The sequence below is a fragment of the Hordeum vulgare genome, chromosome 1H (genome assembly GCF_904849725.1).
Source record: "Hordeum vulgare subsp. vulgare chromosome 1H, MorexV3_pseudomolecules_assembly, whole genome shotgun sequence".
Lineage (NCBI taxonomy): Eukaryota > Viridiplantae > Streptophyta > Magnoliopsida > Poales > Poaceae > Hordeum > Hordeum vulgare.
In genome coordinates this window covers 59,071,646-59,143,734 of record NC_058518.1, presented here as the reverse complement: position 1 = coordinate 59,143,734, position 72,089 = coordinate 59,071,646, and the positions used below count along the sequence as shown (strand labels likewise).

Sequence of the window (72,089 nt, the reverse complement as noted above, 5' to 3'; positions counted from 1 at the left end):
ATCTGTTAACAGCAGACCAGTCTGTAGCAATCTGTATGTTTCGTATATCTCTCGTACTTCAAATATTCTGAAAACTTGCGACAGTCTGAAGAATTTACGTAGCAATCAGCAGAAAAAAGAATCAACTCAAAAGCTCTTACATCAAAAAAATGAAAATTCTTTTCGTGAGCAGAAAGTTTCTGTCTTTCCCAGCATGACCAAACGGTCATCCTCAAGATTAATCATAACGGTTTTGCTTGGCACAAACGCAAAAAGAAACACAAAGAACACAATCATAACAGAATTATGAAAGTGTGGAAAACACAAAACAGAAAGAAAAATGATAGATTCATTGGGTTTCCTCCCAACAAGCGCTTTTGTTTAACGCCCTTAGCTAGGCGAAAGTGATGGAATCACGTATAGTCATCTTTGGCGTTCTCACAAAAGTCAAGAATTGAAGCACAACGAGAGCATCATAAAGCATGTGAAATCATATCTAAGTCTAACATACTTTCTATGCATATGCATTTTATAGGAAAACAAATTGTCAAGACAACCAATAGTTGCCATATGCGAGGAAGAAGAAAGAGACAATGGCAATCTCAACATAACGAGAGGTAATGTGGTAACATGAAAATTTCTACCAAAATATTTTCCTCTCTCAAAGCAATTACATGTGGGATCATATTCAAATTCAATAATATAGCTATCCCATAGGATATTCTTTTCATGATCCACATGCATGCAAAGTTGAGCTCTTCAAAAATAGTGAGATTATCATCAAATAAAGTCATGACTTCTCCAATCCCACTTTCAGTATTGTTGCAAATATCATATTCATCATGAGGTTTGAACAAATTTTCAAGATCATAAGAAAGATCATCACCACAATCATGATTATTGCAACAAGTAGTGGACAAAGCAAAACTAGCATCCCCAAGCTTACGGTTTTGCATAATTTTTGCATGATTACCACTAATAGCATTTATAGTGAAATCATTGCAATCATGCTTTTCATCCAAGGAACCCTCGTGAATGAATTCATGAATTTCTTCCTCACAATTTTCAGATTCACGCATCTTACACAAAACTCCAAAGCAATAGGCAATTTCCCTCAACTCAAGAGCAATTTGTTCCTCACGAGTGGGTCTCTTAAAGAGACTAGCAAGTGAATGAGGAGCCATATCACTAGATTTTCAGCAAGCGAAGATGCAAGCATATTGATGGCACATGGCACACAAGCAAACAGAAAGCAAGCGAGAGAAAAGGGCGAACGAAAAAGGCAAATGTGAAGTGGGGGAGAGGAAAAAGAGAGGCAACTGGCAACAAAAGTAAATGCAAGAGAAGAGTTTGTGAGACCTACTTGGATAGATCTTGATTTCTCCTCCCCGGCAATGACGCCAGAAATAGGCGTGTTGTCGGGAGAATATTCTTCACGATCCTCCTCGGCAAGCGATCCTCTTCCCCGGCAACGGCGCCAGAAATACTTCTGATGTTTGCTGTGTACCCCTGGCAATTGTGCCAGAAATACTCCTACTACGGCACGTTGGTATTCCCTCAAAGCGGAAAGGGTGATGTAGCACAGCGACGGTAAGTATTTCCCTCAGTTTGAGAACCAAGGTATCAATCCGGCGGAAGAGTATCTTACTAACCTGCACAAACACAAAAGTTGCACCCAACGCTATGAAGGGGTTGTCAATCCCTTATAGATTGTTTGCCAAGTGAGAACTGTAAGCAACAAAGTAACAAAGCAAAGTAAAATCGGAGTTGTAAACGATGGATGTGAATAGACCCCGGGGCCGTAGTGTTTACTAGTGGCTTCTCTCATGAAAGCAAGTAGACGGTGGGTGAACAAATTACTGCCGAGCAATTGATAGAACTGTGCAGAGTCGTAACGATATCTATGCAATGATTATTTCTATAGGCATCACGTCCGAAACAAGTAGACCGATACTTTCTGCATCTACTACTATTACTCCACATGTCGACTGCTATCCAACATGCATCTAGTGTATTAAGTCCATATGAACAGAGTAACGCCTTAACCAAGATGACATGATGTAGAGGGATAATCTCAAACCAATGATAAAACCCCCATCTTTTTACCCTCGATGGCAACTGCTTGATGTGTGCCTTGCTGCCCCTACTGTCACTGGGAATGGTCACCACATGGCAGAACCCAAAACCAAGCACCTCTCCCATTGCAAGAATCATAGATCTAGTTGTCCAAACAAAACCCAAGACTCGGAGAGACTTACAAGGATATCAAATCATGCATATAAGAAATCAGCAAAGACTCAAATATATATCATAGATAATCTGATCACAAGTCCACAATTCATCGGATCTCGACAAACACACTGCCAAAGAAGATTACATCGGATAGATCTCCATGAAGATCATGGAGAACTTTGTATTGAAGATCCAAGAGAGAGAATAAGCCATCTAGCTACTAACTACGGACCCGTAGGTCTGAAGTGAACTACTCACGAGTCAATAGAGGAGTGATGATGATGATGAAGAAGCCCTCCACCTCCAAAGTCCCCTCCGGCAGGGCGCCGGGAAGGGTATCCAGATGAGATATCGCGGAAACGGAAGCTTGCGGCGGCGGAAAAGTATTTTCGAGGCTCCCTTCATTTTTTGCGGAATATTTGGGAATATATAGGCGCAAAACCTAGGTCAGGAGGCGGCCAAGGAAGCCACAAGCTTGCCCACCGCCGCGTCCCCTGGTGGCGGAGCGGGCCCTTGTGGGCTCCCTGGGCCCCACCTGGCCTGGCCCAAAGGTTCCTTGGTCTTCTTTCGTTCGGGAAAAAATCATTTCGGGGATTTTATTCTGTTTGGACTCCGTTCGAAAATCAGATCTGAAAAGAGTCAAAAACACGGAAAAACAGGAACTGGCACTTGTCACTGAATCAATAAGTTAGTCCCCAAAAAGATATAAAAAAGGTACATAAAACATACAAAGAAGACAAGATAACAGTGTGAAACCATCAAAAATTATGGATACGTTTGAGACGTATCAACCTACATTATAGTTTGCTCTTTATTTTTCCCAAAAATCATTTATAGGTACATAAGTATATATTTAATCATAAAGACAAGGTGTGGTGGCTTGATGTCGAGGTTTCGATGGTGGTCGAGAGCCCCAACTCCAGAGCGTGTAAACTTGCATGCTAGGCGCATAGTCACCGCCTGACCGCTGCGTTGCCACGCGTTCTGAGTGGAATAGGCATGTCTGGTGGGTTGGACACTCCCTCGGTAGGTGTTAGGAAGAAGAATACAATAGAAGAATCTCACGAGGATACTGAACCAAGATCTAACATGAATTAGCAGCCAAGTGTTTGGTTAGCTGTGCGGGAAATGCACACAGACAATGGTCCTAAATTTCGGCTCAGGATGATCATCTACTAAGGAGACTCACTTGGAATTTTTTTAGCTCAAATGGATGAACCTAGGTGGCACTTGTTTGCAAAGCACCACACTGTGCAGAAATATGGATGTTGAAGATGGGATCAAATGAATGAATGGATTGAGCTGCAATCTGGTGTATGATGTTAGTTTGGGCATATGAAGGCACTGTAAAAACTTTATACCATTTGGAAATGCCAAAGTGACACTTCCTTCATAATGTGCTAATCTAGACAGAAAATGGTAGTTGAAACTGGGCTCATATAGATGATTGGATTGAGATGAATTTTGGTGGAGGGTTACCATTTTGGCACATTAAGGCACTGTAAAAATTTCATAAAATTTGGATGAACAAAAATTGTACTTCCTTCACAATGCTCTCTACTGAACAGAATATTGTGAAAAATATTAAGGGAAACTGGCGGAATTAAATGAGCTAAAATTTTGTGGAGTGAGGTTATATGGTAAGTTTCATTCCGTGGTCAATTTTCATCAACTATAAAGCAATATAAAGTGTAGTTGCTTCACAAATTGAAAATATTACCAGAAACAAAGATTGGATGATGAGATCACATGGATTGCTAGATGGGGCTAAAATTTTGTGGAGAGCTATGTTTTGGGCACATAGAAGATGTGGAAAAAATTCAACTCATCAGGATATTCCTATCTAGTACTTCCTTCACAAAGCTCTTAGCTGAACGCAAACTTGGGAAATTTGCTGAGAAATATTTACAAGGAAAATGGTTATGAAAGTTTTCATGAGGCAATGATTTGGATAGGAAAGTGTGTCCAAAAATTTTGAGGAAAACAAAGAAACGTAAATAGCACTTCCTTCACAAAGTGCTATTTTGAACAAAATAGGAAAATGAATATTGCTGACTTATTTTCAAACTATGGAAGGAAGGGTTTTCACATATTTGAGGAATATATGATCCAAAGTATGTATGAGAATTTTTTCAAGAATTTTTGGAATGACAGAATAGTAGGTTGCTTCACAAACTAGGCATAAATTCACAAATGGACATGACACGTAGGCAAAACTGATGATGTGGCAACTAGTCGTAGCTATGACATTCTATATTGGTCATAATTAGCTACAAATTAGGCAGCGAAACAGGGCTATCCGCTTTACGACCATTTCCAGTAAGGAAGTTACGACCTTTCTGATGAAAATGTTTGTTAGTTTTTGGGGTTAGGACCCCTCCGAACATCTTACGACCAATTGGTCTCAAATGGACATAGATTTACGACCAATTCTGCGAGTGTCACTGACACAAGGTCGTTAGTTGACATATTTCTTGTAGTGTAGCAAGACTTATCCCATGTCCTCACGAACAAAAGTGACTACTCACAAAGCATAATTATGTTCATGATCATAGAAGTATTGAATAGCATTAAGGATATGAACATATGATCTTCCACCAGGTAATCCAACTAGCATCAACTACAAGGAGTAATTAACACTACTAGCAACCATACAAGTACCAATCGGAGTCGCGAGACGGAGATTGGTTACAAGAGATGAACTAGGGTTTGGAGATGAGATGGTGCTGATGAAGATGTTGATGGAGATGAGTCCCCTCCGATGAGAGGAGTGTTGGTGATGACGATGGCGGCGATTTCCCCCTCCAGGAGGGAAGTTTCCCCGGCAGGACGGCCCTGCCGGAGCTCTAGATTGGTTCTGCTCAAGTTCTGCCTCGTGGCGGCGGCGATTCCTCCCGAAAGCCTTCTCTTGATTTTTTTGGAACGAAACCCTCCTTATAGCAAAAGATGGGAGCCAGAGGGGTAACATGGGGCCCACTAGCCACCTAGGCGCGGCCTACCCCCTAGAAGGCTTGTGGCCTCTTGGTGGCTCCCCTCTAGTACTTCTTCCGCCAAGTATTTTTTATAAAATCCAAAATAATTCCTTGTTGATTTTCATGGCTTTTGGAGTTGTGCAGAATAGGTATCTCAAACTTGCCCCTTTTCCAGCCCAGAATTCTAGCTGCCGGCATTCTCCCTCTTCATGTAAACCTTAGAAAATAAGAGAGAAAAGGCATAAGTATTGTACCGTAAAGTGAAATAACAGCCCATAAAGCGATAAATATCAACATAACAGCATGATGCGAAATGGACGTATCAACTCCCCCAAGCTTAGACCTCGCTTGTCGTGAAGCGGAAGCCGAGATCAATAAATATGCCCACAAGTATAGAGATAGAGGCGTCGATAAAACAAAATACGGACATGCACGCATCATGATCAAATTTAGAACACCAATATCATAATATAATCTCTTATGCTAAAGTGACAATTCCTTCACAATGTAAAGTATGGATCAAGAACCTTAGAGAATTAACAACCAATAGTCTTTAGGCATTGAAGCAATTGCAATTTATCATAACATCGGAAAGAGTAAAATAAGAGCTTGTAAAGCAAATCCACATACTTAATCATCCTTTCGTCTTCTTCAATTGCTAAAACTCACGTGGTACTCATGAGATCAAAGTTTCAATTGGACACAAAGAAAGATAGGGGCTTATAGTTTTGCCTCCCAACTATTTACCTCAAGGGTAATGTCAACAATAATAATTCAAGAATACTTACTTCCAAGTTGACATATGAATATAGATCTTTCCCTAGCACATGATTCTAGCCAAGATAATGGCGAAATAAGGAATTGGTGTCAATCACCATGACTCTTTTAAAGGTAAAAAGTAAAGGTACAAGATAGGCTCTTCGCAGAGGGAAGCAGAGGTTGTCATGCGCTTTTGAGGTTTGGATGTGTGATCTCTTAGTGTGGAGGAACGTCACTTTATATTGCCTCCTGTGATAAAGAACTTTATTATGCAGTCTGTCGCTTTTATGTCTTCCTCATCACAGGTTCGTACAAAGCTTATTTTCCACATACTAATAGATCATACATATTTAGGGAGCAATTTTTTTATTGCTTGCACCGATGACAACTTACTTGAGGGATCTTATTCAATCCATAGGTAGGTATGGTGGACTCTCACGGCAAAACTGGGTTGAGGGTTTATGGATGCACAAGTAGTATATCTACTTAGTGCGTAAGGTTTGGATGATATGAGGTGGAAGCAAGCGTCACATGCTAAGAGATCTCTAGTCATATAACATTGTTCGGAACCAAGCAAACATAATTCATTATGTTGTCTTCCTTGTCCAACATCTACTTCTAAGCAAGTAATAGTTTAATGAGTGTTCACAATCATAGACAGTGTCAAAGATGATATATTTATATGTGAACCTCTCTTTCTTTGTTCCTTCCTATTAATTGCAACAATGACCAAGGTCTATGTTTCTCCACCCACAACAAGCTTCAATCAACACTCTTTTTATATGTGAATCCATCACTTCCCATAAGATCGTTACATGATCTTTCATGCTTTTGTTCTTTTATTATTCTTTTCTTTAGATCATGGCATGAGGCAAGGCCCTTAACTAAAACACTCTTTATTATATGACACACGAACTCGAATACATTGGGGGAACGCAAAGAAAAACTTAAGCCTATATCATACTAAGAACTTTATTCTACTAGAAAAAGATAAAAACAAAAAAAATCAAACTAAGAAAAAGGTAAAGGCAAAAGATGTGATGGTGATACGATACCGAGGCCACTCCCCCAAGCTTGGCACAAGCCAAGGGGAGTGCCCATACCCGTGCTTAATTTTCATCCTTCGAAGGTGATGGTGGTGGAGTTGTTGTAGTCTGGGGTTGATTCTCCATCTTCCAAGGCATAGGTGCTCCATCATGGAAAGATGATCGAGTCTCCAGAATCCTCAAATCTGCAGCCATCCGTATTGATTTAAATATATACTCATACTCACAGTTTTGGTTCTGCAGGTCGTAGATCTGGGCTTGGAGGTGACCAATTGTGTCATAGAGCCTGGAGAGGTGCTTCCCGATGTCATTGGCATCGATCTTTTGCTTGTTGGTGAACTCCGCGATCATCATGTGGTTGGCGTTGAGTCCGCGTTCCACCATCCCTTGGCATTTGAAGAGTTGCTTCTCCATTGCTCCGAGCTTCGCCTCTACGCTTCCGGTATTCTTGGGCCCCTCCACATCACAGATGTGCATCACCCCCTCATGCATCTCGATAGATTGAGGGTGTTGCAACACTCCCACGAGGTAGGGATTGATGACCTTCTCGAAGAACTTGTCCTTCGAAACTTTTGGGGATGCCATAGCGATCTAGATCTGTCTGCACAGCAGCTCGAGACAAAAACAAAGGATATTTGCATGATACGAGGGCCAGACATAAACGAGAATTGTATAGCAAGACATAATCACCTACATTGAACTCACGTTTTTGTATCCTTTTATCATGCCACCTCTTAACTTTTTCTTTAAACAACTTGGCATTTTCATATGCCTGAGTTCTCCATTCATCAAGTGAGCTAATATCAAATAACCTCTTCTCACCAGCAAGTTTGAAATCAAAGTTGAGCTCTTTGATTGCCCAATAAGCCTTATGCTCTAGCTCAAGAGGTAAATGACATGGTTTACCGTAAACCATTTTGTACGGAGACATGCCCATGGGATTCTTGTAAGTAATTCTATAAGCCCACAGTGCGTCATCAAGCTTCTTAGACAATATCTTTCTAGTCCTATTAACAGTCTTTTACAAAATTAGTTTAATCTCTCTATTAATTAACTCCACTTGAGCACTGGATTGAGGGTGATAAGGAGATGCAATTCTATGGTTGACATCGTACTTAGCAAGCGTTTTATGGAAAGCACCATGAATAAAATGTGAACCACCATCAGTAATTAAATATCTAGGGACTCCAAATCTAGGGAAAATAACTTCTTTAAGCATCCTAATAGAGGTGTTATGATCAGCACTACTAGTTGGGATAGCTTCCACCCACTTAGTAACGTAATCAGCAGCAACTAGAATATGAGTATACGCGTTGGATTTTGGAAAAGGTCCCATATAATCAAAATCCCAAACATCAAATGGTTCAATGACAAGTGAATAATTCATAGGCATTTCCTGACGTTTACTGATATTACCTATTCTTTGACATTCATCACAAGACAATACAAACTTACGGGCATCCTTGAAGAGAGTAGACCAATAGAAACCGGATTGCAATACCTAGTGTGCAGTTCTATCTTCCGCATGGTGACCTCCGTAAGCCTCGGAGTGACACTTCTGTAGGATCTGTCCCTGTTCATGCTCAGGTACACAACCTCTAATAACACCATCTACTCCTTCTTTATAAAGGTGAGGATCATCCCAAAAGTAATGTCTCAAATCAAAGAAGAATTTCTTATTTTGTTGGTATGTGAAACTAGGTGGTATATATTTAGCAACAATATAGTTTGCATAATCATCATACCAAGGTGTACTACGTGAAGCATTGATGACATTCAATTGCTCATCAGGAAATCTATCATCAATAGGTTGTGGGTCATCAGTAACATTCTCCAACCTAGACAAGTTATCTCCTACGGGGTTCTCACCACCCTTCCTATCAACAACATGCAAATCAAATTCTTGTAGCAAGAGAACCCATCTAATAAGTCTAGGTTTAGCATCTTTCTTTTCCATGAGATACTTAATAGCAGCATGATCAGTGTGAATAGTAACCTTGGAATCAACAATATAAGATCTGAACTTTTCACATGCAAACACGACATCTAAAAATTCCTTTTCCGTTGTAGCATAGTTTCTTTGGGCACTATCTAGAGTTTTAGTAGCATAATGAATAACATTCAATTTCTTATCAACTCTTTGTCCTAGAACAACACCAACAACATAATCACTAGCATCACACATAATTTCAAAAGGTAGGTTCCAATCAGGTGGTTGAACAATAGGTGCAGTTATCGGGGCCTTCTTAAGTATTTCAAATGCTTCTTCACAATCATCATAACAAAACAAATGGAACATCCTTTTGCAAGAGATTGGTAAGAGGCGTAGAAATCTTAGAGAAGTCTTTAATGAACCTTCTATAGAAACCAGCATGACCAAGGAAACTTCTTATACCTTTAATGTCTATAGGGCATGGCATTTTCTCGATCGCATCAACCTTAGTCTTATCGACTTCAATACCTCTTTCAGAAATTTTATGTCCTAATACGATGCCTTCATTAACCATAAAGTGGCACTTTTCCCAATTCAAGACAAGGTTGGTATCTCTACATCTCTGCAAAACTCGATCAAGGTTGCTCAGGCAATCATCAAAAGAAGACCCGTAAACGGAGAAATAATCCATGAAAACCTCAACAATCTTTTCACAAAGTTCATAGAATATAGACATCATACATCTTTGAAAGGTAGCAGGTGCATTACATACACCAAAAGGCATACGTCTATAAGCAAAGGTACCGAAAGTGCAGGTAAAAGTGGTTTTCTCCTGATCAGATTGTGCAACAGGTATTTGGGAGAAACCAGAATAACCATCTAGAAAGCAAAAGTGTGTGTGTTTAGAAAATATTTCTAGCATTTGGTCAATGAAAGGCAAAGGGTAATGATCTTTCCTAGCGGCTTTATTCAATTTCCTAAAATCAATTACCATCCTATAGCTAGTAACAGTTCTCTGTGGGATCAGTTCATCTTTATCATTAGGGACAACGGTAATGCCTCCCTTTTTAGGGACGCAATGCACCAGACTTACCCAATCACTATGAGCAACATGATAGACAATACCTGCTTCTAAGAGCTTTAGTATTTCTTTTCTTACTACCTCTTTCATTTTAGGATTTAATCTTCGTTGATGATCGACAAATGGTTTGGAATCAGGATCAGTTTTAATTTTATGCTGGCATAGAGTGGGACTAATGCCCTTAAGGTCATCAAGAGTATATCCAATAGCAGCACGGTGCTTCCTCGGAGTTTTTAATAATTTATTTTCTTCATGCTTTGAAAGCCTAGCACTAATAATAACGGGATATATCTCTTTTTCATCGAGATAGGCATACTTAAGAGTATCAGGTAACTGTTTAAGCTCAAACACATGATCACCCTTTGGTGGAGGTGGATCTCCAAGTAATTCAACAGGCGAATTATTCTTAAGGATATGATGTTGTTCAAAGATAACTCTATCTATCTCATTCCTTTCATCCATATGCATATCATTTTCATGCTCAAGCAAGTATTGCTCTAAAGGATCAGTAGGAGGCACAACAATAGAAGCTAGAGCAATAATTTCATCCTTACTAGACAACTCTTTTTCATGAGGTTGTCTACCAAACATGGAGAAATTGAATTCATGTGACACACCTTCAAAGCCAAAAGTGACAGTTTGTTTCTCACAATCAATCTGAGAATTAACAGTATTGAGGAAAGGTCTGACAAATATGATGGGACAAAAGCTATCTTGTGTGGTAGGAAGAACGAGAAAATTAGTAGGATACTTAGTTTTACCACACAGGAATTCAACATCTTTAACGATTCCCAAAGGGCAGATAGTGTCTTTATTGGCAAGCTGAATCGTAACATCAACAGATTCCATCTCGACAGGTGCAATCTCGTCTTTAATTTCATCATATAAACAACGAGGTATTGCACTAACACTAGCACCCACGTCACATAAACCATGATAACAATGATCTCCTATCTTAATAGAAACAACAGGCATGCCAACAACAGGCTTATGTTTGTCTCTAGCATGCGGTTTAGCAATTCTAGCAGCATCTTCACATAAGTGAAAAACATGCCCATCAACATTGTCAGACAAGAGATCTTTGATAATAGAAATGCTAGGTTCAACTTTAATTTGCTCAGGGGGTGTAGGTGTTCTAATGTAGCCCTTATGTATCACAGTTGAAGCTTTAGCATGATCCTTTATTCTAACAGGTAAAGGTGGTTTCTCAATGTAAGCACTAGGACCAATAGGATCATTATAAGCTATGACTTTCTCTTCAACTGGATTGGGTTTAACTACATTGACTTCTATTGGAGGATGATATTTAAACCACTTCTCTTTAGGGAGATTAATATGAGAAGCAAAAGATTCACATAATGAAGCCACTATTTCAGAGTCAAGTCCATGTTTAGCGCTAAAATCACGAAAAGTATTTGTTTCAGCGAAGGATTTAACGCAATCGAACTTAAGATTCATACCTGACTCCTTACCTTCATAAAACTCCGAGTCTTCAGAGTTGCATTTAATTCTTTCCAATAAATTCCATTTGAAGTCAATATCCCTCTTCATAAAAGAACCGGTATAAGAAGTGTCAAGCATGGTGCGATTCTCATGAGAAAGCCGAGCATAAAAGTTCTGAATAATAATTTCTCTCGAGAGCTCATGGTTGGGGCATGAATATAACATTGACTTAAGCCTCCCCCAAGCTTGAGCGATACTTTCTCTATCACGAGGCCAAAAATTATAGATATAATTCCGATCATGATGTACCAAATGCATAGGATAAAACTTTTGATGAAATTCCAATTTCAATCGGTTGTAGTTCCATGATCCAGTATCATCACATAGCCTATACCATGTCAATGCTTTATCCCTCAAATATAAGGGAAAGACCTTCTTCTTGACCTCATCCTCGGGCAAACCTACAAGCTTAAATAAACCACAAACTTCATCTACATAGATTAGATGCAAGTCGGGATGTGATGTTCCATCTCATGTAAAAGGATTAGCCAACAGTTTCTCTAGCATACCCGAAGGAATTTCAAAATAGATATTTTCAATAAGTGCAGTACATTGAGTAGAAACTCCTTGTGCTTCCGGTCGAGGTGAAGATACCCCGAAGAAACTCCTCAAAGAATTAGTTTCCATAGTGACAAGTGACAATAAATTTCAGCACACTATATAAATGTTTCCTTACCAAAGTCCACTTACCAAAGGCGCTTCACTCCCCGGCAACGGTGCCAGAAAAGAATATTGATGACCCACAAGTGTAGGGGATCTATCGTAGTCCTTTCGATAGGTAAGAGTATCAAACCTAACGAGGAGCAGAAGGAACTGACAAGTGGTTTTCAGCAAGGTATTCTCTGCACGCACTGAAATTATCGGTAATAGATAGTTGTGTGACAAGATAATTCATCACGAGTAGCAAGTAAAAATAGTAACAAAGGTGAAGCAAGATGGCCCAATCCCTTTTGTAGGAAGGGACAAGCCTGGACAAACTCTTATATGAGGTAAAGCGCTGCCGACGACACAAAGGAATTTCTGTCAAGCTAGTTTTCATCATGTTCATATGATTCGCGTTCGCTACTTTGATAGTTTGATATGTGGGTGGACCGGTGCTTGGGTGTTGCCTTACTTGTAAAAACATCCCACTTATGATTAACCCCTCTCGCAAGCATCTGCAACTATTAAAGAAGAATTAATACTAAGTCTAACCATAACATTAAGCTAGTGGATCCAAATCAGCCCCTTACTAAGCAACGCATAAACTAGGGTTTAAGCTTCTATCACTCTAGCAACCCATCATCTACTTATTACTTCCCAATGCCTTCCTCTAGGCCCAAATAATGGTGAAGTGTTATGTAGTCGACGTTCACATAACACCACTAGAGGAAAGACAACATACAACGCATCAAAATATCAAACGAATAAAAAATTCACACGACTACTTATAGCAAGACTTATCCCATGTCCTCAGGAACAAAAGTGACTACTCACAAAGCATAATTATGTTCATGATAAGAAAGGTATTGAATAGCATTAAGGATCTGAACATATGATCTTCCACAGAGTAATCCAACTAGGATCAACTACAAGGAGTAATTAACACTACTAGCATCCATACAAGTACCAATTGGAGTCGCGAGACGGAGATTGGTTACAAGAGATGAACTAGGGTTTGGAGATGAGATGGTGCTGATGAAGATGTTGATGGAGATGAGTCCCCTCCAATGAGGGAGTGTTGTTGATGACGATGGTGACGATTTCCCCCTCCGGGAGGGAAGTTTCCCCGGCAGGACGACCCTTCTCGAGCTCTTGATTGGTTATGCTCAAGTTCTGCCTCGTGGCGGCGGCGATTCCTCCCGAAAGCCTTCTCTTGATTTTTTATGGAACGAAACCCTCCTTATAGCAAAAGATGGGAGCCGGAGGGGTAACAGGGGGCCCACAAGCCACCTAGGTGCGTTCAGGGGGGGGGGGGGTAGGCCGTGCCTGGCAGGGTGTGGCCTCCTTGTGTCTCCCCTCTAGTACTTCTTCCGCCCAGTATTTTTTATAAAATCCAAAATAATTCCTCGTTGATTTTCATGGCTTTTGGAGTTGTGCAGAATAGGTATCTCAAACTTGCCCCTTTTCCAGCCGAGAATTCTAGCTGCCGGCATTCTCCCTCTTCATGTAAACCTTATAAAATAAGAGATAAAAGGCATAAGTATTGTACCGTAAAGTGTAACAACATCATGCAAAATGGACGTATCAGTACTCCTAGTAGCATGAGGGTATTAGATACCGGTTCGGTTACTAAGCGATTAGTAACTCGAAATGAAAGCTATGCTATAAACGTAGACTAGCTAAAAAGCAAGGTGACGATAAGTGTAGGAAGTGTTTCCAAGGTTGATGTGATCAAACATCGCACGCTCCCTCTATCATCGGGATTGGTGGTAAACCTAAATAATTGTTATTTGGTGTTTGCGTTGAGCATGAACAAGATTGGATCGTGTTTATTGCAATACGATTATTCATTTAAAGAGAATAATAGTTATTCTATTTGCCTCAATAATTACCCTCAATGGTTTACTGAATCTGGATCGTAGTGTTAGACATGTTCATAATATTGGTGCCAAAAAGAAATAAAGTAATAATGATAGTACCAGTTAGGTGTGGCACTGCCACTTGAGTCATGTTGGTGTAAAATGCATGAAGAAGCTCGATAGAGATGGATCATTTGGACTCACTTGATTTTGAATCACTTGAGACATGCAAATCATGCCACATGAAACAAGAGACCAACTTGTTGGGAGTAATACATTTTTGATGTGTGTAGTCCAATGAGTGCTGAGGCACGCAGTGGATATCGTTATGTTCTTACTTCACTGATGATCTGAGTAGATATAGGAGTATTTACTTGATGAATCACAAGTTTGAAATATTGAAAAGTTCAAACCTATTTCAGAGTGAAGATCGTCGTGACAAGAGGATAAACTGTCTACGTTATGATCATAGAGATGAATATCTGAGTTGTGAGTTTTGGTACACAGTTAAGACAATGTGGAAATTGTTTCGCAATTCATGCCACCTAGAACACCATAGTCTGAAGGTGTGTCCGAACGTCATAGCCACACCCTATTTTGATATGGTGCATACTATGATGTCTCTTATCGAATTACCACTATCATTTATGGGTTATGCATTAGAGACAACCGCATTCACTTTAAATAGGGCACCGCGTATTTCCGTTGAGATGACACAGTATAGACTATGGATTGGAGAAATTTAAGATGTCGTTTCTTAAAATTTTGGGGCTGCGACGCTTATGTGAAAAAGTTTTAGTCTGATAAGCTCGAACCCAAAGCGGATAAATGCATCTTCATATGATATCCAAAACAGTTGGATACATCGCCTATCTCAGATTCGGAAGCAAAGTGTTTGTTTCTGAAAACGGATCCTTTCTCGAGGAAAGGTTTCTCTTGAAAGAATTGAGTGGGATGGAAGTGGAACTTGATGAGGTTAGTGAACCGTCACTTCAACCAGTGTGTAGCAGGGCGCAGGAAGATGTTCCTATGGCGTCTACACCAATTGAAGTGGAAGCTGATGATGGTGATCATTGAGCTTTGGATCAAGTTACTCCAAACCTCGTAGGTCGACAAGGTCACATACTACTACAGAGTGGTACGTACCCTGTCTTGGAGGTCATGTTGTTGAACAACAATGAACCTACGAGCTATGGAGAAGCGATGGTGGGCCCGGATTCCGACAAATGCGTGGAGGCCATGAAATCCGAGAGAGGATCCATGTATGAAAACAAAGTGTAGACTTTGGGAGAACTACTTGATGGTCGTAGGATTATTAAGTAAAGATGTTTATTTAAAAGGAAGACAGACGATGATGGTGACTATTCACAATTAAGAAAAGCTTTACTTATCGCAAAGATGTTTCCGGCAAGTTCAAAGAGTTGACTATGATGAGACTTTCTCACTCGTAGTGATACTAAAAGTCTGTTGGAATTATGTTAGTAGTTGTTGCATTATTTATGAAATATTGCACATAGGATGTCAAAACATTGTTTCCTCGACAGTTTCCTTGTGTAAAGGTTGTATGTGATACAACCAGAAGGTTTTGTCGATCCTAAGGATACTAACAAGTATGCAAGTTCCAGTGATCCTTTTATGGACTGGTGCAAGCATCTCGGAGTTGGAATATACGCTTTGGTGAGATGATCAAAGCTTTTGGGTTTGTACAAGGTTTATGAGAAACTTGTATTTCCAAAGAAGTGAGTGGGAGCATTATAGTATTTCTGATAAAGTATATGTGGTTGACATATTGTTGAGAGGAAGTAATGTAGAATTTATGTAAAGCATAAAGGTGGTTTGAAAGGGGTTTTTCAAAGGAAGACTTGGATAGAGCTACTTGAACATTGACCATCAAGATCTATGGAGATAGATCGAAATATTAAACAGAACTTTCAAATGAAATGCATGCCTTGACAAGTTTTTGAAGGAATTCAAAATAGATCAGCAAAGAAGGAGTTCTTGGTTGTGTTGTAAGGTGTGAATTTGAGTAAGACTCAAAATCTCGACCATGGTAGAAGAAAGAGAAAGGACGAAGGTCGTCCCTTATGCCTTCGCCGTAGACTCTACAGTATGCCACGATGTGTACCGTACCTGATGTGTGCCTTGCCGCAAGTCTGTTAAGAGGTACAGAGAGTGATCCAGGATTGAATCACTGAACAGCGGTCGAAATTATCCTTAGTAACTAATAGACTAAGGAATTTTTCTCGATTATGGAGGGTTACGTTGATGCAAGCTTTGAAACTAATCCGAATAACTATGAGTAGTGAAATGAATTCGTATAGTAGAGCATATATTTGGTGTATTTCCGAATAGCACGTAGTAGCAGCATCTATAAGATGACATAAAGATTTGTAAAGCACACATGGATCTTGTAGCGACCCGACTCAAGACGAGTCAAGCCTCTGGTGTTTCTGTACCATCCCAAGATCATGCTGGTACACACACAGTACATAATGTAGATATTCAAGAGTTCAATCACACAACTTTATTAATCGAAATCTCATAAAGAGTACTTTATTACAATAAAGGATTACAATAAAGTGGCCGAAGGCCAACTCATGAGAGATCTAACGAAGACTAAGCGGAAGCATCAGGTAGACGAGTCCATCCGACTCCAAGGGCATGTCGCTGAGCCTAGAACGTAGCCTCACTCCTGGTCGGAAAGGTACTCTGCAACATGATACGTTGCAGCCGTGTAGGTCAGCATATTGAATATGCCGGCAAGTCATCAAAGAGAGGGGGTAAATAATAATCAACTATCTCTACATGCATATTTGGTCGGTGGAGCTAAGTTTTTCATAAAGCCAGTTTTATCCTACAACAAGAGGGGTTGAAAGCAAAATATTACCACAATGTTTGTTGTTAACGAGATGGTTCCGCCAACCAGTTCTCGTACCCGAATAGTTGTTAACACCCACATCATTATTAAGTTGTGTCGAGAGTTCAGGGGAAATTCAATGCCTTCGGCTCAAGTTGTCCATGACCGTGGACACGGCTAATCGATTAGGTTGGGCACTCTGCAGAATTTTGCACACGTTCCCCACAAGATTTGATCGCCTCCGGGTTTGTCCTGCATTTCAGGGTGTTTGAAGACCGGATGATCAAAACATGGTCTTTCAACGGGTCCCTCTGAATCCCTGTCGGTGCCACTCCATTCCTACCGTTCGTCTACATCTGCTAGCACCGCCTGTCCAGAGTCGCCACGTTGTCCAACCAAGCCAGAGCCCATAATGACTTGTGGCTGTGCAGGTAAGCCTTGAGTCTTGAAGTCTCCGTCCGTCTCTTCGAGCCTGGGTGAAGCTTTCCGCAGGATGACATGGCCTCTCCAGCATCCCGGGCATCCACTGGGTTCTCCAGGGAGCCGATCAACCGTCCTTCACCCAGAGTTGCATTGCGTCCGAGGTCTTGAAAATCTTGTCTTAGTCCTGTCTTGATTATTATATCAACCTCGCATCACTCGTGATATACACTCAACCGATAACCCGTCTACTCAAGCATAGCATTAAGAAATTGTCGTCCCGGGGCCAAGTATCGGGGTTGTTGTGTTCCTACCACATGATACTACAACTATGCTAAAGTTTCCAAGTACCTAGGCAGCATGCAATTTGGGCAAAGAAGGTGATCTACCATGCGTCGAAAACATAGGTAAAATAACATGATCAAAATGACTTGCCTTGACGATAGTTGTCTTGCTCGAGCGCTTCTAGGTAACACGCTTCGCACTCCGGATGATCTACCGATACAAACACAAAGCACACCATAAGCACTTCAATCATGCCACAAGTAAAAATAACATCACAAGTAATGATTTGCTAAAGCCTAAGGAAAAGAATTCATCACGCGCCGGTATGGCACAAACTTGTTTCTGTTGAAAACACTAGTAAAAATACTTTAAAATTCTGAAACTTCTACCACAATACGATTTTATTACTAGAAAGCAGTAGCAAAAAGAATCAACTCAAAATCATTTTTCAAACTCCTGGAATAGGCAGAACAAGGTCTAAACTAAATCTGCTCTAACTTATATTTGCAAATTTCAAACATAGACAAATTATATGTTTTTTACAAACTACAGGAAATTTGTGAGCTACTGGAAAATGAATCAATGTCATTGGACTTTGGAATCAAAAGTTGTGGCCAAAGCAAGATTGAAACTTTCTGTTTTTGTAATATAGATAGAAAAATAATAAGCTAACTAGTACTAAAAGGAGGGTACACTTGGCCTGCTACTATTGGCTGCGGAGGGCGTTTGTTGCAGCGTTTTGAGCAAACGGCCTAGCTCTAACCGAAGCTACTGGCTAATAGTATAAGTGAAAATAAACCGCTGGTTTACTGAACTAAACTGAAGGGGTAACTAGTGATCTAATCTAGGCCATACCTCTTAGATCCAACGGTTACAAAAAGAAAAAGAAGAACAAACAGAGGGGAGGGGCGTACCGTGGCTGGGAGGAGTAGCTCCGGCGAGGGGCGTCGCCGGCGAGGGGGAAGGGGGGCTCCGGGGAGTTGGAGTGGTCGGGGCGGTGGCGGTGGTGCTCCTCCTCCGAGGGGCGGCGTCGGGTGGAGCGGCGAAGGCTCGGGTGGCGCTCCTAGGGAGGCGACCGAAGCGGGCAGCAGCTCGGGCTCCGGCAGGCTCGCGGCAGAGGCTTGGGTGGCGGCGGCTCATCGGGGTAGGGTTGGGAACGGGGGCGGCTCGGGGTGGGGTTTATATAGGCTAGGAGGGGGAGGGATAAGGAAGGAGAGAAGGGAGGATCGGGGAAGGAAATCACGGGTACTGGGGAGGGGCTCGGTCTCGGGCACGGGTATGGTAGGAGGAGAAAGAAGGGTGACCGCTGGGGAGTGGGTTCGGGTGGTGGGGCCCTTCGCCAGTGAGAGGAGGCGGGGTAAGGGTGGGGCGGTTGGCCGGTTTTAAGGGATTTAGATCCCGGGGCTGTGGGGATTCGGCCCAGCCTTTTATGGCGCTCGGGGGCGGCGGCAAAAAGAATTTTTTTTCCTAATATCTAACTTTTTTCGAAACAGAAAACAAAAACGAATAAAAGAGAAATAAATCAAAATATTAATATAGGGTATTATATACGAAAAAATTCAGAAAAATATCCTCTACCCGAATAACATTTTTCCAAAGCAAAAATAAAAACTTAAAAAAAATGTTTTTTTTCAGAAATTCCCTAATTTGCTTTATTTCTTTTTGCAATTGTTTTTGCAAATGTTCTTTGGGTTTTCTTGGCTCAAATATTTCAGAAATTTGCCCGCACTTTGGAGGGTCATTTTCCTCCGCTCTCTCTCTTGCGTGCAAGAGAGTATTTTCTCCGGGCTTTTCTCGCGCGAGGAAAAATGGAAATGCAAAACAAAAGACGAAAGGAAATTCACGTGCCAAATTTATTTCAAGCAATATGAATAGATGCTTAGCTACAATGTAAAACATTCCCAATTAGGAAAATTGGGATGTTACAGATCTGAAAGATTCAGAATCGTTGACTAAAACCTCTCTCACGAGCAAGACGTGATCAGACCCCAGAACTATATGGGTGTTGGATACGTTAAAATCACATGGTGATGTGAATTAGAGTATTGACTCTAGTGCAAGTGGGCGACCCTTGGAAATATGCCCTGGAGGAAATAATAAATTAGTTATTATTATAATTCTTGTTCATAATAATCGTTTATTATCCATGCTAGAATTGTATTGATTGGAAACTCAAATACATGTGTGGATACATAGACAACACACTGTCCCTAGTGAGCCTCTAGTTGACTAGTTCGTTGATAAAAGATGGTCAAGGTTTCCCGGCCATAGGCAAGTGTTGTCACTTGATAATGGGACCACAACATTAGGAGAGTCATGTGATGGACAAGACCCAAATTATATACGTAGCATATTGATCGTGTCATTTTATTTCTATTGTTTTCTGCGTGTCAAGTATTTATTCCTATGACCATGAGATCATATTACTCACCGGCACCGGAGGAATACCTTATGTGTATCAAACGTCACAACGTAACTGGGTTACTATAAAGGTGCTCTACATGTATCTCCAAAGGTGTCGTTGAGTCAGTATGGATCAAGACTGGGATATTTGTCACTCCGTGTGAGGGAGAGGTATCTCGGGGCCCACTCGGTAATACAACATCACACACAAGCCACAAGCCTTGCAAGCATTGTGACTAAGTGTAAGTCACGGGATCTTGTATTACGGAACGAGTAAAGAGACTTGCCGGTAACGAGATTGAAATAGGTATGATGATACCGACGATGAAATCCCGGGCAAGTAACATACCGAAGGACAAAGGGAATGACATACAGGATTATATGAATCCTTGACACTGAGGTTCAACCGATAAGATCTTCGGAGAATATGTCGGATCCAATATGGGAATCCAATATGTGTCTCAGGTCATGCCTGCATAGTTCTCGAACCCGCAGGGCCTGCACACTTAAGGTTCGTTGACGTTTTGATATAGTTGAGTTATAGGTGTTGGTAACCGAAAGTTGTTCAGAGTCCCGAATGATATCCAGGACGTCACGAGGAGCTCCGGAATGGTCCGGAGGTAAATATTGATATATAGGAAGTCCTGTTTTGCTCACCGGAAAAGTTTCAGGATCATCGGTACACATAGTGTACCGGGAGTGTCGGGAGGGGTGCCGGGGACCATCGGGAGGGGTGTCACGCCCCAAGGGGTCTCATGGGCTATGGGAAGAGATAAACCAGCCCCTAGTGGGCTGTAATAAGTTCCCACTAACACCCATAAGGTTTGCGAAGGAAAAAACAGAAGGTGGAAAGAGTTTCCAAGTGGGAAGGTGGAATCCTACTCCAAGTATGATTGGAGGAGGACTCCTCCACCTCCAATTTCGTCCAAACCTTGAGGTTTTGAGGCTGCCTCCTCCCCTCCCTCCGTCCGATATATACTAGGGGTATTGAGGGTTTTTGAGACACAACTTTGCCACGTGCTGCTCGACCATGTACCACGCAGTTTTTCCTCTAGATCGTATTTCTGCGGAGCTTAGGCGAAGCCCTGCCGGAGTAGATCATCACCACCACCGGCGCGCCGTCATGCTGCCGGAGAACTCTTCTACCTTTCCGCCCCTCTTGCTGGATGAAGAAGGTGGAGATCGTCATCAAGCTGTACGTGTGCTGAACGCGGAGTTGCCGTCCGTTCGGCACTAGATCGGGAAGGATCGTGATGAAGTTCGCGGGACGGATCGTGATGAAGTTCGCGGGACGGATTGTGAGGAAGTTCGTGGGACAGATTGTGATGATATAGTACGACTATGGCGATCTGAATCGCGGAAAAGTTCCACTACATCAACCGCGTTATATACGCTTGCGCTTAGCGATCTACAAGGGTATGTGGATCTAATGTCCTCTCATAGATGAACATCACCATGATAGGTCTTCGTGTGCGTAGGAAATTTTTTGTTTCCCATGCAACGTTTCCCAACAGTGGCCTTATGAGTTAGGTTCATGCGTAGATGTTATCTCGAGTAGAACACAAAGGGTTTTGTGGACGGTGATGTTCGATTTGCTGCCCTCCTTAGTCTTTTCTCGATTCGGCGGTATTGTTGGATTGAAGCGGCCCGGACCAACATTATTCGTACGCTTACGAAAGACTGGTTTCATCGATTGACATGCAACCTCGTTGCATAAAGATGACTGGCGGTTGTCGTTTTCTTCAACTTTAGTTGAACTGGTTTTGACCGAGGCGGTCCTTGGAGAGGTTAAATAGCAATTTGCACATCTCCGTTGTGGTCTTTGCGTAAGTAAGATGCGATCATACTAAATACCCATAGCAGCCACGTAAAACATGCAACAACAAATTAGAGGACGTCTAACTTGTTTTTGCAGGGTATGCTTGTAATATGATATGGACAATGATGTGATGTGATATATTGGATGTATGAGACGATCATGTTGTAATAGTTAATATCGACTTGCACGTCGATGGTATGGCAACCGGCAGTGGCCATAGGGTTGTCTTTAAACTAACGTTTGTGTTTGCAGATGCGTTTACTATATTGCTAGGATGTAGCTTTAGTAGTAATAGCATAAGTAGCACGACAACCCTGATGGCGACACATTGATGGAGATCATGATGATGGAGATCATGGTGTGGTGCCGTGACAAGAAGATCGTGGCGGTGCTGTGGTGATGGAGATCAAGAAGCACATGTTGATGGCCATATAATGTCACTTATGAATTGCATGTGATGTTAATCCTTTTCTGCACCTTATTTTTCTTAGAACGACAGTAGCATTATGAGCTGATCTCTCACTAAAATTTCAAGACGAAATTGTGTTCTCCCTGACTATGCACCGTTGCGACAGTTCGTCGTTTCGAGACACCACGTGATGATCGGGTGTGATAGACTCAACGTTCACATACAATGGGTGCAAAACAGTTGCACGCACGGAACACTCGGGTTAAGCTTGACGAGCCTAGCATGTGCAGACATGGCCTTGGAACACATGAGACTGAAAGGTCGAGCATGAATCATATAGTTGATATGATTAGCATAGAGATGCTTACCACTGAAACTATTCTCAACTCACGTGATGATCGGACTTCAGTTAGTGGATTTGGATCATGTACCACTCAAATGACTAGAGAGATGTACTTTCTGAGTGGGAGTTCTTAAGTAATATGATTAATTGAACTAATTATCATGAACATAGTCTAATGGTCTTTGCGAATTATGATGTAGCTTGCGCTATAGCTCTACTATTTTTATATGTTTGTAGAGAAAATTTAGTTGAAAGTTGATAGTAGCAACTTTGCGGACTGAGTCCGTAAAACCGAGAATTGTCCTCATTGCTGCGCAGAAGGCTTATGTCCTTAATGCACCAATCGATGTGCTAAACCTCTAGCGTCGTCTGTGGATGTTGCGAACATCTAACATACACGTTTTTTATGACTACATGATAGTTCAGTGCGTAATACTTGATGGCTTAGAAGCAAGGCGCCGTAGACGTTTTGAAACATCGGGGAACATAAGAGATGTTCTAGGAGATGAAATTGAGATTTCATGCTCGTGCCTGATGAACCACAAGTATAGGGGATCAATCGTAGTCCTTTCGATAAGTAAGAGTGTCGAACCCAACGAGGAGCAGAAGGCTCTAATAAACGGATTTCAGCAAGGTAATAACTGCAAGCATTGAAAGTAGCGGTAACAAGTGATTGTGTAGCGAGGTGAAACGTAGCAATCAAAGAGTAACAAGTAACAAGTAGTAGCAACGGTGCAGCAAGTGCCCCAATCCCTTTTGTAGCAAGGGACAAGATTGAACAAAGTCTTATAGGAGGAAAAACGCTCCCGAGGACACACGGGAATTTCTGTCATGCTAGTTTCATCATGTTCATATGATTCACGTTCGTTACTTTGATAGTTTGATATGTGGGTGGACCGGCGCTTGGGTACTGCCCTTATTTGGACAAGCATCCCACTTATGATTAACCTCTCTCGCAAGCATCCGCAACTACAAAAGAAGAATGAAGACAAAGTCTAACCATAGCATTAAACTAGTGGATCCAAATCAGCCCCTCACGAAGCAACGCATAGACTGGGGTTTAAGCTTCTATCACTCCAGCAACCCATCATCTACTTACTACTTCCCAATGCCTTCCTCTAGGACCAAATATGGTGAAGTGTTATGTAGTCGACGTTCACATAACACCTCTAGAGGAAAAGACAACATACAACATATCAAAATACCGAACGAATATGAAATTCACATGACTATTATCTGCATGACTTATCCCATGTCCTCAGGAACAAAAGTAACTACTCACAAGAAATAATCATAATAATGACTAGAGGTGTAATGAATAGCATCAAGGATATGAACATAAACTCTTCCACCAAGTAATCCAACTAGCATCAACGACAAAGAGTAATCAACACTACTAGCAACCTTACAAGTACCAATCGGAGTTGCGAGACGAAGATTGGTTACAAGAGATGAACTAGGGATTGGAGAGGAGATGGTGCTGATGAAGATGTTGATGGAGATGCCTCCCCTCCGACGAGAGGAGTGTTGGTGATGACGATGGCGACGATTTCCCCCTCCCGGAGGGAAGTTTCCCCGGCAGGATCGTCCTGCCGGAGCTCTAGATTGGATCTGCTCAAGTTCCGCCTCGTGGCGGCGGCGAAACCATGAAAAAGCTCCCTCTTGATTTTTTCCAGACTAGGACGCTTCATATAGCAAAAGAAGGGGGCTAGTGGGCCGCCCGGTAGCCCACAAGCCTGCCCTGCGCCACCAGGGGGGTGGTGGCGGTGGGCAAGCTTGTGGAGCCCTGGTGGCCCCCTCCGGTAGTTCTTTCGCCCAGTATTTTTAATATATTCCACAACAAATCCACGTAAATTTTCAGGGCATTTGGAGAAGTGCAGAATAGTGGACTAACATTTGCTCCTTTTCTAGTCCGGAATTCCAGGTGGCTGAATTCTCCCTCTTCAAATAAACCTTGCAAAATAAGAGAGAAAAGGCATAAATATGGCACCACAAGTAATATAACAGCCCAAAAAGCAATAAATATCAACATGAAAGCATGATGCAAAATGGACGTATCAACTCCCCCAAGCTTAGACCTCGCTTGTCCTCAAGCGAAAACCAAGTTCCATAAACATGTCCACATGTTGAGGGACGAAGGTCTTGAAAAAACATAATACGGACATGAGGGCATCATGATCACACATAGGACAGCAATACATCATAAAGATTCTTATGGGAAAGTAACAATTCCTTCACAAAGCAAAGCATGAAGCAAAAACCTTACCGACAAGTAACCAACAATAGTCCATAGTCATTGAAGCAATTGCAATTTATGACAACATCAGAAAGAGTCAAATAAGAGCTTGTAAGGCAAACCCACATACTCAATCATCTCTTTTGTTTTTCACAATTGTTACAACTCACGTGGTAGTCATGGTGTCAAAGTTTCAGCTGGACACAGAGGAAGATAGGGGCTTATAGTTTTGCCTCCCAACGGTTTACCTCAAGGGTAAAGTCAACAACAGTAAAGCATGAGTACTCAACTCCAAGTTGATATATGAATATAGATCTTTCCCAAGCATGTGACGGTAGCCAAGACAAAGGCAAAAAGGGAATTGGTGAAGATCACCATGACTCTTACAAGGGTAAAAAGTAAAGGTACAAGATAGGCCCTTCGCAGAGGGAAGCAGAGGTTGTCATGCGCTTTTGATGTTTGAATGCGTGTCCTCTTAGTGCGGAGGAACGTCACTTTATATTGCCTCCTGTGATAAAGAACTTTATTATGCAGTGTGTTGCTTTTATGTCTTCCTCATCACAGGTTCGTACAAAGCTCATTTTCCACACACTAATAGATCATACATATTAGAGAGAAATTTTTATTGCTTGCACCGATGACAACTTACTTGAAGGATCTTATTCAATCCATAGGTAGGTATGGTGGACTCTCATGGCAAAACTGGGTTGAAGGTTTATGGATGCACAAGTAGTATCTCTACTTGGTGCGGGAGTTTTGGCTAATATGAGGTGGAAGCAATCATCACATGCTAAGGGATCTCTAATCATATAACATTGTTTGGAACCAAGCAAACACAATTCATTATGTTCTCTTCCTTGTCCAACATCTACTCCTAGGCATTTAATAGTTTGGTGAGTGGTTACGGTTGTAAAAAGTGTCTAGGATGATATATTTATATGTGAACCTCTCTTTCCTTATTACTTCTTATTAATTGCAACAATGACTGAGGTCTATGTTGATTTATTCTCAACAAGTTTCAATCATCATACGTGTCATAAGTGAAGTTATCATTTTCCATAAGATCGTCTCATGATCTTTCATGCTATCGTTCTTTTCATACTTTTGATCATGGCACAAAGCAAAGCCCTTGACTAAGAAACTCTTTATTATATAGCTCGTAAGCTCGAATACATCGGGGGAGAGACAAAAGGAAAAGACTCAAACTAAAAACTAAAGACTTATTCCTCTAAAAGAAGAAATAAAAACTGAAAAGGAAAGAACTAAAACAAAGGTAAAACCAAAAGATATAAAGGTGATACGATACCCGGGCAACTCCCCCAAGCTTGGTAGAAGCCAGGGGGATGGCCCATACCAATGCTTAGTTGTCTTCCTTTGGTGGTGATGGTGGTGTTGTTGGAACAGTCGTGAGCTTGTCTAATTTCCACTTGAGCAAAAAGTTTTGCTCCCTTAGATCGTCATTTTCCTCCTCAAGTTTCGAAACTCTATGGCAAAGCTCATGCTTACTCTCCTGCAAGAAACGAGAAGGGATAAACAAGGTCTTAGGCTTCTTCCTATGGTCAGGGAGGCTTGACTTCTTGAACTCCACATGGGTGTTTGCAGGTTGAGGTAGAGGAGCCTCCTCTTCATCGGAACTTGTTTGCTCCTTCCCTTTGGGCTCATAGTCCTCTTCCTCATCAGTGGTCCAGCCATATGGTTCCAAGTCACCATTAATCCTAGAGTTTGCACGATCATCAGCCACATAGATCTCCTCTTCTGAATCTTGAGAAGACATCTTGACCTAAATCTGCGGCACACAACAAGCTCGAAACAGAGGAAAACTGCGCGATACGGAGATCAAAACCTTCGGGCGACTATATCTTGATTTTTTCTAGGCCAGAAGGAGTCCTCCGCAAGAAAACGGAGTCCGGGAGGCACATGAGGTGCCCACAAGCTTGCCCACCGCCACCAGGGGGGTGGTGGCGGAGTGGGGGCTTGTGGCTGCCTCGTTCGCTCTCCGGACTGCATTTTATTTTTCTAATTTTCCAAAAATTCCAAAACGGAAGAAATTTCCTAGTGGAAAAGTATCGGAGTCCAATTTCTTACCGAAACATATACATTTTCGTTTTCAAGGTCTGAAACAGGCTGATAAACATCCCTTATGTACTCCTTTGGAGTTATGACATTGATGATATTGGTCTCAACATTTATGGGAGTACGAGAGATGTAATACTTGATTCTTTGCCCATTTACCACTCTAGTAAAATTTCCTTCCGTGCTATTGATTTTGATGGCACCGGAACGATATACTTCCTTGACAACATAGGGACCTTCCCATTTATAGAGAAGCTTGCCTGCAAAGAATCTCAAACGAGAATTGTATAGCAAGACATAATTACCTACATTGAACTCTCGTTTCTGTATTCGTTTGTCATGCCATCTCTTAACGCTTTCCTTGAACAACCTGGCATTTTCATATGCCGGGGCTCTCCATTCATCTAACGAGCTGATATCAAACAACCGCTTCTCACCGACAAGTTTGAAATCAAAGTTGAGGTCTTTGATTGCCCAATAAGCTTTGTGTTCCAGCTCAAGAGGTAAATGACAGACCTTATCGTAAACCATTTTATACGGTGACATGCCCATGGGATTCTTATAAGCAGTCCTATAAGCCCATAGTGCATAGTCAAGTTTGCTAGACCAGTTCTTTCGAGATCTATTGACGGTCTTTTGTAAGATCAACTTGATCTCCCTATTACTCAACTCCACTTGACCACTAGACTAAGAATGATAAGGAGATGGAACTCTATGGTTGACATCATACTTAGCTAGCATCTTGCGGAAAACACCATGAAGGAAGTGTGAACCGCCATCCGTCATCAAGTATCTAGGGACTCGAAATCTTGGGAATAAGACTTATTTAAGCATCTTAATAGAGGTGTGGTGATCAACATTTTTAGTGGGGATAGCTTCTACCCACTTAGTAACGTAATCCACAACAACTAAGATGTGAGTGTACCCATTGGAACTTGGGAAGGGTCCCATATAATCAAAGCCCGAGACATCAAATGGTTCAATGACAAGTGAATAGTTCATAGGCATCTCTTGACGCTTACTGATGTTCCCTATCCTTTGGCATTCGTCACTAGACAAGACAAACTTACGGGCATCCTTGTAGAGAGTGGGCCAATAGAAACCTGATTCAATACCTTATGGGCAGTTCTATCTCCACCATGGTGTCCTCCGTAGGCTTCGGAATGACACTTCTGCAGGATCTATCCCTGTTCATGTTCAGGCACACAACGTCTAATAACACCATCTACTCCTTCCTTATAAAGGTGAGGATCATCCCAAAAGTAGTGTCTCAAATCAAAGAAGAATTTCTTCTTTTGTTGATAGGTGAAACTGGGTGGTATGTATTTGGCTACGATATAGTTTGCATAATCGGCATACCACGGTGCACTAAGTGAAGTGCGGATGACACTTAATTGCTCATCAGGAAAGCTGTCATCAATTGGTAGTGGGTCATCAAGGACATTCTCTAGCCTAGACAAGTTATCTGCTACAGGGTTATCAGCACCCTTTCGGTCAACGATGTGCAAATCAAATTCCTGTAGGAGGAGAACCCATCTGATCAGCCTAGGCTTAGCATCCTTCTTCTCCATGAGGTACTTAATAGTAGCATGATCAGAGTCAATAGTGACTTTGGAGTCAACTATGTAAGATCTGAACTTTTCACATGCAAACACGATTGCTAAAAATTCCTTCTCTGTAGTGGCATAGTTTCTTTGGGCACTGTCTAGAGTTTTACTAGCGTAGTGAATAACATTCAACTTCTTGTCAACTCTTTGTCCTAGAATAGCACCCACAACATAATCACTAGTGTCGCACATTATTTCAAAGGGCAAGTTCCAGTCAGGTGGTTGAACAATAGGTGCGGTTATCAAAGCCTTCTTACGTATTTCAAAGGCTTCCTCACAATCCTCCTCAAAAACAAAAGGAACATCCTTCTGCAAGAGGTTCGTAAGAGGACTAGAAATCTTAGAGAAGTCTTTAATGAACCTTCTATAGAAACCAACATGACCTACGAAACTTCGTATACCTTTGATATCTATGGGGCAAGGCATTTTCTCAATTGCATCAACCTTAGCCTTATCAACTTCAATGCCTCTTTCACAGATTTTGTGTCCGAAGACGATACCTTCATTAACCATAAAGTGGCACTTCTCCCAATTCAAGACGAGGTTGGTTTCTCCGCATCTCTTTAAGACTCGATCAAGGTTGCTGAGGCAATCATCAAAGGAAGACCCGTAAACGGAGAAGTCATCCATGAAAACCTTGACAATCTTTTCACAAAAGTCATAGAATATAGCCATCATACATCTTTGGAAGGTGGCAGGTGCATTACATAAGCCAAAAGGCATACGTCTATAGGCAAAGGTACCGAAAGGGCGGGTGAAAGTGGTTTTCTCTTGATTAGATTGTGCAACAGGTATTTGCAAGAAACCTGAATAACCGTCTAGCAAGCAGAAGTGTGTGTGCTTTGATAGCCTTTCTAGCATTTGGTCGATGAACGGCAAAGGATAATGATCTTTCCTGGTTGCCATGTTCAGTTTCCGGAAGTCTATCACCATCCTATAGCCGGTAACAATCGTTTGTGGGATTATTTCATCCTTATCATTAGGAACGACGGTGATACCTCCCTTCTTAGGTACGAAATGTACTGGACTTACCCAATCACTATGAGCAACAAGATAAATGATTCCTGCTTCCAGAAGCTTTAATATTTCTTTTCTAGCGACCTCTTTCATCTTAGGATTTAATCTCGTTTGATGATCAGCAACTGGTTTAAAGTCAGGATCAGTTTTAATCTTGTGCTAACATAGAGTAGGACTAATACCCTTAAGGTCATCAAGAGTATATCCAATAGCAGCGCGGTGCTTCTTCAGAGTTTTTAGTAACTTCTTCTCTTTGCGCTCTGAGAGGAGAGCACTAATAATGACAGGATATATCTCCTTCTCATCAAGATAGGCATACTTAAGAGTATCAGGCAACTGTTTAAGCTCGAACATAGGATCACCCTTTGGTGGGGGAGGATCCCCAAGCAGTTCAACAGGCAGATTATTCTTGAGAATAGGATATTGTTCTAAGACAATTTTATCTATCTCATCTCTCTCCTCCATATACATATCATTTTCGTGCTTAAGCAGATATTGCTCTAAAGGATCCATAGGAGGTACGGCAATAGAGGCAAGACCAATGATTTCATCTCTACCAGACGACTCTCTTTCATGGGGTTGTCTTCCAAACTTGGAGAAGTTAAATTCATGAGACACACCCTCGAAACTTACTGTGACGGTCTGCTTAATGCAATCAATGTGAGCAATGACAGTGTTGGGAAAGGGTCTACCAAATATGATGGGACAAAAGCTATCTTGTGCAATACCAAGGACGAGGATATCAGTAGGATACTTCGTCTTACGACATAGGACTTCTACGTCTCTCACAATTCCTAGGGGGAAGATAGTGTCTCTATTAGCTAGTGTAATAGTGACATCAATGGGTTCTAACTCAGCAGTGCAATCTCATCTTTGATTTCATCATATAGAGAACGGGGTATTGCACTAACACTAGCTCCCATATCACATAAACCATGGTAACAGTGATCTCCTATCTTGACAGAAACAACGGGCAGGACAACTACATGTCCCTGCTTGTCTTTTGCGTGAGGTTTAGCAATTCTAGCGGAGTCCTCATAGAATTTAATAACATGCCCATCTATGTCTTCAGCTAAGAGATCTTTGATAATAGCAACACTAGGTTCAACTCTAATCTCCTCAGGGGGTGCAAGTGGTCTAATGTAACCCCTACGTATCACAGTTGGAGCTTTAGAATAATCCTTTATCCTAGCAGGGTATGGTGGTTTATCAGTGTAAGCACAAGGAACAACAGGATCACTAAAAGCAATGACTTTCTCCTCAACTAGATTAGTTTTGGCTATGTTGCTTTCTACATGAGGATGATATTTAAACCTCTTCTCTTTGGGAAGATCAACATGATCAGCAAAAGATTCACATAGAGAAGCTACTATCTCACAGTTAAGTCCATACTTAGCGCTAAAATCTCTAGAAGTGTTTGTCTCAACAAAAGATTTAACGCAATCAAACTGGAAATTCATACCTGACTCCTTACCTTCCTCCAGCTCCCAATCTTCATAGTTGTGTTTGATTCTCTCCAATAAATTCCACTTGTGATCAATATCCTTCTTCATAAAAGAACCGGCACAAGAAGTGTTAAGCATGGTACGATCTTCATGAGAAAGTCGAGCATAAAAGTTTTGAGTGATGATTTCTCTCGAGAGCTCATGATTGGGGCATGAATATAGCATTGATTTAAGCCTCCCCCAAGCTTGAGCTATGATTTCCCTATCACAAGGCCAAAAGTTATAAATAAAGTTCCGATCACGATGTACTAAATGCATAGGATATAACTTTTGATGAAATTCCAATTTCAACAGATTTTAGCCCCATGATCCAGTACCATGACATGGCCTATACCATGTCAACGCCTTATCCTTCAAAGATAAAGGAAAGATTTTCTTATTTACCTCATCCTCGGGCAAACCTGCAAGCTTAAATAAACCACAAACTTCATCTACATAGATTAGATGCAAGTCTGGATGTGAAGATCCATCTCTTGTGAAAGGATTAGCCAGCAGTTTCTCAAGCATACCCAAAGGAATTTCATAAAAGATATTTTCAGTAGGTACCTCAGGTTGAGGAGCAAATCCTCGTGCTTCTGTTCATGGTGAAGATACCCCGAACAAACTCCTCAAAGAAACATCTTCCATAGTGACAAGTGACAATAAATTTCAGCACAGTATAAAAATGTTTCCTTACCAATTTCCACTTACCAAAGGCGCTTCACTCCCCAGCAATGGCGCGAGAAAAGAGTCTTGATGACCCACAAGTATAGGGGATCAATTGTAGTCCTTTCGATAAGTAAGAGTGTCGAACCGAACGAGGAGCAGAAGGCTCTGATAAATGGATTTCAACAAGGTAATAATTGCAAGCACTGAAAGTAGCGGTAACAAGTGATTGTGTAGCAAGGTGAAACGTAGCAATCAAAGAGTAACAAGTAACAAGTAGTAGCAACGGTGCAGAAAGTGGCCCAATCCTTTTTGTAGAAAGGGACAAGCCTGAACAAAGTCTTATAGGAGGAAAAACGCTCCCGAGGACACACGGGAATTTCTGTCATGCTAGTTTCATCATGTTCATATGATTCGCGTTCGTTACTTTGAAAGTTTGATATGTGGGTGGACCGACGCTTGGGTACTGACCTTACTTGGACAAGCATCCCACTTATGATTAACCTCTCTCGTAAGCATCCACAACTACAAAAGAAGAATTAAGACAAAGTCTAACTACTTTAAGCTTATGATTAACTACAAAAGAAGCATTAAACTAGTGGATCCAAATCAGCCCCTCACGAAGCAACGCATAGACTGGGCTTTAAGCTTCTGTCACTCCAGCAACCCATCATCTACTTACTACTTCCCAATGCCTTCCTCTAGGCCCAAATATGGTGAAGTGTTATGTATTCGACGTTCACTTAACACCACTAGAGGAAAACACAACATACAACATATCAAAATACCGAACGAATATCAAATTCACATGACTATTATCAGCATGACTTATCCCATGTCCTCAGGAACAAAAGTAACTAATCACAAGACATAATCATAATCATGACCATAGGTTTAATGAATAGCATCAAGGATCTCAACATAAACTCTTCCACCAAATAATCCAACTAGCATCAACTACAAAGAGTAATCAACACTACTAGCAACCTTACAAGTACCAATCGGAGTTGCGAGACAAAGATTGGTTACAAGAGATGAACTATGGATTGGAGAGGAGATGGTGCTGATGAAGATGTTGCTGCAGATGCCTCCCCTCTGACGAGAGGAGAGTTGGTGATGACAATGGCGACGATTTCCTCCTCCGGGAGGGAAGTTTCCCCGGCAGGATCGTCCTGCCGGAGCTCTACTTTGGATCTGCTCAAGTTCCACCTCGTGGCGGCGGCGAAACCACGAAAAAGCTCCCTCTTGATTTTTTTTCCAGACCAGGACGCTTCATATAGCAAAAGAGGGGGGCTAGTGGGCCGTCAGGCAGCCCACAAGCCTGCCCTGCGCCACCAGGGGGTGGTGGCGGTGGGCAAGCTTATGGAGCCCTGGTGGCCCCCCTCCGGTAGTTCTTTTGCCCAGTATTTTTAATATATTCCAGAAAAAATCCACGTAAATTTTCAGGGCATTTGGAGATGTGCAGAATAGCGGACTAGGATTTGCTCCTTTTCGAGTCCAGAATTCCAGCTGCCTGAATTCTCCCTCTTCAAATAAACCTTGCAAAATAAGAGAGAAAAGGCATAAATATGGTACCACAAGTAATATAACAGCCCAAAAAGCAATAAATATCAACATGAAAGCATGATGCAAAATGGACGTATCAGTGCCCTTGTTGAGAGGTGTGAGACCTCCGACAAGATTCTTTGTCTACAAAGTAAAGGAGAAAAGCTCAATCGTTGAGCATGTTCTCAGATTGTCTGAGTACGACAATCGCTTGAATCAAGTGGAAGTTAATCTTCCAGATGAGATAGTGATGGTTCTCCAAAGTCACTGCTACTAAGCTGCTAGAGCTTCGTGATGAACTATAAACATATCAAGGATATGATGATCCTTGAAGCGATTCGCAATGTTTGACACTGCGAAAGTAGAAATCAAGAGGGAGCATCAATTGTTGATGGTTAGTAAAACCACTAGTTTCAAGTTGGGCAAGGGCTAGAAGCGATACTTCATGAAACGGCAAAGCAGTTGCTGCTCCAATGAAGAAACCCAAGATTGAAACCCAAACCCGAGACTAAGTGCTTCTGTTATGAGGGGAACGGTCACTGAGGCGGAGCTACCCTAGATACTTGGTAGATAAGAAGGATGGCAAAGTCAAGAGAAGTATATTTGATATACATGATATTGATGTATGCTTTACTTGTACTCCTAGTAGCACAAGGGTATTAGATAGCGGTTCAGTTACTAAGCGCTTAGTAACTCGAAATGAAAGCTACGCTACAAACAGAGACTAGCTAAAAAGTGAGATGACGATAAGTGTTGGAAGCGTTTCCAAGGTTGATGTGATCAAACATCGCAAGCTCCCTCTATCATAGGGATTGGTGGTAAACCTAAATAATTGTTATTTGGTGTTTGCGTTGAGCATGAACATGGTTGGATCGTGTTTATTGCAATACTATTATTCATTTAAAGAGTATAATAGTTATTCTATTTTCCTGAATAATTACCCTCAATGGTTTATTTAATCTCGATCGTAGTGTTACACATGTTCATAATATTGGTGCCAAAAAGAAACAAAGTAATAATAGTACCACTTAGTTGTGGCACTGCCACTTGAGTCATGTTGGTGTAAAATGCATGAAGAAGCTCCATAGAGATGGATCATTTGGACTCACTTGATTTTGAATCACTTGAGACATGCAAATCATGCCACATGAAACAAGAAAGTAACTTGTTGGAAGTAATACATTTTTGATGTGTGCAGTCCAATGAGTGCTGAGGCACGCAGTGGATATCTTTATGTTCTTACCTGACTGATGAATCAGAAGTCTGAAATATTGAAAATTTCGAAGCTATTTCAGAGTGAAGATCGTCGTGACAAGAGGATAAACTCTCTACGATATGATCATAGAGATGAATATCTGAGTTGCGAGTTTTGGCACAAACTTAAGACAATGTGGAAATTGTTTTGCAATTCATGCCACCTAAAACACCATAGTGTGATGGTGTGTCCGAATGTCATAGCCACCCCCTATTTTGATATGGTTCATACTATGATGTCTCTTATCGAATTACCAGTATCGTTTATGGCTTATGCATTAGAGACAACCGCATTCACCTTAAATAGGGCACCGCGTATTTCTATTGAGACGACACATTATAGACTATGGTTTGGAGAAATTTAAGATGTCGTTTCTTAAAAGTTTGGGGCTGCGACGCTAATGTGAAAAAGTTTCAGTTTGATAAGCTCGAACCCAACGCGGATAAATTCATCTCCATAGGATATCCAAAACATTTGGATATATCTCCTATCTCAGATCCAGAAGCAAAGTGTTTGTTTCTAGAAACGAATCCTTTCTTGAGGAAATGTTTCTCTTGAAAGCATTGAGTGCGAGGGAAGTGGAACTTGATTATGTTAGTGAACCGTCACTTCAACCAGTGTGTAGCAGGGCGCAGGAAGATGTTCCTGTGGCGCCTACACCAATTGAAGTGGAAGCTGATGATGGCGATCATTGCGGTTCGGATCAAGTTACTACAAACCTTGTAGGTCGGCAAGGTCGCGTACTACTACAGAGTGGTACGTAACCCTGTCTTGGAGGTCATGTTGTTGAACAACAATGAACCTACGAGTTATGGAGAAGAGATGGTGGGCCGAGATTCCGACAAATGGCTGGAGGCCATGAAATCCGAGAGAGGATCCATGTATGAAAATAAAGTGTAGACTTCGGGAGAACTGCTTGATGGTTGTAGGACTATTAAGTAAAGATGTATCTTTAAAAGGAAGACAGACGATGATGGTGATGTTGGAAATATGCCCTAGAGGGAATAATAAATTAGTTATTATTATATTTCTTTGTTCATGATAATCGTTTATTATCCATGCTATAATTGTATTGATTGGAAACACAATACTTGTGTGGATACATAGACAAAACACTGTCCATAGTAAGCCTCTAGTTGACTAGCTCATTGATCAAAGATGGCCAAGGTTTCCTGGCCATAGGCAAGTGTTGTTACTTGATAACGGGATCACATCATTAGGAGAATCATGTGATGGACTAGACCCAAACTAATAGACGTAGCATGTTGATCGTGTCATTTTGTTGCTACTGTTTTCTACGTGTCAAGTATTTGTTCCTATGACCATGAGATCATATAACTCACTGACATCGGAGGAATGCTTTGTGTGTATCAAACGTCACAACATAACTGGGTGACTATAAAGATGCTCTACAGGTATCTCCGAAGGTGTTAGTTGAGTTAGTATGGATCGAGACTGGGATTTGTCACTCCGTGTGACGGAGAGGTATCTCGGGGCCCACTCGGTAATACAACATCACACACAAGCCTTGCAAGCAATTTGACTTAGTGTAAGTTGCGGGATCTTGTATTACAGAACGAGTAAAGAGACTTGCCGGTAAACGAGATTGAAATTGGTATGCGGATACTGACGATCGAATCTCAGGGAAGTAACATACCGAAGGACAAAGGGAATGACATACGGGATTATATGAATCCTTGGCACTGAGGTTCAAATGATAAGATCTTCGTAGAATATGTAGGATCCAATATGGGAATCTAGGTCCCGCTATTGGATATTGACCGAGGAGTCTCTTGGGTCATGTCTACATAGTTCTCGATCCCGCAGGGTCTGCACACTTAAGGTTCGACTTTGTTTTATGCGTATTTGAGTTATATGGTTGGTTACCGAATGTTGTTCGGAGTCCCGGATGAGATCACGGACGTCATGAGGGTTTCCAGAATGGTCCAGAAACGAAGATTGATATATAGGATGACCTCATTTGATTACCGGAAGGTTTTCGGAGTTACCGGGAATGTACCGCGAATGACGAATGGGTTCCGGGAGTTCACCGGGGGGGGGGGCGACCCACCCCGGGGAAGCCCATAGGCCTGGGGGGTGGTGCACCAGCCCTTAGTGGGCTGGTGGGACAGCCCAAGAAGGCCCTATGTGCCATAGGAAGAAAATGAAAGAGAAAAAAAAAGGAGGAGGTGGGAAAGGGAAGAAGGACTCCACCTTCCAAACCAAGTTGGATTCGGTTTGGAAGGGGAGACCTTCCCCCCTTGGCTCGGCCGAAGCCCTTAGGGGTTCTTAGACTCCAAGGCAAGGCTCCCCCTCTTCCCCCTATATATACGGAGGTTTCAGGGCTGATTTGAGACAACTTTGCCACGGCAGCCCGACCACATATCTCCACGGTTTTACCTCTAGAACACGTTTCTGCGGAGCTCGGGCGGAGCCCTGCCGAGACAAGATCATCACCAACCTCCGGAGCGCCGTCACGCTGCCGGAGAACTCTTCTACCTCTCTGTCTCTCTTGCTGGATCAAGAAGGCCGAGATCATCGTCGAGCTGTACGTGTGCTGAACGCGGAGGTGCCGTCCGTTCGGCACTAGATCATGGGACTGATCGCAGGACGGTTCGCGGGGCGGATCGAGGGACGTGAGGATGTCCCACTACATCAACCGCGTTCACTAACACTTCTGCTGTACGGTCTACAAGGGTACGTAGATCACACATCCCCTCTCGTAGATGGACATCACCATGATAGGTCTTCGTGCGCGTAGGAAAATTTTTGTTTCCCATGCGACGTTCCCCAACAGTGGCATCATGAGCTAGGTTCATGCGTAGATGTCTTCTCGAGTAGAACACAAAAGTTTTTGTGGGCGGTGATGTGCGTTTTGCTGCCCTCCTTAGTCTTTTCTTGATTCCACGGTATTGTTGGATCGAAGCGGCTCGGACCGACATTACTCGTACGCTTACGAGAGACTGGTTTCATCGCTACGAGTAACGCCGTTGCTCAAAGATGACTGGCGGGTGTCAGTTTCTCCAACTTTAGTTGAATCAGAATTGACCGAGGAGGTCCTTGGATGAGGTTAAATAGCTATTCATATATCTCCGTTGTGGTGTTTGCGTAAGTAAGATGCGATCCTAATAGATACCCATGGTCACCACGTAAAACATGCAACAACAAAATTAGAGGACGTCTAACTTGTTTTTGCAGGGTATGCTTGTGATGTGATATGTCCAACGATGTGATGTGATATATTGGATGTATGAGATGATCATGTTGTAATAGATAATATCGACTTGCACGTCGATGGTACGGCAACCGGCAGGAGCCATAGGGTTGTCCTTAAACTAACGTTTGTGCTTGCAGATGCGTTTACTATTTTGCTAGGATGTAACTTTAGTAGTAATAGCATGAGTAGAACGACAAACCCGATGGCGACACGTTTATGGAGATCATGATGATGGAGATCATGGTGTGACACCGGTGACAAGAAGATCGTGCCGGTGCTTTGGTGATGGAGATCAAGAAGCACATGATGATGGCCATATCATGTCACTTATGAATTGCATGTGATGTTAATCCTTTTATGCACCTTATTTTGCTTAGAACGACGGTAGCATTATGAGGTGATCTCTCACTAAAATTTCAAGACGAAATTGTGTTCTCCCCGGCTGTCCACCGTTGCGACAGTTCTTCGTTTCGAGACACCACGTGATGATTGGGTGTGATAGACTCAACGTTCACATACAACGGGTGCAAAACAGTTGCACGCGCGGAACACTCGAATTAAGCTTGACGAGCCTAGCATGTGCAGACATGGCCTCGGAACACATGAGACCGAAAGGTCGAGCATGAATCGTATAGTTGATATGACTAGCATAGAGATGCTTACCACTGAAACTATTCTCGACTCACGTGATGATCGGACTTGAGATAGTGGATTTGGATCATGTACCACTCAAATGACTAGAGAGATGTACTTTTTGAGTGGGAGTTCTTAAGTAATATGATTAATTGAACTAATTGTCATGAACATAGTCTAATGGTCTTTGTGAATTACGATGTAGCTTGCGCTATAGCTCTACTGTTTTTATATGTTCCTAGAGAAAATTTAGTTGAAAGTTGATAGTAGCAAACTTTGAAGAGGATTGTCCTCGTTGCTGCGCAGAAGGCTTATGTCCTTAATGCACCACTGGGTGTGCTGCACCTCGAGCGTCGTCTGTGGATGCTGTGAACATCCCACATACACGTTTCTGATGACTACACGATAGTTCAGTGCAAAATACTTAATGGCTTAGAAGCAAGGCACCGAAGACGTTTTGAAACGTCACAGAACATAAGTGATGTTCTAAAGAGATGAAATTGTGATTTCATGCTCGTGCCCTTGTTTAGAGGTACGAGACCTCCGACAAGATTCTTTGTCCACAAAGTAAAGGAGAAAAGCTCAATCGTTGAGCGTGTGCTCAGATTGTGTGAGTACGACAATCACTTGAATCAAGTGGGATTTAATCTTCCACATGAGATAGTGATGGTTCTCCAAAGTCACTGCCACCAAGCTATGAGAGCTTCATGATGAACTATAACATATCAAGGATAGGTACAATGATCCTTGAGCGGTTCGCGATGTTTGACACTGCGAAAGTAGAAATCAAGAAGGAGCATCAATAGTTGATAGTTTGTAAAACCACTAAGTTTCAAGAAAGGCAAGGGCTAGAAGGGATACTTCGTGAAATGGCAAAACAGTTGCTGCCCTAATGAAGAGACCCAAGATTAAACCCAAACCCGAGACTAAGTGCTTCTGTAATGAGGGGAACAGTCACTGAGGCGGAGCAACTCTAGATACTTGGTAGATAAGAAGGCTGGCAAAAGTCAAAAATAGTATATTTGATATACATGATATTGATGTGTACTTTACTAGTACTCCTAGTAGCATGAGGGTATTGGATATCGGTTCGGTTGCTAAGTGATTAGTAACACGAAATGAAAGCTACGGCATAAACGAAGACTAGCTAAAGGCGAGGTGACGATACGTGTTGGAAGTGTTTCCAAGGTTGATATGATCAAACGTCGCACGCTCCCTCTACCATCGGGATTGGTGTTAAACCTAAATAATTGTTATTTGGTGCTTGCATTAAGCATGAACATGATTGGATCGTGTTTATTGCAATACGATTATTCATTTAAAGAGAATAATGGTTACTCTATTTTCTTGAATAATTACCTTCAATGGTTTATTGAATCTCGATCGTAGTGTTACACATGTTCATGATATTGGTGCCAAAAGATACGAGGTAATGATGATAGTACCACTTACTTGTGGCACTGTCGCTTGAGTCATGTTGGTATAAATTGCATGAAGAGGCTCCATGCTGATGGATCTTTGTACTCACTTGATTTTGAATCACTAGTGACATGCAAATCATACCACACGAGCAAGGCCTTGTTTTCATTGAGATGAAATAAGATAGTAACTTGTTGGAAGTGATACATTTTGATGTATGCAGTCCAATGGGTGCTGAGGCACGCAGTGGATATCATTATGTTCTTACTTCAATGATGATTTGAGTAGATACTAGAGTATTTGCTTAATGAATCACAAGTCTGAAATATTGAAAAGTTCAATTCTGTTTCGGAGTGAAGTTCGTCGTAACATAGGATAAACTGTCTACGATATGATCATAGAAATGAATATCTGAGTTACGAGTTTTGTTACGCAGTCAAGACAATGTGGAAATTGTTTCGCGGTTCATGCCACCTAGAACATCATAGTGTGATGATGTGTCTGAACGTCATAGCCACACACTATTTGGTATGGTGCATGCTATGATGTCTCTTATCGAATTACCACTATCGTTTATGGGTTAAGCATTAGAGACAACCGGATTCACTTTAAATAGGGCACCACGTATTTCCGTTGAAATGACACAGTATGGACTGAGGTTTAGAGAAACCTAAACTGTCGTTTCTTGAAAGTTTGGGGTTTCGACACTTATGTGAAAAAGTTTCAGTCTGATAAGCTCGAACCCAAAGCGGATAAATGCATCTTCATAGGATATCCAAAACAGTTGGGTACATCTCCTATCTCAGATCCGAAAGCAAAGTGTTTGTTTCTAGAAACGGATCCTTTCTCGAGGAAAGGTTTCTCTCGAAAGAATTGAGTGGGAGGGTGGTAGAACTTGAAGAGGTTCTTGAACCATCACTTCGACCAGTGTGTAGCAGGGCGCAGGAAGTTGTTCCTGTGGCGCCTACACCAATTGAAGTGAAAACTGATGATGGTGATCATCGAGCATCGAATCAAGTTACTACAAGCCTTGTAGGTTGACAAGGTCGCATACTACTACAGAGTGGTAAGGTAACCCTGTCTTGGAGGTCATGTTGTTTAGCAACAGTGAACCTACGAGTTATGGTGAAAGCAATGGTGGGCCCAGATTCCGACAAATGGCTGGAAGCCATGAAATCCAAGAGAGGCTCCATGGATGAAAACAAAGTGTAGACTTTGGAAGAACTACTTGATGGTCATAGGACTATTGAGTAAAGATGGATCTTTAAAAGGAAGACAGACGACGATAGTGATAAGTCACTATTAAGAAAAGGCTTGACTTGTCGCAAAGATGTTTCCGACAAGATCAAACAGTTGACTATGATGAGACTTTCTCACTCGTAGCGATGCTAAAAGTTTGTTAGAATTATGTTAGTAGTTGCTGCATTATTTATGAAATATTGCACATAGGATGTCAAAACATTGTTTCCTCGACGGTTTCCTTGAGCAAACATTGTATGTGATACAACCAGGAGGTTTTGTCGATCCTAAAGATACTAGCAAGTATGCAAGCTCCAGCGATCCTTCAATGGACTGGTGCAAGCATCTCGTAGTTGGAATATACACTTTGATGAGATGATCAAAGATTTTGGGTTTTTACAAGGTTTATGAGAAACTTGTATTTCCAAAGAAGTGAGTGGGAGCACTATAGAATTTCTGATAAGTATATGTGGTTGACATATTGTGGATCAGAAGTAATGTAGAATTTCTGTAAAGAATACAAGGTTGTTTGAAAGGAGTTTTCAAATGACTACCTGGATTGCGCTACTTGAACGTTGAGCATCAAAGATCTATGGAGATGGATCGAAAGTGCTTAATGGAAGTTTCAACAAGATGCATGCCTTGACAAGTTTTTGAAGGAGTTCAAAATAGATCAACAAAGCAGGAGTTCTTGGTTGCGTTGTGAGGTGTGAATTTGAGTGAGACTCAAAACCAGACCCCGGCAGAATAAAGAGAATAGACGAAGGTCATCTTCTATGCCTTAGCCGTAGAATCTGAAGTATGACATGCTGTGTACCGCACCTGATGTGTGCCTTGACTCAAGGTCTGTTGAGAGGTACAGAGAGTGATCCATGATTGAATCACTAGCAGCGGTCAAAATTTATCCTTAGTAACTGATGGACTAAGGAATTTTTCTCGATTATGGAGGTGGTTAAAGAGTTCGTCGTAAAGGGTTACGTCGATGCAAGCTTTGACACTAATCCGAATAATTATGAGTAGTGAAACGGATTCGTATAGTAGAGTAGATGTTTGGAGTATTTCCGAATAGCACGTAGTAGCAGCATCTATAAGATGACATAAAGATTTGTAAAGAACACACGATCTGAAAGTTTCAGAACCGTTGACTAAAACCTCTCTCACGAGCAAGACGTGATCAGACCCCAGAACTATATGGGTGTTGGATTCGTTGGAATCACATGGTGATGTGAACTAGATTATTGACTATAGTGCAAGTGGGAGACTGTTGGAAATATGCCCTAGAGGCAATAATAAATTAGTTATTATTATATTTCTTTGTTCATGATAATCGTTTATTATCCATGCTATAATTGTATTGATTGGAAACACAATACTTGTGTGGATAGATAGACGAAACACTGTCCCTAGTAAGCCTCTAGTTGACTAGCTCGTTGATCAAAGATGGCCAAGGTTTCCTGGCCATAGGCAAGTGTTGTTACTTGATAACGGGATCACATCATTAGGAGAATGATGTGATGGACTAGACCCAAACTAATAGACGTAGCATGTTGATCGTGTCATTTTATTGCTGCTGTTTTTTGCGTGTCAAGTATTTGTTCCTATGACCATGAGATCATATAACTCACTGACACCGGAGGAATGCTTTGTGTGTATCAAACGTCGCAACGTAACTGGGTCACTATAAAGATGCTCTACAGGTATCTCCGAAGGTGTTAGTTGAGTTAGTATGGATCGAGACTGGGATTTGTCACTCCGTGTGACGGAGAGGTATCTCGGGGCCCACTCGGTAATACAACATCACACACAAGCCTTGGAAGCAACGTGACTTAGTGTAAGTTGCGGGATATTGTATTACGGAACGAGTAAAGAGACTTGCCGGTAAACGAGATTGAAATAGGTATGCGGATACTGACGATCGAATCTCGGGCAAGTAACATACCGAAGGACAAAGGGAATGACATACGGGATTATATGAATCCTTGGCACTGAAGTTCAAACGATAAGATCTTCATAGAATATGTAGGATCCAATATGGGCATCCAGGTCCCGCTATTGGATATTGACCGAGGAGTCTCTCGGGTCATGTCTACATAGTTCTCGAGCCCGCAGGGTCTGCACACTTAAGGTTCGACGTTGTTTTATGCGTATTTGAGTTATATGGTTGGTTACCGAATGTTGTTCGGAGTCCCGGATGAGATCACGGACGTCACGAGGGTTTCCGGAATGGCCCGGAAACGAAGATTGATATATAGGATGACCTCATTTGATTACCGGAAGTTTTTCGGATTTACCGGGAATGTACCGGGAATGACGAATGGGTTCCGGGAGTTCACCGGGGGGGGGGGGGCGACCCACCCCGGGGAAGCCCATAGGCCTTGGGGTTGGCGCACCAGCCCTTAGTGGGCTGGTGGGACAGCCCAAGAAGTCCCTATGCGCCATAGGAAGAAAATCAAAGAGAAAAGAAAAAAAAAGGAGGAGGTGGGAAAGGGAAGAAGGACTCCACCTTCCAAACCAAGTTGGATTCGGTTTGGAAGGGGAGACTTTCCCCCCTTGGCTCGGCCGAAGCCCTTAGGGGTCCTCGGACCCCAAGGCAAGGCTCCCCCTCTTCCCCCTATATTTACACAGGTTTTAGGGCTGATTTGAGACAACTTTGCCACGCCAGCCCGACCACATATCTCCACGGTTTTACCTCTAGATCGCGTTTCTGCGGAGCTCGGGCAGAGCCCTGCCGAGACAAGATCATCACCAACCTTCGGAGCGCCGTCACGCTGCCAGCGAACTCTTCTACCTCTCCGTCTCTCTTGCTGGATCAAGAAGGCCGAGATCATCCTAGAGCTGTACGTGTGCTAAACGCGGAGGTGCCGTCCGTTCGGCACTAGATCGTGGGACTGATCGCGGGACGGTTCGCGGGGCGGATCGAGGGACGTGAGGACGTTCCACTACATCAACCGTGTTCACTAACGCTTCTGCTGTACGGTTTACAAGGGTACGTAGATCACACATCCCCTCTCGTAGATGGACATCACCATGATAGGTCTTCGTGCGCGTAGGAAAATTTTTGTTTCCCATGCGACGTTCCCCAACAGGTGACTATTCACCATTAAGAAAAGCTTGACTTATCGCAAAGATGTTTCCGAAAAGTTCAAAGAGTTGACTATGATGACACTTTCTCACTCGTAGCGATACTAAAAGTTTGTTGGAATTATGTTAGTAGTTGCTGCATTATTTATGAAATATTGCACATAGGATGTCAAAACATTGTTTCCTCGACGGTTTCCTTGAGGAAAGGTTGTATGTGATACAACCAGAAGGTTTTGTCGATCCTAAGGATACTAACAAGTATGCAAGTTCCAGCGATCCTTTTATGGACTGGTGCAAGCATCTCGGAGTTGGAATATACGATTCGATGAGATGATCAAAGCTTTTGGGTTTGTACAAGGTTTATGAGAAACTTGTATTTCCAAAGAAGTGACTTGGAGCACTATAGTATTTTTGATAAAGTATATGTGGTTGACATATTGTTGATAGGAAGTAATGTAGAATTTATGTAAAGCATAAAGGTTATTTGAAAGGGTTTTTTGAAAGGAAGACCTGGATAGAGCTACTTGAACATTGACCATCAAGATCTATGGAGATAGATCGAAATACTAAACAGAACTTTCAAATGAAATGCTTGCCTTGACAAATTTTTGAAGGAGTTCAAAATAGATCAGCAATGAAGGAGTTCTTGGCTGTGTTGTAAGGTGTGAATTTGAGTAAGACTCAAAAGACCGACCATGGCAGAAGAAAGAGAAAGGACGAAGGTCGTCCCTTATGCCTTGGACGTAGACCCTACAGTATGCCATGATCTGTACCGCACCTGATGTGTGCCTTGCCACAAGTGTGTTAAGAGGTACACAGGGTGATCCATGATTGAATAAATAAACAACGGTCAAAATTATCCTTGGTAACTAATAGACTAAGGAATTTTTCTCGATTATGTAGGTGGTTAAAGAGTTTGTCGTAAAGGGTTACGTTGATGCAAGCTTTGACACTAATCCGAATAACTACGAGTAGTGAAACGGATTCGTATAGTAGAGCAGATATTTGGAGTATTTCCGAATAGCACGTATCTATAAGATGACATAAAGATTTGTAAAGCACACATGGATCTGAAAGATTCATAACCGTTGACTAAAACCTCTCTCACGAGCAAGACTAGATCAGACCCCAGAACTATATGGGTGTTGGATACGTTAAAATCACATGGTGATGTGAACTAGATTATTGACTCTAGTGCAAGTGGGAGACTATTGGAAATATGCCCTAGAGGTAATAATAAATTAGTTATTATTATAATTCCTTGTTCATAATAATCGTTTATTATCCATGGTAGAATTTTATTGATTGGAAACTCAAATACATGTGTGGATACATAGACAACACACTGTCCCTAGTGAGGCTCTAGTTGACTAGTTTGTTGATCAATGATAGTCAAGGTTTCCTAGCCATGGGCAAGTGTTGTCACTTGCTAACGGGATCACATCATTAGGAGAATCATGTGATGGACAAGACCCAAATTATATAGGTAGCATATTGATTGTGTCATTTTATTGCTATTGTCTTCTGCGTGTCAAGTATTTATTCCTATGATCATGTGATCATATAACTCACTGGCACCTGAGGAATACCTTGTGTGTATCAAACGTCACAACGTAACTGGGTGACTATAAAGGTGCTCTACAGGTATCTCCGAATGTGTCCGTTGAGTTAGGATGGATCAAGACTGGGATTTGTCACTCCATGTGACGGCGAGGTATCTCAGGGCCCACTCGGTAATACAACATCACACACAAGCCTTGCAAGGAATGTGACTAAGTGTAAGTCACGGGATATTGTATTACGGAATGAGTAAAGAGACTTGCCGGTAACGAGATTGAAATAGGTAGGCTGATACCGACGATCAAATCTCAGGCAAGTAACATACCAAAGGACAAAGGGAATGACATACAAGACTATATGAATCCTTGACACTCAGGTTCAACTGATAAGATCTTCAGAGAATATGTAGGATCCAGTATGGGCATCCAGGTCCCGCTATTGGATATTGATCGGAGAGTGTCTCAGGTCATGTCTGCATAGTTCTCGAACCCGCAGGGTCTGCACACTTAAGGTTGGGCGACGTTTCGATATAGTTGAGTTATAGGTGTTGGTAACCGAAAGTTTTTCAGAGTCCCGGATGAGATCCATGATGTCACGAGGAGCTCCGGAATGGTCTGTAGGTAAAGATTGATATATAGGAAGTCCTGTTTTGGTCACCGGAAAAGTTTCGGGCTCATCGGTAGTGTACCGGGAGTGTAGGGAGGGGTGCAGGTGACCATCGGGAGGGGTGTCATGCCCCAAGGGGTCTCATGGGCTATGGGAAGTTATAAACCAGCCCCTAGTGGGCTGGAATAAGTTCCCACTAAGGCCCATAAGGTTTGAGAAGGAAAAACGCAAGGTGGAAAGAGTTTCCAAGTGGGAAGGTGGAATCCTACTCCAAGTAGGATTGGAGTAGGAGTCCTCCACCTCCAATTTCGGCCAAACCTTGAGGTTTTGAGGCTGCCTCCTCCCCTCCCTCCCCCCCTATATATACTAGGGTATTGAGGGTTTTTGAGACACAACTTTGCCACGTGTTGCTCGACCCTATACCACGTAGTTTTTCCTCTAGATCGTATTTCTGTGGAGCTTAGGCAAAGCCCTGCCGGAGTAGATCATCACCACCACCGGCGCGCCGTAACGCTGCCGGAGAACTCTTCTACCTCTCCGCCCCCTCTTGCTGGATCAAGAAGGTGGAGATCGTCATCGAGCTGTACGTGTGCTGAACACGGAGGTGCCGCCCGTTAGGAACTAGATTGGGAAGGATCGTGATGAAGTTCGTGGGACAGATCGTGATGAAGTTCGCAGGACGGATTGTGATGAAGTTCGCGGGACGGATCGTTATGAATTTCGCAGGATGGATCGTGATGAGATAGTATGACTGCATCGATCTAAATCACGGAAACGTTCCACTACGTCAACCATGTTATATACACTTCCGTTTAGCGATCTACAAGGGTATGTGGATCTAATCTCCTCTCATAGATGAACATCACCATGATAGGTCTTCGTGTGCGTAGGAAATTTTTTGTTTCCCATGCAACGTTCCCCAACAGAAACTGCCTCGACCTTCCATGTGTTGCTCGCTTGTCCTTTCCTCGTGTCATCCTTGACTCCTGAGGACCGGCCTTGCCTCAGAATGTCCGCTGCTCTGGAGGGGGTCCTGAGGAGGTCCCCGACGGGTCCTGATGCTACTCCTCCTTGCGAGGCTTGGCCCCTCGCGAGGGCCTTGTCCCTGGTGATGTCGTACCAGTTGATCTTTGGTCGGTGAAGTGGGTCGGGCCTGGTCCGCAGGCAGGCAGATCTGGGTACCCCCATTCCGAGAAAGACGACAAATGTGACTGAAGAGTTAGCCACGAGATCTTGTATTACGGAACAAGTAAAGAGACATGCCGGTAAGGAGATTGAAATAGGTATGGCAATACTGATGTTCGTATCAGGGGCAAGTAAAACACTGAAGGACAAAGGGAATGATATACGAGATTGTGTGAATCCTTGACATAGAAGTTCAACCGATAAGTTCTTCGTAGAATATGTAGGATCCACTATGGACGTCCATGTCTCGCTATTGGATATTGACCGGAGAGTGTCTCGGTCATGTCTATATAGTTCTCGAACCCGTAGGGTCTGCACACTTAAGGTTCAGTGACACTTTAGGTATAGTTGGATTAATGATGTTGGTAACCGAATCTTGTTCGAAGTCTGAGATGATATCCCGGACGTCACTAGTGTCTCCGGAATTGTTCGAAAACGAAGATTGATATATATGATTGTTGTATTTGGCTTCCGGAAAGATTTCGGGCCTCACCGGAAATGTACCGGGAGTGATGAATTGGTTCCGGGGTTTTATCGGGAGGGGCCACCCAACCGGGAGAGAACCAAATAGGACCATGGGTGGCGCACCAGCCCTTAGTGGGCTGGTAAGGCCAGCCAAATAAGGCTATTTTGGCCAAAGGAATAATAAAGAAGGAAAAAAAGGAGGTGGACAAGATAGGAAGGAGTCGTACACCAAACGGAATTAGAGGAGGACTCCTCCCTCCTTGCCTCGGCCGAAGCTCCTCCTTGGAGTAGGAGGCAAGCGAACCACCCCTTCGTTCCACCTATATATAGTGGAGGGTTATAGGGTTTTTGCAACTCAAGCCTTTGTACAAACCTCTCTCCCTCCACTACTTTGTGACATCTCATAGCTAGATCGGTATGGCACGACGAAGCCCTGCGTGAGTAGCTCCACCATCATCTCCGCCACGCCGTCGTGCTCCCAAAGAATTCAGCTACCTCTTGGTCTCTCTTGTTGGATCAATAAGGCGGAGATCGTCATCGAGCTGTACGTGTGCTGAACGCGGAGGTGCCGTCCGTTTGGTGCTAGATTGGGACGATCATGGGATGGCGGCGATTTGGATCGCGAAGACGTTCCACTACATCAACCACGTTTCTTAAGGCTTCCCGCTTAGTGATCTACAAGGGTATGTGGATCCGATCTCCCTCTAATAGATGATAATTACCATGATAGGTCTTAGTGTGCGTTGGAAATTTTTTGTTCCCATGGAACGTTCCCCGATAGTGGCATCATGAGCTAGGTTCATGCATAGATGATATCGCGAGTAGAACACAAAAGAGTTTGTGGGTGTTGATATTCAATTTGCTGCCTTTCTTAGTCTTTTCTTGATTTGGTGGTATTGTTGGATTGAGGCGGCCCGGACCAACTTCACTCGTATGCTTACGAGAGGCCGGTTTCATCGACTCACATGCACATTGATGCATAAACATGACAGGTGGGTGTTTGTTTCTTCAGCTTTAGTAATCGGATTTGACCGAGGCAGTCCTTGGATAAGGTTAAATAGCAATTTGCATATCACCGTTGTGGCTTTGCGTAAGTAAGATGTGATCATACTAGATACCCATAGCAGCCCCGTAAAACATGTGACAACAAATTAGAGGACGTCTAACTTGTTTTTTCAGGGTATGCATGTGATGTGATATGGCCAAAGACATGATATGATATATTGGATTTATGAGATGATCATGTTGTAGTAGTTAAATATCGACTTGCATGTCGATGCTACAGTAACCGGGAAGATCCATAGGGTTGTCTTTAAACTAATGTTTGTGCTTGTAGATGCTTTTACTATATCGCTAGGTTGTAGGTTTAGTAGTAATAGCATAGATAGCATGACAACCTCGATGGCGGCACGATGATGGACATCATAGTGCGGCACCGGTGATGATGGAGATCATGCCGGTGCTTTGGTGATGGAGATCAAGAAGCACAAGTTCATGGCCATGGCATGCCACTTATGATTTGCATGTGATGTTAATCATTTTATGCACCTTATTGTGCTTAGAATGACGGTAGCATTATAAGGTGACCCCTCACTAAAATTTCAAGATAAAACTGTGTTCTCCCCGACTACGCGCCATTGCGACAGGTCGTCATTTCGAGACACCACGTGATGATCGGGTGTGATAGACTCAACATTCCCATACAACGGGTGCAAAATATTTGCACACGCGGAACACTCGGGTTAAACTTGACGAACCTAGTATGTAAAGACATGTCCTCGAAACACAAGAGACCGTAAGGTCGAGCATGAATCATATAGTTGATATGATCAACATGGATATGTTCACCACCTAAAACTATACTCTACTCACGTTATGATCGGACATGAGTTAGTGAATTTGGATCATGCCACACTCGAATAACTAGAGGGGTGTCTATTTGAGTGGGTGTTTATTAGTAATATGATTAGCTAAACTCAATTGTCTTGAACATGGTCTAAGTAATCTTTGCAAAATTTTATGTTGTAGATCAATGGCTCGCGCAGTAGCAACCTTGAATTTTAATACGTTCCTAGAGAAAGCTAAGCTAAAAGATGATGGAAGAAACTTTGTTGCCTCGGCTCGAAATCTGAGGCATATCGTTCAAGCTGGCCAAAAGCAATATGTGCTTGATGCTCCGCTAGGCAATGCACCACCCACTACGGCAACCCAAGATGTTTTGAACGCTTGGCAAGCATGTAAGGATGACTACTCACTAGTTCAATGTGCAGTTTTGTATGGCTTAGAGCGAGGACTTCAAAGACATTTTGAACATCATAGAGCATATGAGATGTTCCGGGAGTTGAAGTTTATCTTTGAGAAGAATGCCCGGATCGAGAGGTATGAGACCTCCGATAATTTCTATGCTTGCAAAATGGAGGAGAATTCTTTTGTCAATGAACAGATGCTCAGAATGTCTGGGTACTCTAACCGTCTAGCTGAGCTGGGGATTGAACTCCCGCAAGAAGCGATCACTGACAGAATTCTTGAGTCACTGCCACCTTGATATAAGAGCTTTGTGTTGAACTATAACATGCAAGGGTTGAATAAGTCACCCGGCGAGTTATTTGCGATGCTGAACGTCACTGAGTCAGAAATCTAGAAAGATCATCAAGTGTTGATGGTCAATAAGACCACTAGTTTCAAGAAAAATGGCAAAGGCAAGAAGGGTAACTCCAAGAAGAGTGGCAAAGCTATTTCCCCTCCGACAAAGAAACCCAAGGCTGGATCTAAGCCGGAAATCATCAAGAGCCTAAGACTTGATAGCTTTCTTTGCCTCAAATTTGATGTCCAAATATAGTAGCTCCGTGGCTCATTTAGCCACTCGACCTGTTGCGTCTCGATTGTGAAGAATCTCTGATAGCGGGGCATCGCTGAAGACTGATATAGAATGATCTTGAAAGTAATGCGCCACCTTCTTCGCTGACAAGTATATTCCATATAGAAGCTTCTAGTAATGGGGATACCTTTGCTTCGAAGGGGTCAAAACTTCAGAAATGTAATAGACTGGGCGCTGGACCTTGTAGGCTTTGCCTTCTTCTTGTCTCTCGACGGTCAAAAATGTGGTGACGACCTGATTGGTAGTTGCGATGTATAAGAGTAGTTCTTCTTTGTTGTGCAAAGCGGCAAGCACCGCCTGGCTGGAAAGCATGGCTTTGAGTTTGACAAACGCTGCTTCTCCTTTGCCATTCCACTCCAACACATCTGATTTTTTCATCAGTTGGTATAATGGCAACACCTTATGACCGAGATGGGAGACGAAGCGACTCAATGCTACCAGACAGCCTATGAGCTTCTATACGTCGTGCACCGGCACGGGGATTTGCATCCGGACGATGGCACCGATCTTCTTGGGTTAACATCGATCCCACGTTCGGAAACGAGGAAACTGAGTAACTTGCTGCGAGGGACTTCGAAAGGGCACTTAGTTGGGTTTAGCTTAATGTCGTACTTCCTCGGGTTGGCGAATGTCTCTGCTAGGTCAGTCAGCAGGTCGAAACCTTTGCGTGACTTGACCTCAATATCATCCATGTACACTTCAAAATTCGGACTGATCTGATCAAGCGGGCACTACTGCGACAACAAAAGTCCTTCCTTTGCGCTTAGGAATTCTTCTTGTTACTTCTCTGGTTTGTCCTACTCTACATCGCTATCTCAAAACAACGCTCCGATGTAATCGGTCTAAGGAAGAGAGACAGTGGACACGGTAGTTTACCCAGGTTCGGGCCACCTCGCGGTGTTATACCCTACTCCTTCTTGTCTCGATTGGTTGGGTGCGAAAGAGATTACAAGAATGCCCCTCTTCTCCTATGGCGGTCTGTCATCCCTTATACTGGCCATGGTCCTTGCTACGGCAACAAAAGACCTTCCCCGGTAGTGGTGCCAGAGATCCTTCTGTCGTCTCTTGAGCTTGCGTTGGTTTTTCCCTTGAAGAGGAAAGGGTGATGCAGCACAGGAGCAGTAAGTATTTCCCTCAGTTTGAGAACCAAGGTATCGATCCAGAAGGAGGGCCTCTTCAAGTCCAAAGTACCTGCGCAAATACAAACAATCTTGCACCCATTGCTTCAAAGGGGTTGTCAATCCCTTCAAGATTGTTTGCAAAGTGAGATCTGAAGGCGGAAAGTGCAACGAAGTAAAAAGTGCAAGGCTGAAAATATGGTGTGGAGTAGACCCTGGGGGCCGTAGCGTTCACTAGAGGCTTCTCTCATAATAGAAAATATCATGGTGGGTGAACAAATTACTGTCGAGCAATTGATAGAACCGCGCAATGTCATGACGAGATCTAAGGCAATGATCATACATATAGGCATCACGTCCAAGACAAGTAGACTGATACTTTCTGCATCTACTACTATTACTCCACACATCGACCGCTATCCAGCATGCATCTAGTGTATTGAGTTCACGACGAACAGAGTAACACCTTAAGCAAGATGACATGATGTAGAGGGATAATCTCAAACCAATGATGAAAACCCCATCTTTTTACCCTTGATGGCAACAACATGATGCGTGCCTCGTTACCCCTTCTGTCACTAGGTGAGGTCACCGCACGGTATGAACCCAAAACCAAGCACTTCTCCCATTGCAAGAATCATAGATCTAGTTGGCCAAACAAAACCCACAACTCGAAGAGAATTACAAGGATATGAAATCATGCATAAGAGAGATCATAAGAAACTCAAATAAGATTCATAGATAATATGATCATAAATCCACAATTCATCGGATCTCGACAAACACACCGCAAAAGAAAATTACATCGGATAGATCTCCATGAAGATCATGGAGAACTTTGTATTGAAGATCCAAGAGAGAGAAGAAGCCATCTAGTTACTAGCTATGGACCCGTAGGTCTATGGTGAACTACTCACGCATCATCAGAGAGGTCATGGTGTTGATGAAGAAGCCCTCCGTGTCCGAATGCCCCCTCCGGCAGGGCACCAAAACGTGCCCCAGATGGGATCTTGCGGAGACAGAAGCTTGCGGCGGCGGAAAAGTGATTTCGATGGTCTCCTGATTTTTTCGGGATTTTTAGGGAATTTATAGGCGCAACCCCTTGGTCAGGGGGCGCTCAGGGGGCCCACAAGCCTGGATGGCGCGGCCTCCCCCTGGCCGCGGGGTGGGGGCTTGTGGGGCCCCTGAGGCTCCCGTGCCTTGGCTCCCAAGCTTCCCGATCTTCCTCCGTTCCAGAAAAAATCTTTTCGGGGATTTTCTTCCATTTGGACTCCATTTCAAAATCTCCTCTGAAAGGGGTCAAAAACATGGTAAAAATAGGAACTGGCACTTGGCACTGAGTTAATAAGTTAGTCCCAAAAATATAAAAGGCATGCAAAACATCCAAAGTTTGACAAGATAATATAGCATGAAACCATCAAAAATTATAGATACGTTGGAGATGTATCGAGCATCCCCAAGCTTAACTCGTGCTCGTCCTCAAGTAGGGAAGTGATAAAGAATGAATTTTTGATGTGGAATGCTACCTAGCATAGTTGTCCTTTGCAACTTCTTTCACGTGACAAGAATGTTCAGATCCGCAAGATTCGAAACAATAGTTTGCTATTGACATGAAAACAATAATACTTCAAGCAAACTAGCAAGGTAATCATGAACTTTCAAAATAACAAGGCCAAAGAAAGTTATCCCTACAAAATCATATAGTTTCGCAATGCTCCATCATCCTCACACAACTAATGTAACTCATGCACAACCCCGGTATTGGCCAAGTAATTGTTTTCACACTCTTACTTTCTCAAACTTTTTATAACTATCACGCAATACATGAGCGCGAGCCATGGATATAGCACTATAGGTGGAATAGAGTGTGGTGGTTGTTGTGAGACAAAAAAGAGGAGATGGTCACATTGACTCGGCGTATCAATAGGCTATGGAGATACCCATTAATAGATATCAATGTGAATGAGTAGGGATTGCCATACAAAATGATGCACTAGAGCTATAAGCATGTGAAAGCTCAAAAGGAGAACTAGTGGGTGTGCATCCAACTTGCTTGCTCACGAAAACCTAGGGAAATTTTGAGGAAGCCCATCATTGGAATATACAAGCCAAGTTATATAATGAAGATTCCCACTAGAATATGGTAGTGACAAAGCAAGAAGCTCTCAATCATGAAGAACATGGTGCTATCATGAAGCACAAGTGTGGAAAAAGATAGTAGCATTGTCCCTTCTCTCCTTTTCTCTATTTTTTTTCATTTGGGCTCTTAGGCCTCTTTTTTTGGGCTCTTAGGCCTATTTTTTTATTCCTCGCATGGGACAATGATCTAATAATGATGATCATCACACTTTTGTTTACTCACAGCTCAAAGATCACAATGATGATGACTCCATAGGAAATGCCTCCGACAGTGTACCAGGATGTGCAACGATCTAGCATGGCGTATGACATTGAAAACATCTCGCTAGCTATCTTATGATCATGCAGTGGCAGTATGAGAGTGACGGCACAAGTCATGAGACAGAACGGTGGGAGTTGCATGCAATATATCTCGGAATGGCTATGAAAATGCCATAGTAGGTAGATATGGTGGCTGTTTTGAGGATGGAATTTGGTGGGTTTGTGCACCTGCGAGAATTGCGCGGCACTACACAGGCTAGCAATGGTGGCAGGTGAAAGTGCATCTATACCATGGGCTTACATTAGTCATGAAGAACTCACATACTTGTTGTGAAAGTTTTCATTAGTAATCGAAACAAAGTGCTAAATGCATACTCCGAGGGGAATGGTTGGTAGGTGTTAACCATCGCGCAATCTCGACCTCAACACAAAGGATGACAATCAATAGATCAATCATGCTCCGAGTTCCTAACATAGCGGTTCACCATACGTGCATGCTACGGGAATCACTAACTTCAACACAAGTACCTCTAGATTCACACCACCCTACTAACATAACTCTCAATATTACCGAATCCACGTCTCAAAAGTAATTGAGAGGAATCGAAACTTCTCTCTCTACTCAATGCACATGAAGATGGAGGTTTTTCATCCTCTTTGGATACCTATCACATTTGGGACTACTTTCATAGCATAAGACAACAACCAAATCACACACCGCCGTGCTCTAAAAGATATAAGTGAAGCACTAGAGCAAAAGTATCTAGCTCAAAAGATATAAGTAAAGCACTAGAGCAAAAGTACCTAGCTCAAAACATATAAGTGAAGCACTATGAGCATTCTAGCAAAATCACGATGAGTGCATGTCTCTCTCTCTCAAAAAGGTGTGCAGCAAGGATGATTGTGACACAACAAAAAGAAAAGACTCCTACGATACAAGACGCTCCAAGAAAAACACATATCATGTGGTGAATAAAAATATAGCTCCAAGTAATGTTACCGATGGATTGAAGACGAAAGAGGGGATGCCTTCCCGGGGCATCCCCAAGCTTAGGATTTTTGGTGTCCTTGAATTTGGCTTGGGAATCCTTGGGCATCCCCAAGCTTTAGATCTTTCCACTCCTTATCTTATCATCCATGAGAACATCACCCAAAACTTGAAAACTTCACAACACAAAACTTAAACAGAAACTTGTGATAACATTAGTACAAGAAAACAAACTACCACTTCTTTTGGTACTGTAGCAAACTTGAATTCAATCTATATTGATGATGGGATACTGTATTCTCACTTTTCCATGGCTAGTACCCCCCGATACTAACCATAGTTTCATCAAAACAAGCAACCAACTCAACAAAAACAGAATCTGTTAAAAACAGACTAGTCTATAGCAATCTGTATACTTCGTATACTTCTCTTACCTCAAAAATCTTAAAAATTACGAAGGCCACGGAAATGGCATATCAATCAGCAGCAGAAAGAATCAACTAAAAAGCACTTTCTGAATAAAAATGTAAAATCATCTCGTGAGTGAAAAGTTTCTGTCTTTTTCCAGCAGGATCAAACAATCATTACCAAGACTAGTCATAAAGGTTTTGCTTGGTTCAAACACAAAAAGAAACACAAAAGACACAATCATAACAGAATTATGATGGTGTGGACGCAAAAAAATAAAAAGCAAAAAACAAATATAAATTCATTGGGTTGCCTCCCAACAAGCGCTATTGTTTAACGCCCGTAGCTAGGCATTGATAATTCAATGATGCTCGCACAAAAGACAAGAATTGAAGCACGACGAGAGCATCATAAAGCATGTGAAAATCACATCTAAGTCTAACATACTCCCTATGCATAGGCATTTTATCTGAAGACAAATTGGCAAGACAACTAATAGTTACCAAATGCAAGGAAGAAGAAAGAGACAATAGCAATCTCAACATAACGAGAGGTAATTTGGTAACATGAAAGTTTCAACCACAATATTTTCCTCTCTCATAGAAATTACATGTGGGAGCATAATCAAATTCAACAATATAGCTATCACAAAGGATATTCTTTTCATGATCCACATGCATGCAAAGTTGACGCTCTTCAAAAATAGTGGGATTATCATCAACTAAAGTCATGACTTCTCCAAACCCACTTTAAATAGTATTGCAAATATCATATTCATCATGAGGCTCAAACAAATTTTAAAGATCATAAGAAAAATCATCACCCCATTCATGATAATTACAACAAGTAGTGGACAAAGCAAAACTAGCATCCCCAAGCTTAGGGTTTTGCATATTTTTAGCTTGATTGACACTAATAGGATTTAAAGTGAAACCGTTGCAATCATGCTTTTCATTCGAGGAAACCTCGTGAATCACTTCATAAATTTCTTCATCACGAGTTACAGATTCACGCATCTCAATCAAACTCCATAAAGATAGTCAAGTGCACTCAACTCACTAGCAATTGGATCAACATAATTGGATCTCTTAAAGAGATTAGCAAGTGGATGAGGATCCATATCACTAGATTTTTAGCAAGCGAAGATGCAAGCATATTGAAGGCACATAGCACACAAGCAAAGGAAAGGCAAACGAAAAAGGCAAATTGTGAAGTGGGGGAGAGGAAAAGGAGAGGCAACTGGCAAACAAAGTAAATGCAAGAGATGAATTTGTGACACCTACTTGGATGAGTTCTTGACTTGATCTTCCTCCCCGCAAACGGCGCCAGAAATTCTTCTGCTGCGGCAATGGTACTAAAACAAAAGACCTTCCAACGGCGCAAGAAATAGGAGTGTTGACGGGAGACTGTTCTTGTCTTGATACTCCTCAGCAACGGCACCAAAAACCTTCTGCTACGGCTACGCCTTAAGGGACTTCCTAGGCAAATATGCAAAGGATTTCCCCCGTGGCCTTGGAGCCTTGCATTGGTGTTCCCTCGAAGCGAAAAGGGCGATGTAGCGCAGCGGTGGTAAGTATTTCCCTCAGTTTTGAGAACCAAGGTATCGATCCAGTGAAGGAGTATCTCAAGTGCCTACACAAACACAAAAAGATTGCACCCAACGCTATGAAGGGGTTGTCAATCCCGTATAGATTGTTCGCCAAGTGAGAACTGAAAGCAACAAAGTAACAAAGCAAAGTAAAAGCGAAAGTGGAAACGATAGGTGTGAATAGACCCGGGGGCCGTAGTGTTTACTAGTGGCTTCTCTCATGAAAGCAAGTAGACGGTGGGTGAACAAATTACTGTCGAGCAATTGATAGAACCGCGCAAAGTCGTGACGTCATCTATGGCAATGATTATATCTATAGGCGTCACGTGCAAAACAAGTAGACTGATACTTTCTGCATCTACTACTATTACTCCTCACGTCGACCGCTATCCAGCATGCATCTAGTGTTTTAAGTCCAAAAGAACAGCGTAACGCCTTAAGCAAGATGACATGATGTAGATGGAAAATCTCATAACTACGACAAAGCCCACCTTGTTACCCTTGATGGCAACTACACATTGTGTGCCTTGCTACCCGTACTGTCACTTGGAACGGTCACCACACAGTAAGAACCCGAAACCAAGCACTTCTCCCATTGCAAGAATCGTAGATCTAGTTGGCCAAACAAAACCCAAGACTCGGAGAGACTTACAAGGATATCAAATCATGCATATAAGAAACCAGCAAAGACTCAAATATATATCATAGATAATTTGATCACAAATCCACAATTCATCGGATCTGGACAAACACACCACCAAAGAGGATTACATTGGATAGATCTCCATGAACATCATGGAGAACTTTTTATTGTTGATCCAAGAGAGAGAAGAAGCCATCTAGCTACTAACTACGGACGCGTAGGTCTGAAGTGAAATACTCACGAGTCATAGGAGGGGTGATGATGTTGATGTAGAAGCCATCCAACTCCAAAGTCTCATCCGGCAGGGCACCGGGAAGGGTCTCCAGATGAGATCTCGCGGAAACGGAAGCTTGCGGTGGCGGAAAAGTATTTTCGTGGATCCCTTCATTTTTTCTGTATTTTAGGGAATATATAGGCGAAGGATTTAGGTCAGGGGGGCGCTAGGGAGGCCACAAGCCTGCCATCCGCCGCCCCCTGGTGGCGGATGGGGGGCTTGTGGGCCCCTTGTAGCCCTCCTGGCTTGGCCCTCAAGCCCCCTGATCTTCTTTCGTTCGGGATAAATTTATTTCAGGGATTTTATTTCGTTTGGACTCCGTTCCAAAATCAGATCTGAAAAGAGCCAAAAACACAGAAAAAACAGGAACTGGCACTTGGCACTGAATTAATAAGTTAGTCCCAAAAAAGATATAAAAGGTACATAAAACATCCAAAGATGACAAGATAACAACACGAAACCATCAAAAATTACAGATACGTTTGAGACGTATCAAGCATCCCCAAGCTTAACTCCTGCTCGTCCTCGAGTAGGGAAGTGATAAAGAATGAATTTGTGATGCTTTCATGCTACCTAGCATAGATGTCCGTTGTAACTCCTCTTATGTGACATGAATGTTTAGATCCATTAGATTCAAAACAATAGTTTTCTATTGACGTGGAAACAATAATAATTCAAGCAAAATAGCAAGGTAATCATGAACTTTCAAAATAACAAGGCCAAAAGAAAGTTATCCCTACAAAAGCATATAGTCTGGATATGCTCTATCTCATTGCACAAGGAATTTAAATCATGCGCAACCCCGGTATTGGCCAAGTAATTGTTTTCACACCTTTACTTTCTCAAACCTTTTCAACTCTCATGCAATACATGAGCGTGAGCCATGGTTTTAGCACTATAAGTGGTGTGGAGTTTGGTGGACGTTGCAAGACAAAATAGGGAGAAGATGATCACATTAACTAGGCATATCAATGAGTTGTGGAGATGATCATCAATAGATATCAATGTGAATGAGTGGGGATTGCCATACAAATGATGCACTAGAGCTAAGAGTATGTGAAAGGTCTTAAAGAAAACTAGTGGGTGTGCATCCAACTTGCTTGCTCACGAAGACCTAAGGCAATTTTGAGGAAGCCTATCATTGGAATATACAAGCCAAGTTATATAACGAAAATTTCCCACTAGCTATATGGTGGTGACAAAACGAGAGACTCTCAATCATGAAGATCATGGTGCTTAATATGCACAAGTGTGGAAAGGTGGTAGCATTGTCCCTTCTCTCTTTTTCTCTCATATTTTTTTTGGTGGGCTCTTTGGCCTCTTTTCTATTTTATTTTATTTTGGTGGGCATCTTTGGCCTCTTTTATTTCCTCACATGGGACAATGCTCCATTAATGATGATCATCACACTTTCAACTCAAAACTTAGACCAACGATGACTCTATATGGAATGCCTTCAGTAGTGTACCGTGACAATGATCTAGCATGGCATAGACATTAATGGAAACATCATGCTAGCTATCTTATGATCATGGAATGGCAATGTAGACGTGGTGGCACATGTCATGGTGGTAGTTGCATGGCAATATATCTCGGAATGACTTTGGCAAACCATAGTAGGCAGGTATGGTGGCTGTTTTCAGGGAGGCTAATGGTGGGTTTTGTGCACCAACGAAAGTTGCACGACACTAAGAAGATAGTGATGGTGGAAGCTGAGATTGCATCTAAACCATGGACTCAACATTAGTCATGAAGAACTCATATAGTTGTTGCAAAAGTTTTATTAGTAATCGAAACAAAGCATTCAACGCATACTCCTAGGGGAAGGGTTGGTAGGTATAAACCATCGCGCGATCCCGAGCGCCACGCAAAGGATGACAATCAATAGACTAATCATGCTCAGATTTAATCACATAGCGGTTCACCATACGTGCATGCTATGGGAATCACTAACTTCAACACAAGTATTTCTAGATCCATAACACCTTACTAGCATGACTTCAATATTACCAAAACCACAACTCAAAACTAATTGAGATGAATCAAACTTCTCTAACTATTCAATGCACATGAAGGTGGAAGTTTTCGTATCCCTTTGGATAACTACCCCTTTTGAGAATACTTTCAAAGCATATATCAACTACCAAGCCACACACCGCTGTGCTCTAAAAGATATAAGTGAAGCACATAGAGCAAAAGTATCTAGCTCAAAAGATATAAGTGAAGCACATGTGAGCTGAATTGCCTACCAAAGGATATAAGTGAAGCTCAACAAAATCACGGTGAGTGCATGTATCTCTCTCTAGGTGTGCAGCAAGGATTATTGTGACACAACAAAAGTAAAAGACTCCTACGATACAAGACACTCCAAGCAAAAACACGTAACATGTAGTGAATAAAAATATAGCCCCAAGTAACGTTACCGATGGATTGAAGACGAGAGAGGGGATGCCTTCCCGGGGCATCCCGAAGCTTAGGATTTTACGACATCCTTGAATATCTTGGGGTGTCTTGGGCATCCCCAAGCTTGAGATCTTCCCACTCTTTATCTCTTTGTCCATAAGAACTTCACCCAAAACTTGAAAATTTCACAACACGAAACTTAAACAGAAACTCGTGATAACATAAATATGAGAAAGCAAACCACCACTTCCTTAGGTACTGTAGCAAACTTAAATTATACTTATGCTGATGTTGGGTTACTGTATTTTCAATCTTCCATGGGTAATACCCCCGATACTATCCATAGTTTCATCAAAATAGGCAACCAACACAACCAAAACATAATCTGTTAACAGCAGACCAGTCTGTAGGAATCTGTATATTTCATATACTTCTGGTACTTCAAAAATTCTGAAAAATTTCGGAAGTCTGAATAATTTGCGTAGAGATCAGCAGCAAAAATAATCAACTCAAAATCTCTTACAGAAAAATAATGAAAATTATTTTCGTGAGCACAAAGTTTCTGTCTTTTCCAGCATGACCAAACGATCATCCCCAAGACTAATCATAACGGTTTTGCTTGGCACAAACGCAAAAAGAAACACAAAAAACACAATAATAACAAAATTATGAAAGTGTGGAAAACACAAAACAGAAAGAAAAATGATAAATTCGTTGGGTTGCCTCCCAACAAGCGCTATTGTTTAACGCCCTTAGCTAGTCATAAGGATTTTAATGATGCTCACATAAAAGATAGAAATCGGACACGAAGAGAGCATCATGAAACATGTGAGAATCACATCTAAGTCTACCATAATTCCTATGCATAGGCATTTTATAGGAAAACAGATTGTCAAGACAACCAATAGTTACCATATGCAAGGAAGAAGAAAGAGACAATAGCAATCTCCACATGACAAGAGGTAATTGGATAACATGGAAGTTTCTACCACAATATTTTCCTCTCTCATAACAATTACATGTGGGATCATATTCAAATTCAACAATATAGCTATCCCATAGGATATTCTTTTCATGATCCACATGCATGCAAAGTTGACGCTCTTCAAAAATAATGGGATTATCATCAACTAAAGTCATGACTTCTCCAATCCCACTATCAATATTGTTGCAAATATCATATTCATCATGAGGTTTGAACAAATTTTCAAGATCATAAGAAAGATCATCACCCCAATCATGATTATTGCAACAAGTAGTAGACATAGCAAAACTAGCATCCCCAAGCTTAGGGTTTTGCACATTTTTAGCATGATTGTCACTAATAGAATTTATAGTGAAACCATTGCAATCATGCTTTTCATCCAAGGAGCCCTTGTGAATCACTTCATAAATTTCTTCCTCACAATTTTCAGATTCACGCATCTCAAGCAAAACTCCATAAAAATAGTCAAGTGCCCTCAACTTACTAGCAATTCGATCAACATAATTGGATCTCTTAAAGAGATTAACAAGTGGGTGAGGATCCATATCACTATATTTTCAGCAAGTGAAGATGCAAGCATAATGAAGGCACATGGCACACAAGCGAACAGAAAGCAAGCGAGAGAAAAGGGCGAGCGAAAAGGCAAACGAAAAAGGCAAAGGAGAAAGGCAAAAGAATACGGCAAATGTGAAGTGGGGGAGAGGAAAAAGAGAGGCAACTGGCAAAAAAGTAAATGCAAGAGATGAGTTTGTGAGACCTACTTGGATAGATCTCTCCTTCCCCGGCAACGGCACCAGAAATACTTCTGCTACTGCAACAAAAGACCTTCCAACGGCGCCAAAAATAGCAGTGTTGACGGGAGACTGTTCTTGTCTTGATACTCCTCAGCAACGGCACCAGGAATCCTTCAGCTGCGGCTAAGCCTTAAGGGACTTCCTAGGAAAATATGCAAAGGATTTCCCCCGTGGCCTTCGAGCCTTGCGTTGGTGTTCCCTCGAAGCGGAAAGGGTGATGTAGCACAACGGTGGTAAGTATTTCCCTCAGTTTTGAGAACTAAGGTATCGATCCAGTGACGGAGTATCTCAAGTGCCTGCACAAACACAAAAAGCTTGCTCCCAACACTATGAAGGGGTTGTCAATCCCTTATAGATTGTTCGCCAAGTGAGAACTGAAAGCAACAAAGTAACAAAGCAAAGTAAAAGCGAAAGTGGAAACGATAGGTATGAATAGACCCGGGGGCCATAGTGTTTACTAGTGGCTTCTCTCATGAACGCAAGTAGACGGTGGGTGAACAAATTACTGGCAAGCAATTGATAGAACCGCGCAAAGTCGTGACGACATCTATGGCAATGATTATATCTATAGGCATCATGTCCAAAACAAGTAGACTGATACTTTCTGCATCTACTACTATTACTCCAGACGTCGACCGCTATCCAGCATGCATCTAGTGTATTAAGTCCAAAAGAACAGAGTAACGCCTTAAGCAAGATGACATGATGTAGATCGACAATCTCATATCTACGACAAAGCCCACGGTGTTACCCTTGATGGCAACTACACGATGTGTGCCTTGCTGCCCCTACTGTCACTGGGAAAGGCCACCGCACTGTAAGAACGCAAAACCAAGCACTTCTCCCATTGCAAGAATGATAGATCTAGTTGGCCAAACAAAACCCAAGACTCGGAGAGACTTACAAGGATATCAAATCATGCATATAAGAAATCAGCAAAGACTCAAATATATATCATAGATAATCTGATCACGAATCCACAATTCATCGGATCTCGACAAACACACCGCCAAAATCGGATAGATCTCCATGAAGTCATGGATAACTTTGTATTGAAGATCCAAGAGAGACAAGAAGCCATCTAGCTACTAACTACGGACCCATTGGTCTGAAGTGAACTACTCACGAGTCATTGGAGGGGCGATGATGTTGATGTACAAGCCCTCCAACTCCAAAGTGCCCTCCTGCAGGGTGCCGGGAAGGGTCTCCACATGAGATATCGCGGAAATGGAAGCTTGCGGCGGCGGAAAAGTATTTTCGCGGAGGCCACAAGCCTGCCATCCGCCGCCCCCCTGGTGGCGGATGGGGGGCTGGTGGGCCCTCTGTAGCCCTCCTGGCTTGGCCCTCAAGCCCGGTTATCTTCTTCCGTTCGGGAAAAATTTATTTCGGGGATTTTATTCCGTTTGTACTTCATTCCAAAATCAGATCTGAAAAGAGCCAAAAACACAGAAAAACAGGAACTGGCACTTGGCACTGAATTAATAAGTTAGTCCCAAAAAAGATATAAAAGGTACATAAAACATCCAAAGATGACAAGATAACAACATGAAACCATCAAAAATTATAGATACGTTTGAGACGTATCATGCAACAAAAGTCCTTCCTTGGCGCTTAGGAATTCTTCTTGTTACTTCTCTGGATTGCGTCGGTTTTTCCCTTGAAGAGGAAAGGGTGATGCAACACCGGAGTAGTATGTATTTCCCTCAGCTTGAGAACCAAGGTATCGATCCAGAAGGAGGGCCTCATCAAGTCCAAAGTACCTGCGCAAACACAAACAAGCTTGCACCCAACGCTTCAAAGGGGTTGTCAATCCCTTCAAGATTGTTTGCAAAGTGAGATCTGAAGGCTGAAAGTGCAACGAAGTAAAAAGTGTAAGGCTGAAAATATGGTGTGGAGTAGACCCTGGGGGCCATAGTGTTCACTAGAGGCTTCTCTCATAATAGCAAATATCACGGTGGGTGAACAAATTACTGTCGAGCAATTGATAGAACCGCGGAAAGTCCTGATGATATCTAAGGCAATGATCATACATATAGGCATCACGTTCGAGACAAGTAGACCGATACTTTCTACATCTACTACTATTACTCCACACATCGACCTCTATCCAGCATGCATCTAGTGTATTGAGTTCATGACGAACAGAGTAACGCCTTAATCAAGATGACATGATGTAGAGGGATAATCTCAAACCAATGATGAAAACCCCATCTTTTTACGCTTGATGGAAACAACATGATGCATGCCTCTCTACCCCTTCTGTCACTGGGTGAGGTCACCGCACGGTATGAACCCAAAACCAAGCACTTCTCTTATTGCAAGAATCATAGATCTAGTTGGCCAAACAAAACCCACAACTCGAAGAGAATTACAAGGATATGAAATCATGCATAAGAGAGATCATAAGAAACTCAAATAAGATTCATAGATAATCTGATCATAAATCCACAATTCATCGGATCTTGACAAACACACCGCAAAAGGAGATTACATCGGATAGATCTCCATGAAGATCATGGAGAACTTTGTATTGAAGATCCAAGAGAGAGAAGAAGTCATCTAGTTACTAGCTATGGACCTGTAGGTCTATGGTGAACTACTCACGAATCATCGGAGAGGTCATGGTGTTGATGAAGACACCCTCCGTGTCTGAATCCCCCCTCTGGCAGGGCACCAGAACGTGCCCCAGATGGGATCTTGAGGATACACAAGCTTGCGGCGGCAGAAAAGTGATTTCGATGATCTCCTGAATTTTTGGGATTTTTAGGGAATTTATAGGCGCAGCCCCTAGGTCAGGGGGCGCTCAGGGGGCCCACAAGCCTGGATGGCACGGCCTCCCCCCTAGACGCGGCGTGGGGGCTTGTGGGGCTCCTAAGGCTCCCCTGCCTTGGCTCCCAAGCTTCCCGATCTTCTTCTGTTCCAAAAAAAATCTTTTCGGGGATTTTCTTCCGTTTGGACTCCATTTCAAAATCACCTCTGAAAGGGGCCAAAAACATGGAAAAAATAGGAACTGACACTTGGCACTGAGTTAATAAGTTAGTCCCAAAAAATATATAAAAGGTATGCAAAACATCCAAAGTTTGACAAGATAATAGAATGGAACCATAAAAAATTATAGATACGCTCGAGACGTATCAGGCACTTCTGGATCATACGCATGAAAGTTGCACCGGCATTCTTCACACCAAAAGGCATGGTGATATAACTGAAACATCCGAAAGGGGTGATGAAGGGCGTTTTTATTTTGTTTGCACCATACAGACGGATATGATGGTAGCCAGAATAAGCATCAAGAAAAGATAAACGCTCACACCCTGCAGTCGAATCGACAATTTCATCAATGCGGGGAAGAGGGAAGTGGTCTTTCAGGCTGAGCTTATTAATGTTCTTGAAGTCGTTACACGTATGAAGGGATTTGTCCTTCTTGGGGACCATGACGACATTCGCGAGCCACTCGGAGTGGTAGACCTCGCGAATGAATTTGGCCACCAAGAGTTGGGCCACCTCTTTGCCGATTGCTTTTCTCTTTTCTGCTGTGGACCGTCGCAAACGCTCCATGACAGGCCTTGCCTTCGGGTCCACTCTCAAGTGATGCTCAGCCAGCTCCGTGGGTACACCCGACATGTCAGCAGGCTTCCATGCGAAGATGTCAGAGTTCTCATGGAGGAACTAGATGAGCTTGGCTTCCTATTTGCTGTCGAGTGTTGTGGATATGTTGGTCGGAGCAGCATTGGGATCTGTCGGGTGGGTACTCACTGGCTTGACTTCACCTGACTATTGGAAAGAAGACTCAGAACCGGGCTTCTTGGAGCGCATTAGGTCAGCAGTATCAGCATTCTTCTGTTATTCCTCGAGTTCAATCACAGCCATCTGCTGATCAACAATTTTAGAGCCTTGTTCCAAGCACTCTTTGGTTCTCTGTCGATTGCTTGTGACTGTAATGACTCCCTTGGGTCCTGGCATCTTCATCTTCAAACACAGTAACATGGTCGGGCCATGAAACGAGCATAGGCTAGACGGCCAATGATGGCATGGTATGAACTCTGGAAATCTACCACCTCAAATGCAACTTCTCCCTGCGAAAGTTCTTGTCGGAGCCAAAAACGACGTCCAAAGCAATCTCGCCGAGTGACTTGGCCTTCTTTCCTGGAATGACTCCATGAAACTGCATGGTGCTCTCGCTGAGGCGGGACATCAGAATGCCCATCCCCTTAAGAGTATCTGCATAAAAAATGTTCATTCCGCTCCCTCCATCCATCAGGTCCTTGCGAAGCCAAACACCATCCACAACTGGGTCGAACACCAGAGCCTGTCGACCAGGGGTAGTGACAAGAGTTGGGTGATCTGACTGATCAAATGTTATGGGCGTCTACGACCACTTGAGGTATGTGGGGGTGGAGGGCATAGCCATATTTATTTCTCTGTTCATGACCTTCAATCGACTCCTGCTCTCAACATCAGCCAAAATCATCACGGTTGCTTGAACCTTTGGGAAATCATCTTTCGCTTTGTCGTTATCCTTTTCAGGAACTTTTTCACTCAACTGATCCTCTTTAAACTGTTGGATCAACACTCTGCACTGACGAGTGGTGTGATTTGGCAATATCAGGTTGCCGTCATTGTCTTTCTTCATGTGAAGCACACACGGCTGATCCAGAATGTCCGACTGACCCTTGGACTTCTTGGGGGGAAACTGTCCTTTGGACTTTCCCTTGTATTTTCCTTGTGGTGCCAGGGCGGCTACTTCTGCTGGAGTGAAACCATCAGCCTTGTGCTTCTACTTCTGATTGGAATTGCTGCCGGCAGCGTTGTTGATTGCTTTCCCTTTACCGCTGCGGATGCGGTCTTCTTCTTCACCGTTGGCATATCGGGCACCAATCTGCATCATCTTACTCATGGGCATGTCACCTGGATGACCAAACTTCAAGTACAACTCTCTGTATCTGACACCAGCCTTGAAACCACAGACCGTCGGGTGCTCAGAAACATTCTCCACCGTGTCATGAAGGGTGGTCCACCACCGAATGTTGTCTCTCAAAGACTCATTTGACTTCTGCACAGAAAGCTGCAGCTCGGACAGACCGGCTGGATGCTTGCATGTTCCTTCGAATGTGTTGATGAACACTCGGGCGAGATCCTCCCCGCAGTAGATGCTAAAAGGAGCCTACTGATTCGGCCATGCCCTGCTCGAACCATCCAACATCAGAGGCAAACTCTTCATGGCGACACTGTCATTGCCTCCGCCAATCTACATAACCACTCGGTAGTCGTCAAGCTATGTTTCAGGCTTGGATTCTCCTGTGAACTTGCTAGTTCCAGCCGCCAACCTGAATTGGGGGGAATATCAGTAAAGAGGATTGCTCAACTGAAGCACTCGGTAGCAGAAACCGCAATACCACTTCCAGTGGGACGATCTCTATTGTAACCATCTCTCTGAGCTCTGCCCGTGTCGAACCTTCTCTGCGCGAGTACATTTCTCGCATCAAATCCTGGATTCCGCTCATCACTGAACGGGCGCCGGTCATCGTAGTTTCGGGACACTGATGACCCACAAGTGTAGAGGATCTATCGTAGTCCTTTCGATAAGTAAGAGTGTCAAACCCAACAAGGAGCAGAACGATCTGACAAGTGGTTTTCAGCAAGGTAATCTCTGCAAGCACTGAAATTGTCGGTAACAGATAGTTGTATGATAAGATGATTCATTGCAAGTAGCAAGTAACAATAGTAACAAAGGTGCAGCAAAGTGGCCCAGTCCCTTTTGTAGCAAGGGACAAGCCTGGACAAACTCTTATAGGAGGTAAAGCGCTCCCGAGGACACATGGGAATTTCTGTCAAGCTAGTTTTCATCATGTTCATATGATTCACGTTCGCTACTTTGATAGTTTGATATGTGGGTGGACCGGTGCTTGTGTACTGCCCTTACTTGGAGTAGCATCCCACTTATGATTAACCCCTCTCGCAAGCATCCGCAACTACGAAATAAGAATTAAGACAAAGTCTAACCATAGCATTAAAATAGTGGATCCAAATCAGCCCCTCACGTACGAAGCAACGCATAAACTAGGGTTTAAGCTTCTATCACTCTAGCAACCCATCATCTACTTACTACTTCCCAATGCCTTCCTCTAGGCCCAAATAATGGTGAAGTGCTATGTAGTCGACGTTCACATAACACCACTAGAGGAAAAACAACATACAACACAATCAAAATATCGAACGAATACCAAATTCACATGACTACTTATAGCATGACTTATCCCATGTCCTTAGGAACAAAATTAACTACTCACAAAGGATAATCATATTCATGACCAGAGAGGTAATGAGTAGCATCAAGGATCTGAACATATAATCTTCCACCAAGTAATCCAACTAGCATCAACTACAAAGAGTAATTAACACTACTAGCAACCTTACAAGTACCAATCGGAGTCGTGAGACGGAGATTGGCTACAAGAGATGAACTAGGGTTTGGAAATGAGATGGTGCTGATGAAGATGTTGATGGTGATAGAGAGGAGTGTTGGTGATGACGATGGCGACAATTTCCCCCTCCGGGAGGGAAGTTTCCCCGGCAGCACGACCCTACTGGAGCTCTAGATTGGTTCTGCTCAAGTTTCGCCTCGTGGCGGTGGTGATTCCTCCCGAAAGCCTCCTCTTGATTTTTTCTGGAACGAAACCCTCCTTATAGCAAAAGAGGGGAGCCAGAGGGCCAACAGGGAGCCCACAAGCCCCTAGGCGCGGCTAGGGGGTAGGCCGCGCCTAGCAGGCTTGTGGCCTCCTGCTGTCTCCCCTGTGGTACTTCTTCGGCCCAGTATTTTTTATAAATTCCAAAATAATTCCTTGTTAATTTTCACGGCTTTTGGAGTTGCGTAGAATAGGTATCTCAAACTTGCTCCTTTTTCAGGCCAGAATTCCAGCTGCCGGCATTCTCCCTCTTCATGTAAACCTTGCAAAATAAGAGAGAAAAGGCATAAGTATTGTACTGTGAAGTGTAATAACAGCCCATAAAGCTATAAATATCAACATAAAAGCATGATGCAAAATGGACGTATCATACACATACGTACCGCTCCTCGGAGGAGAATGCACCCGACGGCGGCCCTCACAGTGATAACGAGGAGGGAACTGGTTCCGCCCCTGGTCTCTTTGTTGATTCTCTCAGTAACCCCCGTCTCCGACCCTGGAGTGTAAAGTGACCAGATTGTATCTGCTCTAGCTGAATTGATGTAACCTATTGAGCGACTGCGATACAGCTGAATTCAGTTGTTGCGCTGCTTGAACCAAATTGTGAATCTGCTCTAAGCATCTACGAGCCTCTGAATCTGATGGCTGAGTAGAATCTGCTATCTTAGTTGCGGATGCAATGTTAAGTACTCAAGTACAATATACCTCAATGTTGTCCTCTCAACTGCTCGAGAAGAGTTGTTGCTGACGCCAACGACGACGGTGACCAGTTGATGGTTTGCCGACCTCGTGCTCGCTGCGACCGAACCCGAGTGGGCTCTCCACAAAACCCTCATGAAGACCTCCGCTGGTGGATTGCAGCTCTCACACTTGGAAGGGACATCCGAATAATCTAACGCCAAGTGGATCGGGTCTAGAAGAGGTTCAGTAGGCTCGACGGCAGCAACCCGCGGAGTCGACAGAGATGGTGCCTGGCGAGCCACTGCGTGCTTCACTCATCGCTGGAGTCGTGAGCGACCGGATCACTTATGACGACAAACAACAGAGTGAACGGTTGATAGCAGAGTCGATGACTGCCGAAGGTGTATACCGAAGGAGCTTGCACGGAAGTGCATTGCTACACGGATCAGGAGCGCCTCGATTTCGAGAGGCGCCTCCTGAAGCCATCTCAAGTCAACGATGACGAAGATGAGCGCGCCAAAACGGATCTCGCCACCCATGAACAAATCGCAGCCGGAAGACATGACTGAGAGTGAAGATCCCAAACTTGCTGGAAGTCGCTTAGACGCGTGCCCCATAGTGGGCGCCAACTGTCATGGGAATAAACCTGATAGTAGAGGTGTAGGGTACGAACAGAGAGGGCAGAGTCCTAGCTACAGCAAACTTGTACGCAAGATGTATGAGCTCAGGCCCCTCTCGTAGAGGTAACAGCCCTACGTCTTAGTGCTCGGGAGCTCTTGCGGTGTGGAATGTGTATTATAGGGGGTGCGAACCCTTGTGCCAGAGGGGAGGGGTGGCTTATATAGAGTGTGCTACCCCTCATCAAGGCCCCGACATCTAAGGGTCCGATCAATAAGGTTTAAAGGTGTACATTACTGATAACGTAAGTATCTAACAAATGCTATTCATGACCATGATCTGAGCGCTCGCCCATTGGCCTCCTTGGAGGTGGCTTCCGGTCTTGTGCGTCGACTCGTGTCTTCCAAGTGGAAGTTGGTTGTCGAGTGAAGGGGAATATCTTCGGAGTGACTTTCTACCAAGTGACTTTTTGGATGCCTTGACCACCGAGTCACAATCTTCTTCATGACCCTCCAGCTAATAATGAGGTACCCTTAGGTAAGACACTTAGGTCAGGCCTGTGACCCTACCCTAGGTACATATCCCCATCACGACCCTCCTCTCTCTCTCTCATAGTACTTCTCCATCGTCAGGATCACGGCAGCGCTTGGCGAAGCCCTGCTGAGATCATACCACCACCGCTACTGCGTCGTCTTGCTGCCGGAGAACTCAAATACTACTTCACCTATGCTCGCTGGATCGAGGTGGTGAAGGCTTCATAGAGCTATATATGTGTTGAACGTGGAGGTGCAATCAGTTTGGCGCAAGATCGGGACGGATCGTGATAGGATCGCGAGACATATCGTGCTTGGATCATGAAGACGTTCGACTACATCAACCGCGTTTCTTAACAATTCTGCTTAGCGGTCTACAAGGGTATGTAGATGCACTCCCCTCTCATAGATGTTGATCTCCATAGATAGATCTTGGGTTTTGTAGGAATTTTTTTGTTTCCTACGGAACGTTCCCCAACAAAAGGAATATTTTTAGATCTTGCAATTGAATCAGTTTGTTTCTTCTTTATTACTAGTTTGTTTTATAAAGGAAACAACCAAAAATGGAGTTTAGGTTTCCTCAGTTACTTCCTCTTTATATTGTCTTTCGTGAGAATGATGGTTCAGAAAATTGTGCGGAAGTCTTAGAAGAATAATTTAATAAAATGTTTGGTATTAAATCATTGAATGATGTTTATGACAGCAAAGTTTTTTAGTATGACTTCCTTGAATATCCATGATACTAATGATGATTGCACTAGTCATTATAAAAATATTTCCTATAAGCATGTCAATTTTTGTGGAGTTAATAAAAGTTGTGAATACATGAGTTATAGGGATGATAGATTTTGTAAGAATCATAAACATGATAAAACCAATTGGTGCCTTAAAGGGATAGATGAATTTGGTACAAAATTCTTCTCTCTTCATCCCATTACTTTCTAATAGGGTTTTCCTTAAATAAAGGTAATTCTGGCAAAAGATTAGTATAAGTAGAAAAAGCATGGAATTAATTCTGGCAAACAGGAAACGGGAGCATCGGCTCTCAAGCAAGATATGGATGCAAGAAGCCAAGGTGTGTGATCAGTAGATCCATAGAAGGATGGAAACACGATTTGATGGGCTGGCAGGGAGTGCGAGTATTGGATTCACCATATATAGCCTCGCCTCAAAGGGATGTGCATGTGCCAGAAGTATGACACGGCACAATGTTGGGGGTTACCACCACTTCTATATAAAAAGTCCATCACTGCCATTGCTTC

General features: G+C 42.7%; 1 pseudogene; it reads left to right on the top strand.

The window, feature by feature from the left end:
• Positions 1-71,830: 71,830 nt before the first annotated feature.
• LOC123396595 overlaps positions 71,831-72,089 on the top strand; it is a 986-nt pseudogene continuing 727 nt past the window's right edge.